The sequence below is a fragment of the Vigna unguiculata genome, chromosome 2 (genome assembly GCF_004118075.2).
Source record: "Vigna unguiculata cultivar IT97K-499-35 chromosome 2, ASM411807v1, whole genome shotgun sequence".
Taxonomy (NCBI): Eukaryota; Viridiplantae; Streptophyta; class Magnoliopsida; order Fabales; family Fabaceae; genus Vigna; species Vigna unguiculata.
In genome coordinates this window covers 21,896,213-21,968,301 of record NC_040280.1, presented here as the reverse complement: position 1 = coordinate 21,968,301, position 72,089 = coordinate 21,896,213, and the positions used below count along the sequence as shown (strand labels likewise).

At 29.3% G+C, this 72,089-nt stretch overlaps 6 protein-coding genes across 8 annotated transcripts; 3 read left to right on the top strand and 3 right to left on the bottom strand.

The window, feature by feature from the left end:
• Positions 1-1,058: 1,058 nt before the first annotated feature.
• LOC114168439 (glycosyltransferase family 92 protein RCOM_0530710-like) lies at positions 1,059-3,420 on the top strand. Its single transcript, XM_028053256.1, has one exon. The coding sequence runs from the start codon at positions 1,390-1,392 to the stop codon at positions 3,181-3,183; it is 1,794 nt and encodes a 597-aa protein (XP_027909057.1). The 5' UTR covers positions 1,059-1,389; the 3' UTR covers positions 3,184-3,420.
• A 352-nt stretch (positions 3,421-3,772) lies between these two features.
• Positions 3,773-8,263, bottom strand: LOC114168450 (protein COFACTOR ASSEMBLY OF COMPLEX C SUBUNIT B CCB4, chloroplastic). Of its 3 annotated transcripts, none has more exons than XM_028053268.1 (7): positions 7,876-8,263; positions 7,650-7,749; positions 7,498-7,571; positions 6,977-7,161; positions 6,787-6,857; positions 4,487-4,570; positions 3,773-4,170 (listed from the first exon to the last, which is right to left on the bottom strand). In XM_028053268.1, exons 1-7 carry the CDS (start codon positions 8,190-8,192, stop codon positions 4,087-4,089), a joined length of 915 nt encoding a protein of 304 aa, XP_027909069.1. In that variant the 5' UTR covers positions 8,193-8,263; the 3' UTR covers positions 3,773-4,086. The 3 variants fall into 3 exon arrangements, with proteins under 3 accessions (XP_027909069.1, XP_027909075.1, XP_027909084.1); XM_028053274.1 differs by having other exon boundaries at positions 4,042-4,200; XM_028053283.1 differs by lacking the exon at positions 3,773-4,170 and having other exon boundaries at positions 4,487-4,566.
• A 14,372-nt stretch (positions 8,264-22,635) lies between these two features.
• LOC114174222 (transcription factor MYB1R1) lies at positions 22,636-24,615 on the top strand. Its single transcript, XM_028059015.1, has 3 exons — positions 22,636-23,079; positions 23,204-23,412; positions 23,717-24,615. Exons 1-3 carry the CDS (start codon positions 22,809-22,811, stop codon positions 24,146-24,148), a joined length of 912 nt encoding a protein of 303 aa, XP_027914816.1. The 5' UTR covers positions 22,636-22,808; the 3' UTR covers positions 24,149-24,615.
• An 8,832-nt stretch (positions 24,616-33,447) lies between these two features.
• Positions 33,448-35,716, top strand: LOC114168723. The gene is made up of 4 exons (XM_028053637.1): positions 33,448-33,651; positions 33,791-33,935; positions 34,662-34,970; positions 35,416-35,716. The coding sequence occupies exons 1-4, from the start codon at positions 33,566-33,568 to the stop codon at positions 35,530-35,532; spliced, it is 657 nt and encodes a 218-aa protein (XP_027909438.1). The 5' UTR covers positions 33,448-33,565; the 3' UTR covers positions 35,533-35,716.
• A 4,521-nt stretch (positions 35,717-40,237) lies between these two features.
• On the bottom strand, positions 40,238-44,134 carry LOC114173814 (serine/threonine-protein phosphatase PP2A catalytic subunit). Its single transcript, XM_028058440.1, has 6 exons — positions 43,592-44,134; positions 42,225-42,339; positions 41,433-41,541; positions 41,280-41,357; positions 40,794-40,985; positions 40,238-40,709 (listed from the first exon to the last, which is right to left on the bottom strand). The coding sequence occupies exons 1-6, from the start codon at positions 43,842-43,844 to the stop codon at positions 40,536-40,538; spliced, it is 921 nt and encodes a 306-aa protein (XP_027914241.1). The 5' UTR covers positions 43,845-44,134; the 3' UTR covers positions 40,238-40,535.
• Positions 44,135-60,433: 16,299 nt separating this feature from the next.
• LOC114168880 (CLAVATA3/ESR (CLE)-related protein 25) lies at positions 60,434-62,404 on the bottom strand. Its single transcript, XM_028053852.1, has 2 exons — positions 61,766-62,404; positions 60,434-61,003 (listed from the first exon to the last, which is right to left on the bottom strand). The coding sequence occupies exons 1-2, from the start codon at positions 62,017-62,019 to the stop codon at positions 60,964-60,966; spliced, it is 294 nt and encodes a 97-aa protein (XP_027909653.1). The 5' UTR covers positions 62,020-62,404; the 3' UTR covers positions 60,434-60,963.
• Positions 62,405-72,089: the final 9,685 nt, after the last annotated feature.

Sequence of the window (72,089 nt, the reverse complement as noted above, 5' to 3'; positions counted from 1 at the left end):
TAAGTGTGTCATGTAATTTTATATATATATATATATATATATATATATATAAATTCAAATGCAAATTATACAAAATATGGACTTAAATGAATGTTTGTTGTAAATTGATAATGGAAAATTGTTACACTAAAATCTATCAAACTTAATTTTTTTTTTTTTACAAAAGTGTAATCAATCACACACTCTTTTAACACATTTTGTACTGTTAACTAAAATTTAAAATCATAAAGATTTGTGAAACTTTTTATTTGACGAACTTATGGCTTTCATAATTTCTAATTAAGAATGTTAAAAAGTACATGAGAAGTGTTTTACTTGTTGGATCCTTGGGTGTTTTTGCAAAATAGATGAAACCTGATAAATTAACTGATAACCGATACAATAAATTACACGTATTTGGTAAAACTATTAGTTAAGGTAATTTATAAATGTAAATAATAAAATTTAGACAATATATGATGTTTCTATATAACTTTTTATTTGTCATCTTTTTATTTTATATATAAATTTATTTTAACTATATATATTATTCATATGGTGTATTTATTAATAATCTTATACTTTATCAAATATAAATAAATTAAAATAGTGTATTTTTAAATATACTTAAAATATTTAAAATGAAATAAAATAAACTAAATTAATACTCAAAAGAACAGTTAAAATGATAAAAAAAACTTTGTATACACATAATGATAACCATAACCTTATTTTCTATTATTGCTAATATTTTACTCAGTAAATGACTAATAAAATCAGGTCTTATGAGTAAAGAAAAATAATAATAAATCATGTGTTATATAAAAAAATGAAGAGATATTCGAAAGAAATATGAATAAATATAAGAAGTTAGAAATTAATTATTTAAAAACTGCTAAACAATAAAAAAAATATTTAGGAAATTGTAATAATAGTAACAATCATGATCTTATTAACCATTTATTATTCATGTGCAGAATAATAAGTGTGTGTTTAATAAGGAAGAAAAAGTAAAAGCAGAAAGTGCAGCATTGGCTTCAGGCGCGATAATGAGTCGTAATAAATAAGAGTAAAATACAGCACTAAACACAGCTAACAATCATGCAAATGCAATCCAATGCAACTTAGTCTTACCTCAGACTACCCCAGAATCTCACCACGCCACCACTACTTTCGACCTTTTAACTTCTTCTATTTACATTACCCCATTCCCTTCCAGACACTCTGCACCTTCTTGTTTCTTTCTTTTCTTCTCTCTCCTTCTCTTCTTCCAATTTCTAAATCCATCTTCCACAGACGCGTTCCACACCTTCTTTCTTCTTATTCAAACAGCGCCTACCACTTCAATCATCCACTTCTTATACTTCTTTCACCCACCCATTCAAGCCAAAAAACGGAGATAGAAAAAAGATGGAGTCAGAACAAAGGCGGAAGAGGAAGCGCGCGGTGGGAAGACACACTCACATCTCATCAAGATCACTTTTTCTATGCTTCTGCTTCTTAATCTTCCTCCTCTTCTTCTCTTCTCACCATCATTTCTTCATTTTCACTCCCTCCACCTTCAGACCCTCTCTCACAGCCTCCACCTTATCTCTCCTATACTCTTCCGCAAGCAACTCTATTCTCGATCCCCTTCATCCCACCGCACCCTCCTACACCCTCCAACACCGTATCATCTTCCCCGACCACCATCTCCTCATCCTCACCACCCCTCAACAACACCAACTCCACCAACTAGAGTGCGTCTACTATACGCTCCACCCCAACGCCTCCTCTCCCGCTCCACCCCTTCAACTTCAGGTTCAACCGCTCCTCTCCACGGACCGCTATGATGAATCTCGATCCATTGTTAGATGCCCATTTCCCCAGACGAACTACACCGCTGCCGGCTCCCAAATCGTCGAACTGCGGCGGCGCGGCGAGGTCGGTCGCCGGAATTTGGGTTTTTTGATGAACCAAACGGCTCAATCTTGGGACAGGGTGGCGTACGAGGCGATCCTTGACGGTGACACCGTTGTGGTGTTCGTGAAAGGGCTGAATCTCCGACCCCACAAGATATCGGATCCGACCCGGATCCGGTGCCATTTCGGACTTAAGAGTTTTCACCAGAACAATGCATTTTTGTTTAACACCAGGGCGGTTTCTGTGGCTCAAGAAGTTGTGAGATGTATGTTACCACAGAGCATAAGGAACAATCCGGATAAGGTTCGAGGGATTCGGGTCACAGTGAGTTATTTGGGAGGCAATGTGAGGCACCCGGTTCGTGTCCTTGTGCCTTCTGTAGCTACAGTTAGTGCACCTGGTAGTGGTAGGGTTCAGAAAAGGAAAAGCAGGAAGTATGAGTTGTGTGCATGTACTATGGTGTGGAACCAAGCTTCTGCGCTCAGAGAGTGGGTTATGTACCATGCCTGGCTTGGAGTGGAGCGTTGGTTTATCTATGATAACAACAGTGACGATGATATTGAAAAGGTTGTTCAGGATCTTGATCTTCAAGGATTTAATGTTAGTAGAAAGTCCTGGCCTTGGATTAAGACTCAGGAGGCAGGGTTTTCCCACTGCGCCTTGAGAGCTAGAGAGGAATGCAAGTGGGTAGGGTTCTTTGATGTTGATGAGTTCTTCTACTTTCCTAGCGAATTTCATCAAAACTTGAGGGAAGGTGTTCCTGGTGAGAATTATCTGAAATCGGTGGTTGCCAATTTCTCATCTTCGAAATCCATTGCGGAGATAAGAACAGCTTGTCATAGCTTCGGGCCTTCTGGGTTACACTCGCCCCCAAAACAAGGGGTTACACTAGGGTACACTTGCAGGCTTCAGAGCCCTGAGCGGCACAAATCCATTGTGCGGCCGGATTTGCTTGACATCAGTCTTCTGAATGTGGTGCACCATTTTCAGCTGAGGGAGGGGTTTAGGTACCACAACATGCCTGAAGGTACTGCTATTGTGAACCACTACAAGTACCAGGTATGGGAGACATTCAAAGCCAAGTTTTTCAGAAGGGTTGCTACCTATGTGGTGGACTGGCAGGAGGACCAGAATAAAGGGTCAAAGGATAGAGCACCTGGACTAGGAACAGAAGCCATTGAACCACCTAACTGGCGGCTTCAGTTTTGTGAGGTTTGGGATACTGGCCTGAAGGACTTCCTTCTATCTTATTTTGCTGATCCTGCAACAGGGTTGATGCCTTGGGAAAGGTCTTCACTATAATGGAGATACTAATGAGGGTGCTAACATATTGGTAGCTGGTACCCATGTAAAGCACGATTATCACACTTGTTAAGCATTCATTCTTTTCATTGGTTTTTAGGGGAGGGGGAGCTTTCTGTTACAGAAATTTTGTTTTTCTTATTTTTTAAATGATTTTATAGACAAGAAACAGACGCATTACAGATGTATATTTGCAGCAATGTGAATGAATTCTCTATCATTTTTTTTAGTTAAGTACATATGAAGTATATAACATCCAGTAAGACTAATATATTCGTGGTAAGTCTAGATATATTAAATTTAGAATGCCTGTACAGTACTTAGTACATTCAATTTGCTCCCTTGGCGCCCTTTATATAAATTTCACCCTCAAAAAAAGTGGGGTTTGGTTTGCTGTAGTTTGGGGGACCTATTATTGTACATCAAGCTTCATTGCAATAATTTTTGCCCTCTATTTTTCTAGCCGTAAGTCGTAACCAATCAAACTTGTCCCAACAGAAGTTTCAGTAATGATAAACTGCAAGTCAATGTTAAATTTTTTATTCTCTACGACTGTAAGCTATGAATAGAAAATCAGCAGCTAACAAAATGGAAAAAGGTCTTCTACTTAATTGTGGTAAAGCCAAACCAGAATTAATTATATATCTCTGAGGGAAGGACATGGGAGACTGGCGTTGAATGTTTGCAAATGAAAATATCAGAAATGCGCTTATTATACAATTAGTTACCAACTTTCAACTAGTCTGACTAATAATCTGAACACTGCCTTGAAAAATGGATAACATATACATGCGATCAATATGAGCCTCTTATCCTAAAAAACTCGGCAAAAGGTCGAGGATTTATTTCCATTAAAATCGAGTAAAAACATGCACGAGAGGCCACCTCGCAAGTCTTTGAAACTTAACCTTGGGAAGCCAGAGGGTGATGTTTCACATATTTTGCAAGGGTAGAATCCAGCTTCTCTCCAATATAAGTGATCCATGCCTGTAATCATTTGAATATTATGCCACTAACCTACATACGTGCATCTCACTGAGTTTAAAGAATAAGAAACAATATGCAGGACCTACTAACCTACAAACGTGCATCTCACTGAGTCTAAGGAATACGAAACAATATGCAGGACCTACAAATGTGCTTGTACTACTGTCTAGTGTCATGTCTGTACTGAAATTCGAAACCTTAAATAGGGTTGAAATGATATTTCGGAAAAACAGGATGCCAACCTAATTTCACATGCCACAGGATCCGATCCTTTCGATAAATTTGGGCATCACATGAAAAAAAGGTTGAAATGTACCTGATCAGAAGCAGTGTAACCTCGTATCGTGTCACCACCGATAATTGCAATTCCTTTATCTCCAAGTGGCTGTAAAATTACTGCCTAACAAAATACTAATAATCGTATGAGTAACTTTAGTTATTAGATAGTAGATATTAACGAAATCAACAAGTCATTGATAACAAAGGAGGTCAGTGGTGTAGCCCCAAGAATACCAGTCTCCCCCTGGAAAAACAGGGGCAAGCAGAAGACCTATATAAACACAAAAATGTTTATAAATAGAGTTTTATCAAGGTTTGAAAAAAGGGGATCATATGCTTCACCTTAACTGACTTGAACATAACATTATATGATCTTTCATATGCATGCCAGTCAGAATTTGGGCTGCGAAAAAGTATACTGATAGAACACCTATTGATTAAGCAATCAAATATACGCTGAACATAAAAATGACACGGAGTATAGCCACAGACAGATAAAAGTCTCTTACAAGGTTATCCTTTGTCCACAAACTGCACGTAGCAAAACCCTCTCCCCTTGTTACACATCTTACTATAATATATACCCTGATACCTACTTCCATCAGTTATGTTCTATGGAAAACATGTCAAGGCTCTTTCTAATTCTAATATAGAACAATTAATGCAATACGACTTATTCTCTGTATTCTAGTGATATATTACTGCTCCTAACATCTACCGGTAGCTGCACGAGTTTTTATCTCACATGTATCATATAGACATGACTGCTTTATTTCATATTTACCTTGTGTGTTTTCCCTTCTCTCATTAAATTTGTTTTTAGATGAATTCTTATACTTGATTAACTTTTTAATAGATGATTTTGAATATAATCTTGATGGTCAATTTAAATAATTTATAATCATGTTCAATGAGAGTATATATATATATATATATACATATATATATATATATATATATATATATATATGGTCAAATATGTTGTTGGTCCATTAACTTAGTGAAAATTGAAATTAGTCTCTCTTCAAAACTTTAGACTAATTTAATTTTTTATCTTTAGAAATACGTGAATTTTGTTTTTTTAACCAAATTTTATTAAATTTATTTGACATTTCAAATGCGTGTCTAAGCTAACGTTAAAGTAAAAATGTGTCAAATCAACATTTGAAACGTTAAATAAGCTTAACAAAATTTGGTTAAAAAAACTAAATTTACACATTTCTAAAATTGAAAGACTAAATTTGATCAAAATTAGATTAATTTCAATTGTTACTTAAAGTTAAAAGACCAAAAACATATTTAACCTTATATATATATATATATATATATATATATATATATATATATTGCCATAACCCCTATTTTGGAGACTATAGGTGCCGCACTACCGTTGTGTCCGGCTTCCGTGCTTCATAACTGGAACCTTGTATGTCTTTGTTTTACGCAGCCAATAAACTATAATGACCATTTTTGCATCTACCATTTTATCAAGTTGATTGAATAATATTGCAGGAAGTATATGCTTAATAGGAGCTGGTTCCAAAGTGGCAGTCAAACAGTAATGAAATTACTTAAACCTAAACAATGCAGACAATGTCTATGCACGTGATGAGCTTTTGGCCATAAATTCACACAAACATAACAAGAATCCTGAGTGTTTTATTTTCTACTGTACATTATGTGACACAACAATAAGAAATGAATAACAAAGTCAGAAATAAAGCCAAAATATGCCAATAAGTACTCTTATTTTTGGAAATAAGGTAGAGCAATGCCTTTGGTAGTTTCGTTCACCATAAAGCTTGGAACACCACTATTTTCAACGCATTTCTATATGAAATGCCATTAACGGGTTAGATAAAACTATGGAAAAGGACCAATTTGTTAGACACATAATAGATGATCGAAGTAAAATAACTAAAAGTTAATGGATCAAACTGAAGAAAAAGAATTAAATTAAAGGACTAAAAGTACTGATTTTGTCAATTGTGTTATATGTTGAAATCAAAACTACCACATTCAGATTAAAATATGCAGCTTCTATTCAAGGGTCTTACTCCAAAAACTCGAGTACACCAGTTGCCAAGAACTATTAAAAGTCATTCAAGCTATCGACTCCGAGAATTAATTGGACATACAGCTAGGTTTCAAGATTCTCAGTTATACCCATTATACTAACACACCCCATGTTTCGCTCTTTCTAGACAAAAGCTTGTGCTTCAACATGATTTTTGAAAGACATACCAGGGCAACTAGTTGGAGCACACAGTAATATTGAATAAAATAGACACGTCGCATTATTTAACTGGACAAGTTTAATACATACAAACACAATACCTGAGTATTTAAAGGTAGAAATGGCAGCTCAGATTTTCCAGGATAAAGAGATAAATTTGCCAAGTAACTCTCTGAACATGTGAAAAAAAAAACAAGATTCAATGAATACCAGGGCACATCTTCACTTAATGAAAAGTACCGTATTTGAGTAGCAACGACTGTGATAGTTAACATATAGTTCAAAACTTACGAGCACCAGATTTCATAACTCCCTGGTATACTGATCCTTGCATCAATTTATTGGCATCCACACTTACAGCCTCACCATTCCCAGAAGAAGAATCTGCAGCAAAACCTATTTGGAGTACACAACTTCTCTCATAAACAACAACAAGCGAACGACAACAAGTGGCATCTGACAGAGATTCCCACACCCTGAGAACAGATTATTATACATACTATCAATAAACAGGAGGAAAAAGTATTAAAGCAGCACCTTCCGTTATCACTATGATTTTTTCTTCCATTAAATTTTTTAAAAAAATGTCAGATTGTATTAACATCTATTTTTTACTGACAGCTCCTGATCAAACCTAAGCCAAGGATCCGGTTTCCCTGCGGTACTATTTTACACATTCACAAAGTTAACCGACTGGAACAATTGGATAAGAATTGTACAGCTAATATGTAAAGCTCGCGATATATTTGTTGAATTCTTATGAATTAAAAAATAATTTACACGACCGAAATTAGCAACTCGAATGAACCTACCAAAGCAACTCATTAAACGCAACTTCAGGAAGTGTAGTGCAAAATCTCTTGCATTCAACTCCTCGAGGATTTACCTGGACAAAGAATCCAGCCAATTATAAACACGTTTGAAATGAAAAAAAATGCGATGCAAAGAGGAGAATGAAGCTCACCACATTTATAGACTTAGGCCTTATCGAAAGCCAAACGAGGCCAGTCAAAATATTGGTAACGGCCAATCCCAAAGTCAACAGGTCAGCTCTGGACTGCGAACTGCAAATGCAATCACTCGTTACAACCAAACTGATTTTGAAAACAACAAGTTCAAACAAGGCCTAATAATAACAAGCCTCGATCTAGGAGTTCTAATTAAGCTAAGAATAGAAAGAAGAGATGTACCTGCCGGCGTCGGCGACTGGGGCGATGCCGGAGAGGGCGCGGTTGAGGAGGACGGCGAAGAGGGAAGCCGAGCCGACATAGATTGGGAGGGTGCGGACGACGTCGTCGTTTTGGGAAACCCAATCGGCGAGGAAATCGCGTTTTGGTGTGGGGCCTCTGTAACTGGAAGCGGAAAAGGAAGATGATAAAGGAGAAGGAGAATGAGACGAAAGAGTGAAGCGCGGTTGAAATAAGGTATTTGAATTGGAAGTGTTAAAGGGAACGCGAGTGTGCAATCGAGGAGTGAGAGTGGGAGTGAGAACAGTTCCCGCTTCCATCAAAGTTTGTTAATGGATGACGTGGACTTTCTCAAGATGAGGGAGACGAGGAACTGGGATAGATTTTTAGATGCTTGATGTCATGTTATGTTACTATGCTATTTTGAAGGTAATATAAACAATTTTTATCAAAAGTTGTTCATACACAAAAAAAATTTTTTTTGCATGATTTAATAATCAAATATAACATATTTGAACTATATCACGTTAAGCAGAACAAATCCTCATGGCTTAATAGAAAATTATAATTAATTTAAATTTTACGAGCGAAAAACATTAACTTTGTGAGAACTCAAATTTTCAGCCCCTTAATCTCTCTTCTCTCTGCCACCCACACCACATAACTGCTTTACACTTCACTTGCACCCTTCTCCCTCTTCTCTTCCTCTGTCTTCTCTCTGCCAAAAAAAAAAAATTCTAAATCACTTTTCCTCTGTTGCAGAATCCAAACCTGAGACCAGTTCAGGATCTTCCCTCTTAGTTACAATTCCTTCTTTTCCTCCATGTAAGTTACTCCCAACCTTTACATTCCTCTTTAAATTCGAAATTTGTAGAGCCCCTTTCCTACTGAGTTAATTTGGGAACCATTCTCACACTTTGAACCTGCATTTCCAGCTCACTAGGTGGTACAACTGATGTGCTCTTGGGTGGGAGGATTCTAGCTATATATATATATATATATATATATATATATATATATATATATATATATATATATATATATATATATATATATATATATAGGTAAGGGAAGCTAACCTCTCTTCTTAAATTGTATAGAAAATACGTGGATGAGCTTGAATTACGTGTTTGATTGATGAATAAGTGTTTGAATTGCATGTTTTGGTGAATAATTGGTTTGTGCTTGAGGAAAACTGATCCACTGCATGTGGGAACAGGTTCGTGACCTGGTATTTTCGCCTAGGCAAGTGACGCTCGCCTGAGCGAAAACACCAGGAGATGCACCTTTGTTCCTGCGTGAAGTCTCGCCTAGACGAGCTGGAGTCGCCTGAGCGAGAGACGATCTCGTCTAGGCGAACCAGCCTAGCCTGAGCGAGAGTTCGCCCAGGTTTTCTTTTTGCCACTGTTAGTGTCTCGCCTAGGCGAGATTGGCTCGCTTGAGTGAGATGACCTCTCGCCTAGGCTAGACTTTTTAGCCTGAGCAAGAGCTACTACAGTAATGGTGTTCTAATTCTGTTTTCATTAGTGAAAATGCATGTTTTAATGTATCCTTGTGCAATTTAGACCCTGTATGGTTGAAATGCTACCATTGATGTATTATATGATTAAATTGGGTGAATATAAATTATAAGAAGTTGAGGTTGAAATAGAATTTCAAGGGAAATTCAAGTGGAATTGTAGTGTGTGTAAGGATGTGAGGAATCTGTAATGGTTGGTATCCTGAAACTCCAATAATCATTCAAGCTCAGATAGAGCAGAATGGACTATGTCGTGAGGAGTAGCAGGAGGTCCTCGTCGTTGGACTTGACCCAGTTCTAGACGTGAAGTGGACTTACCCTGAAAACGGTCGGGTGAATACTCCATGTGTCCATACTCTACAGAGTCTGGGAACCGTTGCAGGTGCAAGCCACCAAGAGCTCCAACGTCGCTTACACAATCCGGATATCGAGTCTAGAACTTATGATTGAATTACATGCTATGATTGATATTTCTAATTGTGAAGTGTATCGGTGTTTCTCATTTCAATTAGCTTACCCTTCTTGTTGTGTTTGTCTGCTTTTGCATATTATCCTTTTGCAATGATCACCTATGGTGGGTGTGAGCAGAGCAGAAACCAGATGAAGATACCCCCTCCTGAGTAGGAGTTGGAGCCTTGCAGGGATTGTCCACTGTAGTTATAGGTTACTGTTGTACGTTTTGGGGTTTATGTAGTTTAGTATCTTTTCCACGTACTCTCACCTTGTATATATATAGATGTGGCTTTTTGGAGGACTGTACTAGATTCACATACTATGTGTGTATGACTGTTATTCTTACTATCTGCTATGTTTGATCAGGATATAATGTTTTATTTGATAGTGTGAAAAACTATTAAATGGGATGTTACAGACTTCATAATATAAGTGGTCAATAATTTATGACTAAAAAGGGAAAAACATCAAATGAATTTTAATATATAAATAATAATTTAAATTTGTTCAAAAATATAGAATACGTTTAAATAATTACCAAAGTATGTGCCACAAGGAAAAGATAATAATAAAAATATCTTGTACCTAGAGATGGCAAACAAACCCGTCCCCGTGGGTATTGTCCGAACCCGTCCCCGTTTTGACGGGGAATCCCCGCATTGACTGGGTATGGGTATGGGTATGGGGAATCCCCGATTTTTTCAATTGGGTATGGGGATGGGGATGGGGATGAATATATCCCCGCCATAATACCCGTCCCCGCCATATCCTCATCCTCATTTAAATTATTAAAATATTTACAATTAATTAAGTAACCCTATATATATATATATATATATATATATATATATATATATATATATATAGGGTTACTTAATTAATTGTAAATATTTTAATAATTTAAATGAGGATGCTTTTTATTTTTTATTTCTTCTAAATATTTGGTTTGTCATGAAACTCATTTCGCATCTCCAATATATTTTTTATTTTATCACAACATTTATGTAATTATGTTAAAATGATGTATGTCAATTAAAAAAAATTTATGTCTAACATTTGAATATTTCTATTATTTTTTAATATTTTTTTATTGTATATTTTCCTTTCACATGAGAATATTTAATACTTTCAATTTAAGTGTTTAATAGCATAAACAATTCATTTACTAGGTAATATAAAAAAAAATTCTTTACTTATTATTATTAATTTTTGTTTCATTTGAAGAACTCTTTTGTTTCGCTAAAATAATTTTTGTTATTTCTCAACCATTGAGTATATATGTTGATATTTGAAAAGTTTTCTTAGATCTCTAAGATGTTTTTCGTCTTATCATACCCTTAATTATACATTTGTTTTTCTTTGTGCAGTTCCTTCCAATAATCTCCAAATTATTTATAAGACACACATTTGTTAATTTTTTAATATTTTTATTTTTGTTTATTTTCATCATATAGAATACTATTTCGATACATTTTATCTAATTATTTTTTATTTTCTAACTCATTACAATCATACTTTAATATTTTCAATATAATTGTATAAATAATTTTTATTTACTACAATATAAAAATTTAATGTACTTGTCATGAATATTTTTTTATCACCATCCAACATATATTGGAGTTTAAAAAATACCAGATCTATGATAAAATTTTATTATGTTTATTATTTGTTTGTCATTTTTTTATCAAACATTGAGTATATATGTTGATATTTGAAAAGTTTTCTTAGATCTCTAAGATATTTTTCATCTTATCATATCTTTAATTATATATTTGTTTTCATTTGTGTGATTCCTTCCAATACTCTCCAAATTGTTTATAAGACACACATTTGTTAATTTTTTATATTTTTATTTTTTGTTTATTTTCATCATGTAGAATACTATTAAATTTTATCTAATTATTTTTTATTTTCTAACTCATTACAATCATACTTTAATTTTTTTCACTATAATTGTATAAATAATTTTTATTTACTACAATATAAAAATTTAATGTAATTGTCATGAATATTATTTTACCACCATCCAACATATATTGTGGTTTAAAAGATACAAGATTTATGTTAAAATTTTATTATTATATTTATTATTTGTTCTTTGCGTTATTTTAATCAAGTGATGTATTATAACTTTTATTAGTGTATAAAAAATAGATTCATTATAATTTAAAAAATTGAAGTAAACAAACATTTAAAATATATTTTAATTTAAATATTTTTTTCCTTTTATATTTTTTTAAAAATATTTTTAAAATTTATCAACTAGGTTTCATTAATGTTTGCAAATTTAATAAATGTTTTGGTTCTCATTAAATTTTATTTGGTATTCTAATATAAAATGTAAGCAATTATAATTTATTTCAAAGTATTTGATATCGAAAAAATAACCATACTCTTAATATTGAATATTTGATAATATTATGTTTCCTTTACCATAATTTTTTATTATTTTATAAAAATTAATTAAAATTAATATTAAAGTAGTAAGAAAACGGGTACGGGTATGGGTATAAGATTATACCCGTTACCCGGTGGGGATGGAGATGAGATAAAAGTTTGATACCCATTGGGTTTGGGTATGGGGATGGGGATGAACTTTTTTTACGGAGATGGGTATGGGATAGTGAAACCCGTCCCCGCCCCGCCCCGTTGCCATCCCTACTTGTACCTATGAATTGAAATTAATCTGGGTTGAATTCTGAAAGTTAGTTAGATTGTGGATTTTGGGCTGGAAAATTGCTTTTTGCATCCCCAAAAATTTCTTCGCAGCCATTGGACCGCTACGGTTGAGAAAGAAGATCGGAGAAAAAGTAAAAAAATTCATTCCAGAAAGATTTTTCTGAAAAATATTTAATGTATTTCGAAAATATTTTTCCAAAATACAATTCATGTAGGAGTATAATATGTGTTTTGGAAAATTTGTTCCAAAAATATATTCCGGAAATAGGTTCCAGAAAATTGTCTTCCAGAATTTGTGCAATGTGTTCTCGAAATTTTATTTCAAAAATCTTGTTTCCGAAAATTTTATTTTGAAATTTCTATTTAGGAAAATTTCGTTTCAAATTTTTTATTTCAGAAATTCCAAAATTCTGTTTGGGGAGTAGGAAGTCACTTTTACAAAAGGTAAAACGATCATTTTCTAAAATTGATAGATGTAGAAAGTAATTGATAGGGTGCATGAAGCAATTGGGTTGTAACTTGTAAGGTTCCCAATCTGGAATAAAAGAGAAAAATAGGGCTCAACCCATAAATAACAGTACTGATTTCTTTTTTCATCCCACATTTTTCTCTTACACTCATAGAAATATAAAAGATTTCACTTTACCTTTAAAAATGACTTTAGGATAGCAATAGGAACAATTTGGTCTTTTAAAGACACTATAAGGGTGCAAAAAGAAATCATCATAAAAATGTTACCTCCACCCTCTGGAAGCTACTGAATTTAAAACAAAATAAAATAAAAAATGAAAAATAGAGTGGGTTTCATCACTATATATTTTTTATTTGTTTATGGTATTTTAATTATTGGAGAATAGGAGATGTCACCACCATGCATAGTCTCACTTGCTAATTATTTCCATTTCACTTGAAACATTGATTCTTTTTAGATAGAATTATTGACTTGTCCATGTTAGGTTATGTTTGTTGCATTTTTTAAGTTTTTTTTTTTTTTTATTTTTATTTTCAAATCATATTGAGAAATATCATGTTGGGTGGATATGTTTGGAACATTCGTAGACATACTCAAAATCTATTTTAATTTAAAAATCTAAAACTTTAAGATAATAGAATTATAAATTTTAAATATTTATTTCCTTTGCGGCCTATCACATGTAACATTTTTTTTTATATATTTTCTTTGACGTGTGAATTATTCTGTATGATATGAATTGAAATCCAATTCAATTCCATTGGCTGTGCGTGAGTTGGATTGATTTAGGTTAAAGGAATAAAAAAATTTAAATTCTCTACCTAATCCATTGCTTAGATCAAAAGATTGAGTAAAATAAAACCCAATGCAACTACAAAATATAAATAAAAAAACTAACAGAGTTCAACACATGTTTTCCACCAATTCATCAATCGCTTTTATAATTTTTGCACATTGTATGGTATTTTTTTTTTTTTTACTTAAGACTAACCATTTGTAAAAATAATTAAGTACATTAAAATTAAAAAACAAATTTCAATTTTACGTCGGATAAAACCGTATTTGATTATTAAAAACATTATATTATCAATTTAGTTAAATTCTATAAAAATACAGCAAATTATTTTTAATGAATTTTGAAATATGTGAATGAGCGAGACTGAAACGCTTAATATTATATTATGTTCTAAAATGAAGCTGGTGGTGATTGTATTGGTAAGAGTCTTATTGGCTTTGTTTTGTGATGTTACAGTAAAGAAAAATGATAATGATAATAATGAAAGCTAGTGGAACTTTAAGATAACATTGATAGCCACCCTTATAGAGCATGCAGGTGAACCATAAAAACATTTTTCGGCGACCACAGATTTGTACGTGGTCTTGAAACAGTTTAACAATATAGATCAATAATGATACTTATGAATAATATCCCTAGATAAATTTTTTTATAAATAAAAAATAAATATAGTAAATAGATATTTCGGATGATATGTTAGGGTAATATTTATATTTATTTGTTAATGAGACGATTCGGGTATTATAATATTTATATTCATGCGTATTTGTATTTATTATACATTTTATTTAGATTAAAAAAATTAAAATATTGACATTTTGATTTTTATGTTATTTTTTATCAATTGGTTTTAAAATATATATTTTTTTTTGTAAACGGTCATTCAACACACTATCTAAATGAGTTTTTTGAACTTTGTTTAAAATTTATCAATATTATATATTATATTTTATTTAAATTTATGGTTAAAATATGTTGTTAAATATTTTTTTTTAAATACTTGAGGGTACCTGTAAATATTTGTAAATATTACAAAAATATGCGGATATTCGCATAATGAATACCCACACAAATATAGAGACGAACACAAACGGATATTTATTCAACAGATACGAATGAGCTACTATTTATATTCTATCTGCTCCGTTGATATCCCTTACTGTGTCAACTGTGTGTTATTTTTTTTTTTCTCTTTTAAATTATAGTTCTTATCAAATATCTAAGATATTTCTTATTTTAACTTTAAAAGATGTTGGTGGTTACAGCAAGATAATTATCCTATATGGTAAATATAATATAATCTATATATTACTTTATATGTTTTAAAAATTATGATATTTTTATTTATTTTAACAAAGTTCTAATTAAGTTATTAAACTTTGAATAAGTGCGACAACAGTTATAATTTTGAAAATACTAATGCAAGCACTCTAACAACATTTTCAGCTAAAAAAAAAAGTAAAGTGTATATATTCAAATGTCATTATCTCATGTGGATTGGGTAAAAACATTTGTAGAAAAACAAAATATCTTCTTATTATTTTTTATGATATTATTGAAAGTTTCACATCGAATAAAGATAATACATTTTTATAATGAGTGGACTATAAACCTCATCTTATAAATCAATTTTATAAAATTAAATTAGATTTAAACTTTATTTTTAACTTAATATCAAAATCATTGTTTAAAAAAAAAAAAATCCTATCCTAACTGGTTTGTAAAACCTTAACTTGATATCAGAATGAATTATAAATTTTGTGAATTTCTGTATATATAATTCGTTTAAACAAAAAAAAAAACAGACAAAAGGAAGTGGTGGGATGGGATGAAACAATAGTACTAACGATTGTGATCTTTCCGTTTTTGTTTTTTTAGAAGAAAAACTTTTCTATCATTAAGAAAAAGATAGTTAACAACTTTGTAAGAAGAAAACAAGGATGAAAAAAAATGTGGGATCTACAGTTTTTAAAATCCATAAACAGATGATTTAAAAATTTTGGTTAATATTAAATTTTATTACATGAATTATCTCGTAAAAACTGAACTATAACAAGAAATGAATATAGCCAATGGTTAAAAAAGAAAAAAAACAAGCCACGTTTAACTTATTTTATCCAAGTGAAAAGCTTTTGAAAAGTTTAGCATGTTACTCAAAGATATTTTCAAACTGATTTATATTTTGTTTTTCTGTATACAAAAAGATAACCTTAATCATCAATAAATAATAAATACTATAAATTTAATTTCTAATAACTCTCTCTTCTATTTGAAGAAGACGAGGGTACAACATAGTATTGTCCACCATGACTCTTCCTATGAAATTTTTTCTCACTTTTCAAACCTACTTGTGATGCAAAATATGCACACATTAATTGTAACGAAAGTTAAGGTCACGTTAGACAATGAAGCCATGTGCTTATGAATGAACAATGATATAGTTATTGACAATTTAATCATATAATCAGATATATATCATTATAATATATAGTTTTCAAAATATTCATTTTCAGAAGGGGAACTGAAAGCAATATTAAAATATTAAAATTCATGTCCACAGACATTTCATTTATCGTATAAGATGATTACGTGTGCAGAATATTATGCACATATATATTCATGGCTTCCTACGCTAAACAAAAAAATGTAACCTAACAGAACTTCTGCAATAATTGTGGAGAACCACTTCTTCTTTCTTTTTTTTTTTGGAATGATTTTTTATTTAAAACCATACCTGAAAAAGTCTTCATAACATTTAAGGCTTACTCTATTATATATCATTGTATATAAATGATAAATTAAATTGAAAGCAAATCAAATGAGAAAAGTCTTCATAACATTTAAGGCTTACTCTATTATAAATTTAAATATTTTTAATTAAAAAAATATATTTTAATAAGTATTTAAAATTTTAACATTTTTAAGTAAATGCATATTATTTGATTTCATTTTCGGTTGAGGTAACTTTGTTATTTAGAGTTGTCATTGCTTACATTTTTGTATAAGAAAAGTAAAAAACAATATAACAAAGTTTTAAGTTAGTTGTAAATTGAAGTATTTTGAATTCAATTTTTATTAAAAAAATTCTTTCATTAATTATTAAAAATATTATATTTTTTTTATCGAGTTCTTCATCCATTGGAGTGACCACCATTTCGTTTTATTGTCTCAAACATGACATAAAAAATTTAGGCAATAAAAAAAATTCTGAAAATTTAATTATCAATACGAAATTTATGATAAATTCAAAATTTAATTATATTTTTTGTTAGATGTAAGGTAATAACTATGTAAGTGTTTGGTAGTAAAATCAGATAACAGTTACTCAATTAGAAAATAGATAAATATTTTTTTGGATATTTAGTAAATATTTTTAATAAAAACGTGTATTAATGAAAATTTCAAATGTAATTTTTAATATACACAATTTACACAATTCAATGAAAAAAAATTAATAATCAAAATAATTGTATTTATTTATTTTATGGTGGAGTAGTTGCAGAGTTTTTATATTTGTTTTTGGTTGGTAAGATGGGTTCTCATAACTAAAGCCAGAAGCAAGTAAACATTTCTTGAATGAGGGTAATGCATTCCGTCTTAAACTATTAAAAGCTAATTAAGACAAAAAGGAGCAAAAAAGTAAACTGGATTATGAATAAAACCTGCAAAACTTCTAGTTAGACATTTGAAACAGTAATTAATTAATGGAAATGACTTGTTCTAAAGATCTGGCTGCCACTTTAATAAAACAGCGATTCCACTGTTAAGGGTTCAATCATTGATTTAAATACGAGTAGTTATAGTAAATAACATCAATTATTTCGTGATAGAGATTAAATAGGTTGGATCACGATTAAATTCTAATGTTTAAATTGTAATATCTTTGTTTCGGTTTCGAAGTTCAAACAGACGAAAATAAAGAACAAATTACCTTTTTAGCTCTTACACAGGTAGATATGTGTTCTTCCTCCTTTTATGGAGTTTAGTAGTTCTGGTTCCAAACAAAAGGTCCCCCATCTCTTTCTCTTTTCTCTTTTGTACAGGCCTTTTACCTACCTGATTTGTAGGTAAACGTGTTAGTGTGACAAAATATCAGTAACTAATTCCTATTTCTCCGTTGGATATTAAATTCCTTTCTTTTAGAAACGAACTAATCACCTCGACCCAAATCTTGCTCGATCCAATTACTGTTTGACCCAAATTCTGCTCGGCCCAATTCTTGCTTGGCTCAATTCCTGCTTGCCCCAAATCCTGCTCAGCCCAATTACTGCTTGGCCCAAATCCTGTTCAGATTCCTTGCTCGTAACCTCGATCCATGACTGAAACTTGTCGTTTTATGATAAATATTTATCGGGTCGGAATCAAAATGAGCATGTTGAGGTCGATCATTTCTTAGACAATACAATCTTTAAATAAAAAAAATTACATCTTAACTGGTAACTATAATATAATTTTTGATCTAGTGATAAGCGTTAGATTAATACGTGTTAATAGAAGAGAAGGTTTAATTTGACTTTTTGTTGTGAAAGACACAATCATAGTAGCACTAAAGTTTCAACGCCATAGCCATTGATACCTTATCAAAGTTGAAAACTGGAATTAAAAAAAGGTGGCAACGAGTGAGGAGGAGAGCCACACAGAAAGGGTGAGGTGAACAGAAAGATGAGTGGGGTCCATGTTTGCTTATCCTATATGCATAAGACCACACCCACAACTTTTGATGATTAAACCAAAGCCAAAATGCTGATATTTAAAACGTACGAGACAACCAAATCTTTATCAAAGCAACAACGAATATGCCCAATTCACGGTGCACAAACACCCTCATTCTCCACCATCCCCTCTTTTTCTTTTTCTTTTCTTTTTTTCTTATTTTTTGTAAAGTGTGTGTTGTTTGCTTGCATTGCTGACCAAATATTATTCAACTCGTTGCTTTTACAAAAGTTAGGCTGCCTCTAGTTGCTTCAGTTAAAACCAAATATTGCTATTTAGTATATTTGTTTATCATAACAAATCATAACTCTTTCTCTTTCTTCAAAATCACTATAACAATTTCAAAGTCAAGCATCACTTGACCTATAAATTATTATTAAAGATTCTAAATCGACTATCGATAAAAGTATAATTTATAATATATGTGTGAAAATTATATTTATCTTATAATTTTTTGTATATGTTTTTATAATCTGACAAGATTTATTGAGTTTAATATGTCACTTTTTATTGGACCATTCACAAATATTTAGTTACACGTAAAAAGAATATGATTTAAACTTCACTTTCTAATATATGTTAAAAAAATTTAATGTTGTGAGTTTAGTCTTTCACCATTGTTAGGTTTGTAGCCCTACCCATAGTTTTGATGTGGTCAATCATTACTTGCCATCACTTCCACATGTCTCATAAATGATTGTTCTCACCAACAAAAAAAATGTCCACTAATAAGAACTACAGTTCAAATTTTTACTTCAAATATAAAAATTTATTAGAAAATCTATAAATAATTTTTATCCTAAAAAAATTATCTCGAGGTTTACTCTAAATATTTTTTTGTTGAAATATGTTTCAAATCATTAAGGGAAAAAATATATTTGAACTATCAATTAAAAGAATAAATTAATTGGCTTATATCTATGATTTATTAGCATACACCAACTTAAAAATCCACTAATTAAAAAAGTCTTTCTTGAAAACATGCCTTTTGAAGTGATAGTTAGGTCACTTTCATAAATTAAACACCACATCAATGTTTAGTTTACAATTTTTTTTTATTCCATATATTATATTATTTATTATAATTCTTTTCTTTTGCTTTCTAGTTCTTAGTTAAAGGAGTACTCATCCAAGTTTTTTTTTTTCACATACAAAATTTGAATGTAACAAATATCAATAAAGAATTATTTATTTAATACAAAGGAGTGCAATTGAAGACATTTAAATAACATTGTTTGTCACTTTTATACATTAATAAATGTATTTAATCATGTTCATTTTGAGTTATAATGTAGCAAATTGAGGGCTACGAAAAGTGGATGCTATGCAATACAATGGATGATGAATATTGTACGAGTTAAAATTAACAGAGGATGGAATAAAGTAATATACTAATGGAACAATACACCAATGGATTACACATTTCCTATTTATGAATTTATGTTATAAGTAAGGTAATTATATTTTAGTTCCTTTAGCAAAACACAATCGTTAAACTCAGAAGCAATGTAATTTCTTATAAGCACGTGTGCAGAGTATTTTGTTAATATATAACACTTTAAAGATTAGACATTATAATTTTGTAGTAGTTATTTTTTATGATACATTTTAGAATACTTGATTAAGTAATATGGTTTTTACAATATTTATAAAAAAAATATTTCCTTTTCAGTAAATTATATATTGATTTAGGTATTTAATATATTAATTTAAAATAGTGTTGAACATTTGGTTATAATTGTGTTTAGTTTATATAACATATTTGATACTTCCTGGAGTTCAGTTGTGCATATCACATAGGATTGAATGCATGTTTAAGGTCAAAAATAAAATAAAAATAAAAATCCTAGATATATAAAGTTGACCTTTTACGACAATCGACTTGGTATATGACTTTGAAAAGTGGTTTTCATATAAATTGTTGTTAAAAATTAAAAAAAAAATAAATAACAAGAAAAATTCTAAATTAAAGTTGTTATACATCTCGTATGTTTGAGGCACTTTGACTCTTTCAATTATTTTTTTTACACAAAATATTATACAAATAATTTTTTTCTTTTAAATTTAATATATTTATCCTTTCAAAAATTATGTAACTCTAAAATATTTTTTCAAGATCTGTCCTTTATCTAAAGCTGTCAAAATGAGTTAAAACCTGTAAATTAACCTGTACCACCACGAGTTTAAACCGGATTAGATTAAAAAAAAATTACAAATTTCAGTACGGACCAAAAATTGACCCGACCCACTAAGAACCCGACTCAACTAGATTGAACCTATGATAAGAAATTGACCTAATCCACTAAGAACCTAACTTACCTAGGTTAAATATGTGATGAACTAGGTTTGCTCACCAACTCAAACATAAATAAATAAATAAATAAAAAAAACTCATCTTATTAACTTAACACTCTAAGCCAAAACACAAACAAACTTTTAAAATATGTTTGGACTTTTTGAATTTTGTTACATATTAAAAGAAAATGTTAGATTGAAAAAAATTATAATTTCTTTTATTTAAATGAGTTAACATGTTTAACCCACTCATGGTGAATCGAATACTTAAAATTTTTAAACTCATAATAAGTTAAGTTGATTTAACTACCTAAATGGTTAATTCACAAGAAATCGGGTCAAGTAGATGAAGTAACTTGTTTTGATAATTTTTTATTTGTCGTACTTTCAAATTATATTTGAAATGTTGATATTCTAAAATAATTTCAAGTCATCGTTTTTATTAATATGTTATGTTAACGATAGTTATGGAACGGATATTTAAAACATTTATTTTTAAATTTACGTAGTAATGTTTTCATTTTTGTTATCACGACTCATTTAAATATTTTTAAAAAAATATTATAATGGCACACCTCTTACACTTTATATTCATGAATTATTTATAAAAGAATATTGTATTTTATACGAAGAAATATTATAATATTAAAAAAATATAAGTATAATGTACAGTGTGAAAAATGAAGTCTGTCAATATTATATATATTAATGTAACTTATAAATTTTGTTGGGGTGTTTTCAACTAATCTTAAACTTTTTTATTAAGATTTTTTAAACTGCACAACAAACCATCTATTTGACTGTTAATAATGCACAAAGAATAGTATACCTATGAAATGACTCGTTTATAACATAGATCTGATGAAGAGGAAACGCGTAAAAATGTTGTAATTTGTAAAGCAGGTTAGAGAATATAAAAAAAAAGAAGATAAAATTTAGCTTCCGTTCTCCTAGCGTGTACGTGTTAGTGGTACGTTCACCATACTTTTAGTTTATATGTTTTTTAACTCTTTCACTCTAAGTGTATATAATAAAAGATTAAATATCTTTTCATCTTCAATTTTTTAGTAAAAATTAAAATTAATTTATTTTAAAAATTTTAAATCAATTCGATTTGATAAATGTTCGTTTCGATATAAGTTAAAAAATATATTTGAAATATTAAATAAACTTAAAAAATTTGATTTAAAGAACTAAATTCACATATTTTTAAAGATAAAAGATTAAATTAATTCAAAAAATTTAATAAAGAATAATTCTAATTTTTAATACAAATTGATGAATCAAAATTATATTTAATCATATAGTAAATATATATTTTTTTGACAATAATAATACTAAAAAAATTAATGTAATATCCTTAATTTTTGGATTACTCAATTTATTTTTTCATTGCATCACTTAATTCATTACGTCTTTTATTTTGTTTTTGTCTGGGTGTTGAAAGGAGTATTTATGGATAATTTTCTTTTCCATATATGCAGCGTGTCCATAAATATTATGGGACATATATTAAATGCTAAACGATCGTAGGACACACGTTTAGGCTCGTGCTTACCGAGGCAAGCCAAACATGGCACAGTATTTGACGGTCCTGATTGATGGATTCTGTCCCCTCAACGAAACATCACCACCAATACCACGACGACACCAATCAACGTCCATAATAATTTCTAGTGCCAAACACCCCCCTTTCGTTTCCCACCGCATAGTATTGGTGAGTAATAGTAGTAACCCTAGTAGTAACTTTAGTGTACGGCAGCGCCTACCACAAAGACCAACACCATCACCACACTTTCAACACTTAAACCCTACCAAAGCAAAACTCTCTATATATCACCCAAACATCCCTATGTCTCTTTCTTTCTCTCCATCACAAACACAAACCCAACAACACCCTCTCCTCTTTCAAACCTTTTATTTCTTCACCTTATATCATCACATCTATTAATCTTCCACACACATATCATATTCATATACCTATTTTTATTGCATGGACTGTTGAGATGTCTCGCACGTGTTCACAGTGCGGGAACAACGGCCACAACTCACGGACATGCACCGACGGTGGTGCCGCTGTCTCCGGCGGCGCGTCTCCCCGGGAGAGCGGCTTCATGCTGTTTGGCGTGCGAGTCACCGAAGGAATTTCCTCCTTCAGGAAGAGCGCTAGCATGAACAACCTCTCTCAGTACGACGCCGATTCCAACACAGCCGACGCCGGCTACGCCTCCGACGACGTCGTTCACGCCTCCGGTCGCACGCGCGAGCGCAAGCGAGGTAAGTAATTAACCGGTTAACAATCGTTGACGGATTGTTTAATTGTTCTGATAAGTACTTTGGCGTTGTTTGGTTTGAGAGACAAGTTAATTGATCGATTGAGTTTTTGGATTGGTGAACGAAGGTGTTCCTTGGACGGAGGAAGAGCACAGACTGTTCCTGTTAGGGTTGCACAAAGTCGGAAAGGGAGATTGGAGAGGAATTTCTAGAAATTTCGTCAAAACTCGCACGCCAACTCAGGTCGCTAGTCACGCTCAGAAGTACTTCCTCCGTCGCCACAATCAGAACCGCCGACGCCGGAGATCTAGCCTCTTTGACATCACTACCGATACGGTACTTTCTGTCTCATTTTCTAATTTTGCACAATAAATTAACGTTTAGTTTTTTTTTCTTCTAAATATTGTGACTAAAATTTATTAATATAGTATTAATGACAAAAACTATGTCATTAGATTTTTTTACTAATTTATTTTAAATTAAATAACTTGATTGACAAATTCAAAACAGTTATAAACTGACTCCAAAATGAAATAATTAATCCATTAAAACAAACTTGAGATTCATTTAAACATTCTTAAATAATTTGAGAGTAATTAAGTAATTTAACGTTTAATTGATTTTTATTTTGGAATTTCAGGTGATGGAGTCTTCTACTATAATGGAAGAAGAACAAGTTCAGCAAGAAACGGCGGCGGCGCCTATCCCCGCAGCATATCCGCCGTCGCATTACGGCTGTTTCCCTGGCGCAGGTTTTCCGATGAGTCTATCTCCAGTGGTGTTGCCGGCTACCGGTGAGAGGCTAGCCAAGCCGATTAGGCCGACGCCGATTTTGCCGGTCCCACCGTCTTCCAAGATGGCTAGTTTGAACTTGAAAGAGAAGGCCTCTCCGACAAATCTCATAGAGCCTTTACCGTTGTCGTTGAATCTGCCATCGCCGACACCGCGGTCACAGGATCAGTCGCCGGCGAATAGTGACCACTCATCGCCGTCGTCATCATCATCGACTTTTCAGGCGATTTCTGCTGGGAAGTTCAGCGGCGGTGGGGACAGCATCATCAGCGTTGCTTGAAGAGAAGAAACCTAAAACAACTAGCGTCATTAAGTTACTATTAATCAAGTACGGTCGTGGATAATTTGAGTATGTAAATTAATTTTACAAAATCGGAGATGTATCCAAGAGGGGGAAAATTGAAGATATGTTGGAGATTTATTGATTACTAAAGATAAAGATAATATCAGTAGGAAGAAGGGGATATTTAAATCAATGAGTATGATCATAATTATGATTTGAAAAAAAAAAAAAAAGAGTATGGTTAGGTTATATATAGGTAATTAGGCAATTAAATTGCTGGTTTGAATTGAATGTACAGGTTTAGAAATGAATTAGATAGATGGGTTGTCACGTTCTCTAGCTGTCGGGAGGATTCTTGTTTGTATTTGTATGGGGGAGTGTGACATTGAAATGATAGGGCACCAGGTACTCTTTATATGCTATTGGTCTCTCTCTCTATTGCATTGCCATTGGGGTCATTAAAATATCACTCATAGCTTAGACAAACGAATATATTATGCTCACCCTTCAATTCTTAAGCACATGCCATTCAATCACCATGTTTTCTTACTAACTTTTATTGCTTTCTCTCTCTTCGGCTTCGTGTCTTCACTGACTCTCACTATTTTTGCTAATTCACCAATTCTACTTTTAACTACACCAAGTTTAGCCACGGAACGGCATAAAAATTAGGCAGCAAAAAAAGGTGTTGCTAAAATGAGAGATGATGCTGTGAAGGACCTCTATTATAATCTTTAATATTAATCCATTGTTCAACTTGATATGAGTTAAATAAAGTCTGTTTAATTATATCTTATATACAAGTACTCTTCTTCAAATGATTTACTTGTCTTATCTTGAAAATGTTAATCCCCTATTATGGGAAGGTTCTTCCAAACTTAAATATAATTACTAATGCATAAGAATTGTACATGTAGTATTGTATAAAAGATAAAATTAAAAATGAATGCATGATACTCTTAATTATATTTTTAATCAACAATATGGTCAAGGTTATGATTCAATATTTGTTGAATAACTTATCACCTTTCTTTGATTTTAATGTTGTAAACTTAAAATGGCAAGACTTAATAATTATATTGAAATAACTTTTTAAAAAAATTAAAAGATAAAGGCACCGAGAGCCATGTAAATTTGTCACTGCTTGTATTATAGAATAAAGGTGTAAGGAATAATGTGTCATTCACCTTTATTATTATAGATTAGTAGTCTTTGTTCGTGGTTGTCTTGTTTATAAAGCGGAAGAGAATACTTTTCATGTTTGGTCAGAGAAGAGAACTCTTGAGGGTAATGAGTGAAATCACAAGAAAAAAAATGTTTTTTCAAGGTAAATACTATTTTTTGGGGGGGAAATCACATTATTGGTATATTTTTCAATTTTTTATAATTTTTTTTTCAAAAGATATAAATGGTTAATTTTTTTTCAGTTAATCGATTACCTGGTTTCTAATATCAGTAACAGTTTTAACATGACTCATTCTATATAATTAATCATTTGTGTAGGTTAAAAGTTCATAATTATTTTTATAGTAGAGATGATTTAAGTATTGATATTTAACATAAATTTGAATCTAAAGACAATATGTTCATTTCTATTTTTTTTCTTCAAATCATATACATTTATAAATTTTCTACTTACCTTTTTTCCTTTTTTATGTTTTTTCACTTAAAAACAATATTTTTTTTTCATTCCTTATTTTCTTTTACTCATCCAAAAACAAATGCTAAGATTTTTTAGTTTTTTGATAGTTATAACATATGCACATGCATTTATAAAGCAAAACTTAACTAACTACTCAGTTTTAATTATATATTCATCATCAATATATGTAGGTTTTATAATGATATGAAACTTTTACTCGTGGAATTAATATTTTTAGTATAAATTATAAATAAAAATTAGATCATATATACTTGGAAAAAAAATACTAGACCATACATTTCACTTAATTTGAGTAACTACAATTGGAAATTAGTTGTATTTAAATCAATAATATATTGGTTAAGATGAGAGGACTAAAAAAAAGAGGGAAAAGTGTGTGTCAGTATAATTATTTTACTATTAAATATTTTTATGCAGTATAACAAATAAAAACAAATGAACAAACTTTTTAATATATTTTTTCCTCTTATAATCACCTATCCAAATAATTGATTTCTTTCCTAATTGTTATCTTATGCAAATTTGTAGTGGAAGACTTGGGTCAACATTTTCTGTCAAATCTGAAACAATAATATTCATACTGTATTTCATGTTACCTTTTAATATGACAAACCAAAAAAAAAAAAAACAGTCAAAAAAGAGATTACATTTCTTTTACATTGAGCACCGTGTCCATATAATTAAGAAGAAAAAGCTTAAATAAATTTTGTATACTAAAAAGATATAAGAACGAACTTCGGTGATGTGACAAGTTTTTTTTAAACTAATTTAACAATATGGACAACTAATAGTTTAACAATTTTTTTTCACTAAATATCAAATTTAAACGATATCTTAATCATTTAATTTTGAGTTTAATATATTAATCATTTAGATACGTAATGTAACATTGACCTTCACACATGGCATTTGATTTGTTGGATTTGTGTGCTCCAAAGTTCACCGCTAATATTGAAAAGTTGGTTCTATCTAAGTTGAAAATTAATTTAAGAAAGTAATGGCATTAGTCAAAAAACATATCTGTCAACGAAATATAAAATGTTTAATTGATAGAAACATAATACAAAAAAAGTATTATATTGTTTTGTGATTACACTTGATTAAAGAAATCCCAATTGTTGCTTTCAAAGAAAGTTGCAACAATATAATTTCTTTAAATCATCTTTGTATCTTCTACATACGAATCTGATATATGATAATACTAAAAAAAATTGACACAGTAAAAAAAAAAGATAAAGCTCAGAAAATAATCTAAAGAGGAAAATAAAAGTAAAAAAAAAAAACGAAGTTTAAGTATGATAAGGTTGTGAAAATAATTTGAAATTTGTAATTAATAATATCTGATATAGATTTCAAAAAGTAAACTTGTTAAATAGATAACTGAGATGAGACTAGCGTTCCTAAGAAAATAAATCATTTAAAAATCGAGATAAAAAATTACAAAAAATGAAGCAAACGTTTTTTGTTGAAAAGGAATTTAATTTTAAATTATTTATGTAACATATTTTTTACTTCATTTTGACTTTATTAAATTTAAAGAGTAATAATATCGTAACTTTATAAACATTATTACGGCGTGGGGAATTTAAATAAATTTATATTATGAACTTTCTATTCAAATATTTAGGTATATGAAGTGAAGGTATATAAACACTTTATTCACAGTGACATGTTACATGAAAATTAAAATAGTTAGAAAGTTAATATTTTAAAGATTCAACAACTAAATATAATTTTTAAAACAAATGAATATTATATTAATATATTATTTAAAATAATTATCTTTAGTTAATTAAGTAACGTTAGGAAAGTTGATTCTTAAATATTAAAACTTATTTTTTACTATTGTCACGTGATACATTTTTTATTAACGTATCAAAATCACGTTCCAAACAGTATATTGTGAACAAAACAATACCTCACAAGAAAGAAATCATTAAAGAGATCAACAATAGACATCAAAGTTATTTTAACGCAAAAACAAATTTATGTGAAAAAAATAATATTTTTGTTTAAAGAGTTTATAAAAAAATATTTATTGTTTCTTAGAAATATGAACAAATCTTTTTCACAGTTACAAAATTTTCTTGTTGTCCTTTTTGTGTGTATATATTATCATGTGAAGTATTAATTTTGTAATTCTTAAAACATTTGTTTGAAGAAAGGTTTAGTCATTAAAAATAACGAGTTTAAATGTCTTTTCTTCATATATAATTTAATTTATTTATTTTTATTCAACGTAAAAAGGAGATTTACATTTAAATTTTTACCATATTACACATATAAAACGTAAGAGTTTACCCTTTTAAGACCTCAAAATTACCATTAGGTCTCTTTTGAATGGTAGAGTAATTTCCTTTTTATAATATATATAAACTTTAACAATGTTTTATCATAATGATGTGCATGAACCATAGGTTGATACATTGTAGAGTGGGAATATTTCTTTATTGGGTGCGAAAGACTCTAAGTTCTTGAATTACACACCAATTGATGCAACAAAAAATGAAAATTAAAGAAAATTGTACATACATATGTACATGCACGTTGTTGTTTGGCTGTACCCTAAGTAGTATGAAAATCTTTTCGAATCTTTCCGTAAATTTTGTTGGTATAGTTCTCAACATAGACACTGATATGGTTTACTTGGTGTCACAAAGTTTGGTACCTTCAACTTGTGTAGGTTGATTAGGTAGGAATCTACGTGTCCTTTTTGTGTTGTGTTGTGTGATGTTTGTGTCTTGTTGAAAAGTGTTGTTGCCAAGTTAAGTTATATTTGGCCACATGGGGGTTCCATCTTGTGGTGCCAGTTTTGTAGTGAAACATAGCTTCTGACATATAACATGTTCATGACATTTGCCAATTGCCACTAACAACAATGCTATCTCTTATAGACTTTCTTGTCCTATTTTGTAGCCACAACAATAGATGTGGAACCTATACCAAGTATTTTTCTTGTAAATGATTATGTATTAGCATGCAAGAAATTCAAATAGATGACTAGGATGAGAATTTAAATACTTTATATATCACTAGTGTAAGGTTTGCAAACGGAAGGATTCAAAAGGAAATTAATAGCTCTTCAAAACATTCTTCATATATGAATAACAAACATGTTTGGAAACATAATGGTCAGATGATATTTTGATTCACTTTTAATTCACCGATTCAATCACCTTTAAATTATCACATCACACTATTACAAAAAATACAAATAGATAATTTAAGGATAATTGGAATAGTGGGTTAAAGATAAGTCAAAAAAAGTGAATCAAAATATCATTATCCATGGAGGGCAAAATAATCTCAAGGTGGTATGATTTTATTGAGAATATGTCATGCTAAGGTAACTCGATTTTAATGCAAAATATTTTTAAAATTAAAGTCGTGTTAGTGTGACATAACTTTAATTTAAAATATTTTAAAATGAAATTGTGTCAAAATGACACAATTTTTATCAACACTGAAATATAAAGTTGTGTCATCTTCACACAAATTTAACTTAAAAATATAACGTACTAAAATCGTGTCGTGTTATTCTGACAAGACTTCTTCACAATAAAATAATACCAAATTGTTTGGATGATTCATAAAATGTAATTTTACAACTTAATTTAAAATAAAACAAAAGATTTAATAATAATTTAGAAAGAAAAACATATTTAACTCATGTAATCACAAATTGAATATCTCATAAGTAAAAATTTAATAAATTTATATTTGATATAAGGAAACACCACAAAAATTTTCATATAGAACTATCAGACATTAATGTTGCAAGAAATGAACATCCTTAATTGAAGGGTGCCCAAATTGATGTTGAAGAAATTAGGTTAAAAGAAAATAGAAGGAAGTGTTGCAATAGAAGATAGAAAAAGTGTTGTTGTGTTGGAGAGAGAGTGGAAGCATTGATTCCCTCTGCTTCAAGTTCTTGAGCTGTCTTTGTTTTTCCTACATTCATCAAACCAAATGCACATGGCAACTGCACCAATCCACAAAACACTCAATTTGTGGCCAAACTTCTATTCTACCTATCTTTCTATCTTCTATTTTTACCTTTTTCTACTTTCATTTCGTTTTATCACAGTTTTTTTTTTCTTTCAACCTTTTCATCCACTACAGATAAAGCCAACCCTTTTGGGCTAAAGTGTGCGTCAGAATCTGTACTGTGTGTTGTTTTGAGCGTGATTTCAAACAGTGTGGTTCGGATATTTTGATTTTGGGTGTAAACACTTTAACATCTACATTGCCTTTTCAATCATTTTCCATTTCCATCACACAAGCTGCGTCTTTGCTTTCCCAACCCTAATGAAAATTCACCTTTGTTGAGGGGGAAGTAACTATATACCTTTTTTTTTAAGTATTTTGAGAGAAAAACTAAATCAAATTAAGCTTAACATACACATGATTTTTAAAACAAGCTACATTAACTCATTCTAACATTGGAAGTTGGATGTTCTATATTAGAAATAAAGTCAATTTATAATATATAAGTGTATATAAATATTATGGTATAAATTGATTTTATAGAGTTAAATTATGTTAAAAATTCATTTTCTTAACATTAAAGTTAAATATGTTTTTAATATTTAAGTTTTAACGTGAAATTAGAACTCGTCCATCATCAAGACTTTTATACAATTTGATCTCATATTTTGAAAATAAATGAATATTGTTCTTCTAACTCGATTTCATTAAATATTTTTGATGTGTCAAATGACGTTTTGAATTGACGTTTAAATTGTTTATACCGTTTGACATATTTTAAATTAAATGCCAATTTCGATAATCATTTTAACATTTAAAAGAATTAGCACATTTTGATCAAAATGATTATATCAATTCTTTTTTAAAGTTATAAATTTAAAATAAATCAAATTTCAAACAAAAATGAATTTCAATTTTACAAAAACTAAAATCATATTTAACTCTTTAATTTTATTACTTTAGTTAAGATATAATTTTATCTTATGATTAAAAACAAGAAAAGGTAATAAAAACAAAGAGTTTGCGTTCTTGTACTTATCGTACTTAGTGCTGGTTTGATGGTAAAAGTAACAAATGACATAGGCGTCACGAGAAGAACATTATAAAATAAGAATAAGAGAAATAAGCATATCTAATATTATATCTATTGTTTGTTGACTAAATAACAATAATTGGTGTCATAGTAATGAAAATAATAATGATATTAATAATTATATTCGTAATGATGCTAATAATTAAAATAATTAAATAATGATAATAATAAAATGACTACAATGAAAATGATATTATAATTACAAAAATAATAATAAAATATGCATGTATTTTTCTTAACCTTTGTTCTCTAACTCTAACAAATATATATAAAATCTGTATGCCACGACCCGAACCAAATTATGTATAAGATTTATTTGTCTGTTTCTTGTGTCTATCCAATAAAAATTGAGACATGAAATATAATATATATATATATATATATATATATATGTGTGTGTGTGTAAATTTATTTATTTTTTCTATTTTTTAACGAATACAATTTTTACTCTATTGATTATCATAAGACTGTTTTCCTACAAAATTAACTAGTTATATAACTTTTCTTTGAAAAAAAGAGTATAGATAAAATTAAAAATAAATAAATATTTTTTTTAATTTATATGTCAATTTCATTAGCGAAATACAACTAAGACACAAATAAATGTGACAGAGTTGATTTAGATCCAATAAAGACAGGCTGTCTTTTTGTTTGGTACAATCAAAGGGAACATTTGCAAAAAACTTAAACATAGGAATCTGTTTCATTAGAAACAATGTTCCAACGTAATTGTAAAGCATCAAACTTATTTATCATTATTAAAAAAACTTATATTTTTTATTAATTTTATTTTCATTTTTTTTTTTATAAAAAGTACTTATAAATTTTGCTATGAAAATTCTTTTGCAAAAAATTACTGTTAACTTTTTTACAAAATATTTTTTATAAAATACTTTCTACAATAAATTAGATAAAAAATACATACGAATTTTATAATTTTATAAAAAATAATTATTCACCAAAATATTATCTGTCAATTAAAATTATTAGAAATAATAACAGAAAAAAAATTCTTACAAATTTTATTAACAAATTTGCAAAAGAAAAAATTATGTAATCTAATATTTTTTATTACTGTATATAACCTAACGATTATATAGTGTTACATGAATGAATAATATTGTTATCTGCGTGTTAGTAACATTTTGTTTAAAACTCAAATATGAAAATATATATACTTTTGTAATATTTTTTATTGAAATTAATATATAGTACAGTCTGCATTTGGCAAATTTTTTACGTTTTTTTAGTCGAATTTCATTCAATTTTTTAATATTTCAGTTTGAAATAGTTTCTTTTAACACTCTTTCTTGGTTATAAGTAACACTTATTTTTTAGATGGGCTTATTACTTTGGCCCAATTGAAAAGGGCTTTCAATTTAAAACACACAATATCCATATGCCGATATAAACTTGTAAGCTCCATGTTGGCTTAAGATTTTTTTTTCTACACTCCACAATTTTCTTCTGTCACCTCCGAATATTGTTGATTGTGAACAGTTCTCAGACAAAGCTGTGAAGGTACTTAGATATTTCCAGGGGAACCTTCATAACTCTTCCAGAATCACTAAACTTCTCTTTCAAGGAAAAAAAATCTGCTAAGGAATTATAAGTGGTAAAGTTTTCATTCAAATTTATTACTCATTTTGCTCTTTATTGTAAACTCAAATTAAAAATTATGTTTGATCTTTTTTTATAAGGTTCAACACATAATATTTTTGTATCAACAATTTTTACAAAAAAATATCTTTGTTATGGGTGCATTTTTTGGTTCAATAAATAATATATTAGTATCTTATGTATTTTGGAAATTTAACTATAAAAATATTTCAGGAACTTTGTTGTGATTATTTTACATGAACATAATAAATTTATTAACAATGAGAGATATTAAAAAATATCTAAAAATGAATAAAAATATGTCTCGCAGGCAATATTAAAAAAATAAGGATTAAATATGTTTTTATTTATTAATTTTCAATGAATTTTGAAATTAGTTTATTTCAAAATTTTGAATCAATTTAATCTTTTATATTTTGAAATACATAAATTTAGTTATTTTAATCAAATTTTGTTAAGTTTACCTGACATTTTAAATACATTTCATAATAGTATTTGACTTAACATTAAAGCAAAAATGTGTGAAATAGTATAAACAACTCAAATACAATCCTAGAATGGGTACGAAATATCATAAACTTAACAAAAAAATTTGATTAAAATAATTATATCTACGTAATTAGAAAGATGATAGACTAAATTAATCCAAAATTTTAAAATTGACTAATTTTAAAATTCATTCTTAAAATTAAAAGATAAAAACATATTTAACCCAAACAATAATATAAACATAATTTTGTTAATTATTATGAAGTAGTTATATGAGTACTATAAAAAAATAGAGAGAATAATTAAACTAAAGGAAATTATAACGAGTTTATTTGAATGTGTAGTGATTCAACAAATAAAAACAACAAGAAAATATAAAATAAAAGCTTCATCTAAGTAAATACTTAACTGAATTTCTGATTAAGAATGATTTGGACTTCATATTAGAAACTGTTAACCTATCACAACTCTAATATTAATGAATAAAACAGATTTGGTTCATACCAGGTTTCATTCATATTCAGGGAAAGAGAGAAGGGGAAAGAAAGACACAGAGTAAGCAATGAATTTTGCAAATCCCAAATTGTTTCTTCCAATCTTTCTCTTCTTCTGCGCCATTTCTCCCTTTCCCGCTTTAGGGCAACAAACGTAAGCTTCACTCTCTTCTCTGCATCCATGGTTTTGTATAAAGTTCGCATTTTGAGTTCCTGATTGGTGATCCATAAAATTGCTTTGATCTAGTTTCTCTTAAAGTTGGAATCTTTTGTGCGTTGTTTGAACTGGGCAGGGATTGGGACAGCGAAGAACCTCAACATAGAAACCGAATTGGGCGCAGAGTTCTTTTGAGTTTCAAAGAAAAGCCCTCAGGAACTAATGTTACCTTTGAATGTGCTCCTTCGGGCCCCTGTGTCCCCTGCCTCTACTCTGAGAAGGTTCTCTTTTTCCCTCGCAAATTGGGGTGTGATCTTATTCTAGTTTGCAATTGCTCTAAGATAACCGGAGTTTCTCATAAATAGGGGTTTCACTCTGAGTATTTGATTTTATTTATTGTCATTTCTGGGTTTAGGGTATATAGTATTTGATTGTTGATAGAGAATTGAACGGTGTATAAGTGTAGTCGTTTTCATTTTGCAACTAGCTAGATCGTCAAGCTTTATTAATGAGATTAAGGTTGATGCAATATATATGAATAGCCTATGTATACTGATCCAAATGCAGTTTTTGGTGTATTCCACTAAGTTATTTGTTGATTTAGGATTACTATAACATAATGGATTTGAGTAGATTATATATCTTTGTATAGGCTTGTTCACAACAAGGACTTGATTTTGAACATAAATGTTGATGTGATGCGAAAGGGCTAGAGAATGAATGGGTTCGTGTTCTTAATGTTAATTTATTGTCACATACTTCCATTATCGCCTGAAATAAGATTCAAGTTCTTAATATCAAGTTTTCCTAATCCATGAGAAGTTTTGTGAAGTGATTTAAAGATTGAAACCTCTTTTTATGTGTATGTTTGGAATTGGTCGTTAGCTTTTCGTTGCAAGTTTGCTCGGTCTTTCTTACTTGATGTGACCTACATTAGATGTTATTTGCTTAGTTGTTTTTCATGGCCTCTTTATTTTTATCTGCAAGCTTTTATTGGGGAGTTGTAGGGTGACAGCAAATATCGCTGCAGTGAGACTGGCTACAGAATCCCATTCAAATGTGTAGAAATCAAAGATTCAACAAAGGATGCAAAGAAAACAAAGTCTCGAAAAGGTCGATCTTCTTTAGAAATTGGTGATGGTACTGCAGAATCTCAGAAAGTGTCATATGTTACTAGAGAGTATACTCATTCACAATCAGATAGAAGATTAGCAGAAGACTCATCGTCTTCAGATAATAGTTCCCAGGCTTACATCACTTATAGAAGCTGTATAACCCCAGTTAATGAAGAGAAGTTGTCAGTGCTTAATTTTGAGGTAATCTTAAGCTTTTAGCTCACTCTTTTCTTGAAGTAGATTAGTAGCTTAGCTTAGGAACTTTGTTGATTGGAAAAAATGAACTGATATGGTGTGCACTTTATTCTGTTGAACTAATATATCCACCTTAGAGGATTAACTTTTGTTGTCATGAGAAATAAATTAAAAAGAAAAAAAATCACTATTATCTTGATCTGATCTGCTGGAAAAGCTTTCTGTTTTCAACAACATCATTAAGGTCTGTTTTGGGTAAATTGTTTTGGCATTATAAGGAGACTGAGAGTGCATCATATTGTTCGTGAATGAGCATTATACAGAATAATGAAGTTTTGAACATGAGTTTGTGTATACATGATTTTTGTGGAACCGTTACATTATTGAACTAGGTATGATAAACAAGGTTGTGTTAAAATATTGATGTGATTGTGTGGAAAACTTGGTACAGGGGGTGGTAATATTTTTGTTACTAATCAGTGGCTCAATCATATACCTAAGAAAAAGGAAAGCAGCATCCATGTCTGGTTATGTGGCTGGAAGAGGTCAAAACAACTCTCGATTTTGAAAATGAAGACTAATGAATGGTGACATATTGATTGTAATTGTAATGATTTAATGTAGTGTAGTTTTACTTGTCTTCTGTTTCTTTGAACTTATCAACTCATGGATGGACCACGCTATTATTCATTGCATTTTGAGGCTAATTTATTGGAACAGAGTATTTTTAGGATATTTTTCCACACTGGTCAGCAATATTTTTCTTGTATCCAGTAATATATATATATATATATATATATATATATATATATATTTTATTCTTAAATGTTATTATCGAGATTTAGTTGATTCCGATTTAAATTTAAAATTTTAATATTAGTGCATTGTATCAAATTAAGAAATATACTTTGTTTTTTAAATTTCATCTCTGATCTATTAAAACTTATTCCTTTTGTGTAGGAAATAGTAGAGGTAGTAAAAGGAGTCAGCTAAACCGTTTTGGATTGATCCTTTGTTAGAATGGATCGGATAATTGATCTATCCTAGCAAAGTGAGTTAAAAACATTGATTTATGATGTTTAAAATATTAATTTTAAAAATTGGAGTGGTAATTTTAATTTAATCTACCAAATTTTGAATGATCAGTTTTTGCATTAGTTAAAATATTATAATTCAATTACAAGTTGTCATAACAAAAATAATAGTTAAACATTAATAATTTTAATTTTTATGCATGATTAGTGTAATAAACTTTACATCATTAACTAGCTGAAAACAAGGACGATAAATGAATTTATTTTGATAGAGCTGTCAAAATGGGTAATTCGGTCTAACTCAGCTCGATCCATTATGATCACTTAGTGAGGCAACCCAATCAGACTCATTTATTAGCGAGTCAAAAAAAATTCAACCCGACCTGGTCTACTATGGGTTGGTGGGTTAAATGAGTTCGTTCACGGGCTTACTTAATTAAAAAAAATATATTATTTATTTATTTATTTTAGTCAAAACTAATTATAATTCTAAATAAAACCCAAATAAACTTTAATACAATCTAAATACAAATCAAAATTATAAAAATACAAATTATCTATGTATTGACTAAAAAAAATAACATAACATGATCCAAATATAAAGCTCAACTTAATAAAAAATACTTATGTGACCCTTTATTTGTGGGTTGGTGAGCTAATCGGCTCACTACGGATTCAACTTGGATGAACCGGATTCTAGGTGAGACAGGTCAAAAATCAACTTGTATTAAAATTTGTAAAAAGATTTTAACGTAACCCAGTTCGAACCTGTGGTGAGCGGGACTAGCTTGCAAGTTCCAACCCATTCTGACAACTCTACGTTTCGATTTTGAGAGAACTCCTTGCATTAGTTCAGGACATGTATAAGTATAATGTCTAATTTTTTAAATTGGATAAAAAAGTAAAATTTGTTTTTATCATAATTTATAAGATTTATATTGACTTTTTTTTTTTAATTTCATAACATACACATTTAATAGTTTTTATATATATATTTTGTAATAATTTGACTTTTATTCGTTGCTACTTGACACTTGACATCCAATACTAGACAAAAAAATTTAATATTAAATATCATGTTATTTATTGTGATCTTTTATTTTTTATAAAAAGTTAATATTTAATAAGAATAAAAATGAATTTTTACCTAATAAAATAAATTTGATAAAAAATATTTAAAAAATAAAAAATATAATCAAACTCTAACTCTTGCATTTTGTCATAATTCCTAGTTGAAAATCATTGTTGTTAAAATTATGATGGAAGTTAATAAGTTTTTTATTCATGTAACAGGAATATATTTTCTAAAATATTTTTTAAGAAAGTAATTTTATACTAAAAAAGTACATCTAACACTTGATGTATACTTAAAAGTATACAAAATTAAGCAACAAATTTATAATAGATAAATACATGTGTATCATTATTTACTTTTCAAATCCTTTCTATTGAAAGTTAAAATTTATTAAAAAAATACAAAAAACCATGAATGAAATCAATGCTGCGAGAAGTGCGCGACCAAAGTTGTCAGACATTCTAAATAAAGTCTAAAGAAAAAATAAAATAGAGATGGTGGATAAACTTTTAAATGAATTTCTCCAAATTGTATTTCAATTTTAAATATTTTCCTGGCATTTTAACTTTTAAGATCTTAAATTTATTAGTCCTCATTTTACGAAATTGATATTTATTGAATTTTCAATGAAAAAATTGAAAAGTAAAAACTTAAAATAAATAGCATTTTACCAAATAAAAAAACTGATAATATATTTGAATATTTTAGGTATAAATACACATTTAGTATCCAAACTTTTTCGAAAAGTTTAATTTGGTACTCGAACTTTAGGAATGTTCAATTTGGTACCCCAATTTTCTAAAGAGATTCAATTTGGTCTTCTCCGTTAAGTTGGAGTTAACACCGTGTCCGTACAGGACACGTGTCAAGCCATGAAAATTTTATTTTTTTTTTTTATTTTTTTTTCAGATAAATTAATTTTTTTTTCAAAAAATTTAAAAACTGCCACGTGTCAGTTTATCATCGTGCCACGTGACAGCTTACAATCATGACATGTGACAGTGTAATAGTTATTTTCAATTTAGTACCCTAATTTAAATTTTTGGTTCAATTTAGTACCCAAATTTTTTAAAATGATCCAATTTCGTCCTTTCCTATTTGAGACCAAATTAGTAAATAAGCTTAATTATAACTTATATAAACATGTTAAAATAATTGTTTTGAATTTATACATCAAATCACTACACCTAAATATTCAAATTATTTGATTTTTTACAAGTGTAAAAAATTTCATGTATAAAAAATTACAAAGGTTAAAATGTAAAAAATAAAATAATTTAAGTATTTAGGTGAAATGATTTGATGTATATATTGGAAAAAGTTATTGTAACATGTATATATAAGTTGTAATTAAGCTTATTTACTAATTTGGTCTCAAATGGAAAATGATGAAATTGGATGATTTTAAAAAATCGGGGTATTAAATTGAACCAAAAATTTAAATTGGGGTACTAAATTGAAAACAGCTATTACATTGCCACGTGTCATGATTGTAAGCTGCCACGTGGCACGATGAAAAACTGACGCGTGGCAGTTTTTAAATTCTTTGAAAAAAAATTAATTTTTTTGGAAAAAAAATTAAAAAAAAAAAAAATTTCATGGCTTGACACGTGTCCTGTACGGACACGGTGTTAACTTCAATTTAACGGAGAGGACCAAATTGAATCTCTTTAGAAAATTGGGTACCAAATTGAACATTCCTAAAATTCGGGTACCATATTGAATTTTTCGAAAAAATTTGGGTACCAAATGTGTATTTATACCAATATTTTAAGAAGTACCGTGTTTAACTTATTCTCTTTCAATTTTAAAGTGATTGGACCGAGGAGAGAGAAAGGGCATTACTGTCATAGAAACAACTTTAATAATCCAGTTTATTTAATGGCTTTCTGCAGTTCTGATCAATTTTCTGTTCTGAACATTTTCTTAAATTATAATTATAACTTTGCAAAATTCCGTAGTTGAAATTATAGTTCAATGGATCAACATTGGGACCAATGACATCCATAAATTTGATATAACTTATATTAAATACAATATATTAATATATATATATATATAATATAATTGACAAATTTAACTTTAATTTATATTTTTATCATAAGAACATATAAAAGAATAAATAAGTTTCAACATATTATAAGTTTGTTATTGAAATTTCATAAATTGAAGTAAAATAACTAATATTCAAAAAATAATAATAACACAAATTCGTAAATAAAAAATTAAATAACAACTAATAAAAAATAAGTTTAAATAACAACGAATAAGTAAGTAAACGTGTACATATTAAAATTTGAAATATAATCATACAGTTAGAATTTTATAATTATGATTAAATGGACATAATAGTGTGACATCCCTACTAGATTCGGATCCTATCACACCCTCTAAATTGTTAGTTATAAAGAAAACAAAATTGGTACACATTAGAAGTCACTTCTCAAATATCATAATACTGCCGGAAAAATTGACTTTACTATTCTCGGAGAGAAAAAAAAAAACCACTTTTGAATATGACTAAAATTTATTAAATATTACGCAATTGAAAAATCTCATGTTTGTTAAATCAATTTCACTCATAACTTTATGACATCTATCAAAATTTAACAAACACAAAAACAAAGTGCAAAAATGAACTACTAACGCTTAAAAATAATTATTCGCTTTATAAATGAAAATTTTAAATAAATCAAATCAAAACATGTACAGATAACAATCAAACAGTACAAAATGTAAAAATGCAAAGATTATATACATATGGTTTGAGTCAATGGTCATTTTATATTTTCAGTGAACAAACAAGATTTACTAACAAGTCCTTTAGGTATGATTTATTTTCACTTTTACTTTTAGTGAATGTTCCCGTCTAACAATTACAGAAAACATCACTTATTCTGTTTCTTATTCTTAAGATTTTGTTAAGAAAGAAATTTCTCCATGAAATCTTAAAAATAGAAAATAAGAATAAAGCAATGTTTTTATAACTATTAATTAATAGAATGTGTTAAAGGAAAAACCCACAAAACCTCCTATTCCTGGTGTCCAAGCAATCATTTCCACTCAACCCTCTACCCCTGTTATATCACATTATGAGTGGATTATGTAAAAAAATTGAACACCTGCAGTTGTCACCATCAAACAGTCTTAAAGGAACATGATGGTCAGTACTCAAAAAAATCTGCTCTCTAACTTGAGAATTAATTTAAAAAAAAAATACAGCACAGAATATACCATGTTATTGCCGCTTCCTCCTATAAAAATATACAACACCAATTGTGTCAATTCTATTTGTTTCTTTGACGAAATAAGACGGCAGCAGCGGCAACAGCAGACAAACTCCAAAAGAAAGAATTATGTTGATGATAACCGTCCACTTAAAGAGTGAAACTCCTCTCTCCTTAAAGACACATCTACAGTGACAGCAGAAAGCAGTAACTACAAACAAAGGGATATATGAAGTTACAAAAAATAATCTGGAGTCTTTCGTGTAGTATCAGGCTCAATTTGTCTGGGAGCTGGATCAAACTGCAGAAAATTCTGATCCATATTCTCTCCAATTTCCAGTATGGCAGCCATGTTCCCACATCGGTAACAATAATTAGGTGCACTAAAAACAGTCACCACATTCTTGTCCTTAAAGAGTCATCCAAATAATAGTCATCAATAAAGAGAAATGTAAAGGGTATCCTGAATCAAAATATTAGATCAGTCAGTCACCTGGCACCAATTGTATCCTTCCATCACAAGCTGGTGAGCTCTAGATATCAGGGAGAGACCATTGGTATGATTGAACTGAGTAGCTATGTCCTGTCCAAATGTATATCCTGCACCACGTGGAGATATTCCCCAACCACAGCGATCATCTGGATCAGACCACAATAGGTCACACATTGGTCCTTCGTGTGGAACCTACATTGCGGTTACAGTTCTCACTTGTCAGGCAAGAAATCTAATTAATTTTCTTGGTGCAGTTTAGACAAGACAAATACAGAAATGAGATTCCAAAAAGACATGCTTAAATTGAGACATTTCCAATGAAAAACAAGAGATACAAACTACGTTGTTTAATTTCAACACTAAACAATTTAAAGTACTTCTCAAACCATATTTCAGAAAGATTTTTAACATGTTTTGCATAAAATGTTCTCCACACAAATCAATCCAGAATGCAACAGTTTGTAATAACAATTTAAAAGAACAAACCTCCTGTATGCGATCCAACGCCCGGATATTATCCAGTGTATCCAAAGATGGTGAGAGACCTCCATGCAAGCAGAAAATCTGTAATGTAAATGGATGTTAGACACCCGCATAAGGTTCTCAAAAAAAATATTCTGCAACATATTTAACTCAAACCTGACTCTCAATAAGGGCAGTCAAAGGCAAATAATCAAACAAGTCGGTAAAGAATTTCCAGACATTAGCATTTCCATATTTTCTCAAACATTCATCGTAGAACCCATACCTGAAAACATGTGAAAGATACAGACAAAGAGGTTAATAAATAAACTATTTTTAGAGTAAAATTGCAAGTATTTCTTGTGCTCAAGAGATTTTTTCCACTATCAAATCAATTCACAAACCACTCATAAATATGCATTTTACAGGCATAAAACGGTGTAATTCATCTCTACTCATTCCTTCAGATGTAAGTTACAAACTAGCTGTAACATTTCATTTAAACAATCCACTGTATCCATTTACAAGATCCACTTCAATTTGAGTATAATTTTCTCATCCACTCACCATATGCTTCACAGCTGTTTCTATATGGTAAAAAAGACTATAATACTACCATATGCAATCAGAATTATAGACTACAGAGATTCAGCAGCAACAAAATACATCTATTTGCATTCTAAATCATTTGTAGAAAAAAATGTCATAATATTATCACACAAAAAGATGCCATAATATTATCACAAAAAAATGCCATAATGTCATAATACATCAGTGAATATTGAGGTACGTGAAGCCCATGAGCAATTTCTCATAAAATCGATGAATAGTCAGGACTGCACACCCTTAACTTATTCTCAAACAGTAAGCAGGATATATACTAAATTGTTGCTTAAACATGACACATATACATACATAAATTACAATAAGCTTTATGGCAAACACATGAAGTGAAAAAAATGTTCTTACACTTGAGTGATTTGACGACTCTCATGATTTCCCCTAAGGATTGTAATTCTATCTCTATAACGGACTTTCAAGGCCACCAAAAGTGTAACAGTCTCCACTGAATAGTAGCCACGATCTGCATAAATTATGCCAGTATCATAATCATGAAAAGTGCCGACATATACAAAGTCTTATCCGAACATCATTAAAAGCAGCATGAGGAAAAAAATAAAAGATGATAATTGCCATAGTTGGCAGCCTTTTATATCTGCAACTGTAGCATCCTCTAATATTGAAGTGTCAAGCATCATATCCTTCCATATTATAACACCAACCGCTGTTTATACCTTGATACAAACAGATCAATCACTTCTGATAGTTTTTATGTTCCCAGCAAATGTTGTTAAAGGACGGGCTAATTAAAGACATTATGGACCTTCAATTCTGGTTGACTCACTGCTATAAAACCCTTTCATAATCATACAAAATTCAATTTTAATTGTCCACCAACAGTTATATAAACAATTTGCCCGTTATGTCAACACTATTCTGACATGAAGTATCAAGAATTTATTCAATATTTAGTGCTTACACCAACACCGCAACACTGCATTCAGTTGCACCAACCTACTCAACACTGTAACAAACACCAAACCCCGTAACAACAATAACTACACCTCTAATTACAAACCCAGAATTAGCAAAATTGCATCACTTGGCATTCACTCCATCAGAAAAACAGGAAGCGGCCAGGAGAACAACAAGCTTCATCTAACAATTCTACTTTCAAAAAATACTAATTTAGAGCATAACCAAAATACGAAACTTAAAACTCAATATTTATATAGATTCAACAGCGGAATCAATGTAACACAACACCACACAAAACCCAGACAAACAAATAATCAAGTGCATTTCACAATTTATATAAGTCAAACATTAACCATTTAGAAATCTAACAACTATGACATCACGGGAAAACCTTTGAAACAACCGATTCCAACTAGTTGATGACACCACATCCCAAAAAATATATACGTGACGAACAACTACTTAAATTTCAAATTACCCCAACCAAGCAATCAATCCGTAGCAGTTAACTTTCAAACAGATACAACCAGCTAAAAATCTAAAAAAAAAAACGCTACTCTCTCTAAAAGATAAAATCGGCGTCAAAAGCACGATAGAAGATAGAAGCATCGTAACATGAAATCAAAAACAAAAATTTCATTCTCGAAATCCAACACCACGATACGTAATAAATTCAATTACAACACATCATAGAGCATTTCACGCTATAACGAAAAAATAAGCCCTGCCTACATGTATTTCAGCTCACGAAATTAATTAATAAAAAAATAAAGAGAATCTCAGAAGAGGAAACTCACCTACATAATCGCCCATGAAAAGGTAGTTGGTATCGGGAGCGCTTCCTCCTATCCGAAAAAGCTCGATGAGATCATAAAACTGGCCGTGAATGTCACCGCACACGGTGACGGGACACTTCACCGGTTGAACGTTCCACTCTTCGACGAGAATCGCCCTGGCCTGATCGCAAAGCGCCTTCACCTCCAGCTCCGACAGAGGCTTGCACTCCATGAGATGCTCGATCTGCCGGTCCAGATCCGCGTGAGACGGCATCGTTTCGGTCGGTCAGATCCGAGATCCGAAGTTCCTAACAGATCAGTGGTGTTCGGTTCGGGCTAGTCCGACCGGATAGCCGGCAACGACGACCGGAGGATCCTCGCGAAAGGGAGGGTTCCGATGCGAAGCGAGGAAGGCAAAACGAACCGTTTTGTGGGCGATGGTGTTTGGCTCTTTTTCTTCGCTCTCCTCTCAATCATTTCATTTGGTTCCGCCCTCTGTGTTTGTTTCTGTCTTTTTCTTTTCTTCTTTGTTTCCCTCAGATTTCTTTTTTCAATTTTATGTGTGCAAAACAGAAAAAACAATAAGCAATCAATGGAGACCTAAAAAAGAAAATTGTAAGAAACAAAAAATAACACTTTTTTAGTTTTTTTATTATGTTATTTGCTTTTAATTTATTTAATTAATAATCCGTGAATGGGAGAGAGAGGAAGGGAAATTGCCGCGAAGGTGGGGGAGCCTGCTATCCAGAATAGAACCTAACAAAATGAAATTCAAACGCAAATGAAATGACATCAAATTTTGAAAAATTAATTATTGAAAGCGTGTGTGCATTATTTTTAAAGGAGCTGTCTCTATTTGTTTCAAAGTTTAATGGTTTGATATAAAAAAGTATAATATAACTGATTCAAGACTATATTTTTAAAATAATTATCACAAAAAATAATTCATTTATTATACATAAATGTTTTTCAATGATTAACTGTATACATACGTTGTGTTTTTATTTTTATTGTCTGATGTATATGGTTTATTTTTCTGTTTTAATTTTTTTTTTAAAATTTTATTTTCTTAACTTATAATTATTCCAATTGAGCATTTAAGTTGGTCGAACTTATGTTTGACTGTATAGTTGGTATGAATTAAAAAAAGGGATAAAAGTTATTTATTGTACTAAAAAAAATGTACTCTTGGCATTACAACCCAAATATAGATTAATGTCCGTTACACTAAAATAAAATAAGTATTAATTTGACATTAAATTTTGCTTGCCACGGTTCCGTTCAAATAATTTATATATCTTTTTATTGGAATTTGTCTATCTTTAAATATAATATATTAAACGTAAACCTAACTTATTTTGGCTTTTATTTTGCTTATTTTATCCCTATTCAATTAGTTATTTTGATCACAAATTTCTTAAAATAGTTTAAGGTGGCCTTTTAATTTTTTTTAATCGTTATTAAATTTTATGTTTTAAAAAATTAATGCAATTAGATATTTTTATTAATATTATACCAACAACATTAAATATATACTAGCGTACACACATGTATTATCGCACTTGTATGTACACATTTTTTAAATATATGTGATATTATATTAGTATGTGATGATAATGTAATATTATTAAGTTAATATATAAAATAAAATTATATTTATTAAAAATAAAGTGAAATATATCAGAAAAGATGAGAAAATAAATGTTGATAAATAGAGAAAAAAAGAAGAACAAAAATAGACGATTTTATAAAAAAGTTTGTAAAAGAAACAGACAATTTTCAAAAATTTAATAAATAATTATATTTTAAAGAGTAAAATTGATATTTTGAGACCTGAACATAAAAGAGGGAGTCCTCTTTATATATTGTTATAGATTATGTGACATATCCTCTTTTTTTTTCAAATTAAAAAAAATTATCCATATATGAGGTTAGTATCATATTACGTGACATTATGTAACATTACTACATGTCAATATAAAAATTAAGTGTTATTGTTTTATATTTAATTCAACTTTTATAATTATTTTTTATTATTCAATTCACTTTAATTTATTTTAAATGAAGAAGTGTGTTTAATCAAATTTAATTTTTCATAAATTATTTTTAAACCAACTCCAATATATTATTGATTGTATTGTATAAGCGATTTTTTTTTAATTTTAATAGATTATGTATATTCGACGCCTTCAAAATTTGTATACACTTAAACAAAAACTTTGGCACCTAAAAATTTTATTTTTTTTTTAAATCCATTATTGCCTATTAAGACATGTCACTCATGACATTAGGTTACTTGCATCTTTTACAATACAAGAATAATCTTTTTAAAACTTGAGTATTGTTACATAGTAAACCTCACCAAAGGGACCATCTATTTTTTTTTCTTCACCATTACCTGCATTATTTTTATTTTTTAAATGTAACAACTCATATTCAATGTTGTAAACTCATTTTTATATAATTCATATTCACTAAAACTTATGTTATCTTCTTGTAGTGCATGCTAATAAGATATAATATTTATTTCGTCCAATAATTATATTAGCTAGCATGTTACTTGAAACATTTTATTGAACAATTCTTACAATTTTTGTAAACCTAATGTACATGTTCTTACTTTTAAAATAAATAATTTAAAAGTGTTGACACTCTTGTAAAGTCGGTGCATCCGTATGCACTGGTCAGTCTAAATTAAACCTCACCTTATCATAAGAATTTCAAATGGTTTTCTTTCGGCATCATTTATAATTTTCTTAAATGATTATCCATACTTCATCAATATTTTTTTTTTAAATGGATGAATTTTCACTAGGAAGACATAATATTTATGAGAGAGAGTCGAACTCATATAAAAGATTGATATCATTTCTAACTCATATAAGATATTGGTATCACTCCCAACCTAAAACCTTAAAGATAATTAAATTTATGAGTCTTCTACTTTTAAGATACCCAACTTTCTCATCTTTACTTAATACAAGACTTAGATTCACATTTGGATTCTTAATAGTATTGTAATATTTTTTGTGTCATATCTATATTGTATAAGTCTTGATAATTTCCAAGTGGTTAAATATCTCCTAAAGTTCATGATGCCTTTTATTCAAACAATAGCACATGAATAAAATAAGGTTTCCATTTTGTTGAGCAAATTGCAATAACTTATAAGTTTTTTTTCATACTCTTCGTCTAACATGTAATTATCAAAATTTGATTCATAACTACATACATTTTAATCTCCATCACCATCAATCTCATGCAATGTGATTTTCACAAGGTAAGGTTTTAACAATTGAAAACAACATTTTTCATAATCTATCAATACTTGTAGATTAAATTCTGTTAAATTTAGTAAAATTTTAAACATTGATCTCCAAAATACATAAAATAAAAGCAATGACTTATAATGCACTATAATCAAACATGTACATAAAATAAAAACAACATAAAAGTGTTATAAATTGATTTTTTTTCTTTTCAAATTTAAGGATAGACTTAATATTTATGTATTGCAGACAATTCAATGTTTAACATAAATAATTTATGTGTAGCTATTTATCCAAAATCTTAAATGAAAAACAAAAGTTTGATCAAGGCATGAATAAAAGTTTAAATATCATTAAGATCACAAAAATAAAGATAAGACATGTATTAAACATACATGTATCTTTTATGTATCAATTAAACTCATAAAAATAAACATGTCTCGTTGGATCATGAGAACCAGGTAGTGTGAGAGTAACTTGTGATTAAACTCATTGTGGAGATTATTACTACATGGTGATTTTTTAAATATTAAAAATTAAAATTTTAAAAGAATGTCATTTAAAAGATAATTTGTGAATATCCTTTTACACATATCGCTAATTTTGTTCTCTTATCATATTTTAGAAAATTTGAGAAATATTTAATTTTATTTTTAAGTATTTAATTTTATTAAATCAACGTTAAGTATTGTTGGACTGATAAAAATAACATGTCTTGAAAAGTCTTACATCGTCTAGGACAACCAAGAAAGTGAGTGTTAGTGACTTTATAATGAACTCTAAGTCCATGATGTTTCTTGCCCCGAGTCAAAGACACTTCAAGTTTATATTTGACTTTTCTTATTTCTTAATACTCTTGTAACAAGAGCGTTGTAAGATTTGAGTTAAATTACTATTTGGAGAGTGTAAATGTACTCGAAGACATAAGTGTATTGTCTATGTGTTTCCTTATGTTTAATTTATTTCTTTATTAATAAAGTAACGAACAAGTATAATGTTGTAATGAATTTAATTTTAATATTATAAAACGAAAAAATAGACATTATGTTTTTATACAATTAAATATGTTCACTTCTGATGGATAAATTAATAGTTTTAAATACATTTGGTAGCTTGAAACTTATTTTTGCTTAAAAGAATTTATTTTATTAATGTTTTAAGGTCAAAACTTTAGTTAAACTAGAACAATGTTATTTTAATTGAAGCTTCGAAATGGGCTTGGGCCTTTGCACTTTGATCTGAGCAGAAGAAGCCTAGGCTTGGATAAATTACAAATTTGCTATGAAAGTTTTCAAATTTTGCGAAGTTTCACCCATTATTATTATTATTATTGTTACCTAAGTTCTTTAAATATTGTCATTAAGTTAGTCTCTTAAATATCAAACATGTCTTCAAAATTATTTTCTTAAACAACTTGATAAATTATGTGGAATAAGTCAACATTATTGAAGAAAAAAATATTTGACTTGACTTGGTTTAATTGTTTTGATTTGATCTTGCGTGGTTGGTGGCTAGCCTACAATGCTTGCGTGGTCTCGGAAAAGATAAAATTTTAATTAGACAAAATATCTACATTAATTATACTATCATGGATATAAAAGACTATTATTACAAAAAAAAAAAACATAAATATTTGAAAGGACATTTGGAAATATATTAGTTAAAGTAAGAGATAAAATAGAGTCAAAGGTGTTGAATCATGCTGGTTGTGAATTTATACCAACTATATCGAAGAAGAACATTTTAATATAACAAATACAAAGAAATTAATATGATTTGATTAAATTATTAATGGATTTTAATTTATATTTATGAATAACATACAATTGAAAAAAAGTCAAGTTATTCAGACTTAAATAGATAGTAAATAACTTTAGATTAAAACTTAGATGGTACTTTTTTACAATATTTTACATAAGATGCATATATATAGAAAATAATTATGTAAATCACTATATTTCCGTAATACACATCCATTTAATTAAATTTGTTACCATTTAATCTCACAGATCCACGCTATTACACGTATTCAAATTTTAGTACCTAATTAATCCATATAAGCTATAATTTTTCACAATGAAAATTTTGATGGCATAATATTTCATGTATTTTTCCAAAGATTACAAACATCATAGAAAATAGTCACAATAATAACGATATTATTTTCAACATTAAAATGACAATTATTGGAGATCGTCCATCCCCAAATTCAGCCAAAAACACTAATTCTCATTGTTCAAATATAAAAATTCACCAACGTCTAACTTATGTTTTTCAGACCTTACATATCAACATATCCATACAATACATAATTAACTATGTATTGAAAATCGTAACATGACAATGAATCCACAACCTATTTTATATCGAAATAGAAAAATTTAGGAATAATTATCAATTTGGTTCCTAATTTTTTAGTTTACTTTAATTTAGTCCTCGTATTATTGAATCATTTTAAAAAATAAGAGTACTAAATTGAATAAAAAATTTAAATAAAGGACTAAATTGAAAACAATTATTACCATTGTCACGTGTCATAACTATAAACTGTTACGTGACAAGTGTCAGATTATAAGTTTTTAGAAAAAAAATTAAAATTTAAAAAAATTTAAAAAATTTAAAAATTTCACAACTTGACACATGTGGTGTTAACTCTAAGAAATGATCAAATTGAACCATTTTAAATAATTAGGGTACTAAATTAAACCAATCAATAATATGAGGATCAAAATAAACTAAACTAAAAAATTAGGGACCAAATCATTAATTATACCAAAAATTTAAATTGTTTATAATTTTATTTACAAAACTCCAATTGAGACAATGTCTGCATCACATAATGAATCCATTTTTGTACCTAAAATTTCCAAATAACACTTCATAAAAAAAATAAAACATGATATGAAGTTACAAAGTAAAATTTACAAATTAAATATTAAAGCTTTAATTTGTAAGGTTACATTATGTTTTGGTTCCATTTCGTAAGAAAATATCAATTTATCTCTTTATTTTTATTTATTTTCATTTTGGTCCTTATGTTAAATTTTATTTATTTTCGATTGTTAGATTGAATTTAATTCTTTTTTCCTCAAGGAAGTATACAAATTTTTAATAAAATTTTATAAAAGATTAAAATACAAAAGGTATAAAATTAAAAAAAAAATCAATAAACTGATTGTAAGTGAAATAATTTGACAAAAAAATGAAGTAAAAAGTTACATATATAATTTAAATTTGAAAAGAAGTGAAGTTGACGTTGTTCAATATTTATTATATGTTTGGACGAGGCAATTTAAGGTCAAGACTAGTTGATACGAATCAAAGGTCGAGTGGAACCAGTTTGTCCTGAAGGTTGACTTGATTCGACCTGGATTGAAGGTTAAGCATAGTAGACTTGGATCCTAGTTTGAGCTAAGTCGTACCCAAGTCATAGGTCGACTGAGTTCGTCCGACCAAAAGTTGAGTTGAGTTGTACCAGATTGGAGATCGAACTAAATTAAGTTAAATTAAAAGGTGGAATCCAATTCATCATAAAATAGAAATTAAATTTCTTTATCCAAACAAAAAAAATTGAAATCTAAGATATTTCAATTACTTTATCCAAACTAATTATTTAAGAAATAAAGAAAATTCAATTCTAAATAATTGAATTATTAAGTATTTCAATTTTTTGAAATTGTAAAAATTCGTCATCGTCATCTAAACAAAAGGTTAATGAGTATCATTTTTAAGATCACAAATTCATATATTTCATTTACCCTCTTTTATTGAAATACAATAACACCAAAGAAGTGTATATAAAGATGGATAAAAAAGTAATAGAAACAAAATAACAATACCGTGTTTTATGATTTCAAATCTTTTAAAATTCATATCTAAAATTTAACTTAATGTTTTACTCACTATCCATTTGTATTTATTTTCATCACGTATTTAGACATGTTGTTATAAATTAGACAAATTACATCGTAAGTACCCTCATATTTTCTTTTTTACTAGAATGTGCATGCATAGTAAACAAATTTTAATATTTAAAGGATTTTAAAAATAAAGTCTTAAAATATAGATTATATTTATAATTATATTAGAATCTATCTATTACATGAGTTTTTTTAAAAAATCTAAAACATTAAAAAGAAATTAAATTAAATTTAACAGCTAGATAAAAATAAATTAAATTAAATTAATGGATTATATAAGAAAATAAAATATAAGATATTTGTTCATAAACTTTCTCTACAAACAGTAAAATATAAAAAAACTAACACAAACGAAAACATGCAATTCAGAAAAGAATGAAAATAAAATAATGAGATAAAAAAATTTGAAATTTAAAATTCAACAATAACATAAAATATAAAAAAATAATAAATAAAACAAAAGTAATTCACGTGAGATCGGTCTTTAAAACCTGTGGTGCAAGCATTTGTATGGAGAGTGGCAACAATGCATTGTTTTTACTTTTAAAGCCAAAGCATTCGTATTGGCCGTGACAACGATGCATTATTTTTTTTCTTTCAAAGTCCCAAAATGAGAGAGTAGGTTTCCTTCCTTTTAAGAGACCTAACTCATTTCTTCACTTCTTCAGAGATTAGATTTCGTTCCTTTAAGATACCTAATTTATTAAGATGAAGAAAAAGCAGCGCTTGTTCTTCTTGATGACTTATCTTATTAATTAGTTCTTGCATAATATGTTTCACTTTTCTTTTTCTTTTGTTTCTTCATTTTTCTTTTTCTCCTCCTTTTCCTTGGAGAAAATATGAGAAAGCACAGTGACAAGTGGAAGAAAGTTTGACAGAAAAATAGTTTTGGTCTAATGCATGACATATATTCATTTACCTTTTACTACTTTCCTATATGCTCTATGTCATTTATATCTACATAAAGTGCAATTTCTTTCATGCATATTCATGTTAAAAAATTTCTCTCTCTTGTTCTAAGAACGTGAAAACTGTGAAGAAATGCATCATTTCTATTGGGAAATCACACACTAAAAATAATAATCTCTTCAAGCAGAAGCACACTCACAAGTAAGAGCATAAAAATAAATAAAAGCACACAGGAAATTTAACGTGGTTTGACACCTCAAGGCCTACATCCACAAACACTCAACAAGAAGTATTATCACCCAAGTGCAATTTTTTGGGCAAAAATTGTAAACCTTCATACAATTTTTTATGAACCAAAACTGCAAATCCTTCATAGTGCACTTTTTGTGGACCAAAATTGCAAACCCTTCATAGTGCAATTTTTTGTGGACCAAAATTGCAAACCCTTCCTAGTACATTTTTTCTGGCAAAATTGCAAACCTTCCCATGACACACAACTGCCCAAGTCTCCTATACACCCAAGAGACCTATTGAGTTGTGGTGACAACTCCAAAACCAACTCTTTACTTTTATAGTATTTTTCTGCTACTCGCTTCTTCATATTACTCGATATGGGACTTTAGTGAATACCCACTTGAGAATCAACATATCCTCCCTTCACTAAAAGTCTCACATGCTATGAAACAAACATTTGACACACCACCAATAGATATGCTTGAACCACTCTTGCTGCTAATGATCCAACAGATCTGCTTGAACCACTCTTGTCACTGGTGATTTGCACAGACTCACTGACGATGACAATCTTTCCCCATCATCGACCCTCATCGCCTTGCACATCAGACTCGTCGACAACTTTCACATCATTGTCACTAACAATTCACTAATACTCAAGGGGAATCCATCATAACGCCACCTTGGTCAAGCCACGACACTGCCACAACACAATGACAATACCCATTATTGACGAAGCATCGCGTGAGCCATGCAAAATACCACCATTGGATATCTCGAGCTCCACCCTCACCATGCAGATCCAACATTACCAAACATCGCAGTCCACTGGATGCAACAACCAGGGTAGATCTGTAAACCGTAGAGCAGTTCCTCCATGCACATACGACAAACCATGACTCACATCGTACATCACTCACGGGCCATGTGAGCACCAACAACAACCTCCTCTGAAAATCTGGGAGCATCTTGCCACACACAAACTTTACGACCTCCCTCACATATCCAGGAGCATCTTGCCACACACGGACTCCACTCTCTTCAAAGGACGTTGATTCTGGTCAGTATGCCAAATTGCTCCTCTTCCTCCCTTGATTGGAAACCCTTGGTCAGAACCTCAACTTTGATACTAATGTTGGGAAATCATGCACTAAAAATAATAATCTCTTCAAGCAGAAGCACACTCACAAATAAGAGCAGAAAAATAAATAAAAGCATATAGGAAATTTAATGTGGTTCAGCACCTCAAGGCCTACATCCACAAACACTAAACAAGAAGTATTATCACCCAAGTGCAATTTTTTAGGCAAAAATTGCAAACCTTCATACAACTTTAATGAACCAAAACTGCAAACCTTTCATACTGCAATTTTTGTGGACCAAAATTGCAAACCCTTCATAGTGCAATTTTTTGTGGACCAAAATTGCAAACCCTTCCTAGTGCAATTTTTCTGACAAAAATTGCAAACCTTCCCATGACACACAACTACCCAAGTCCCCTATACACCCAAGAGACCTATTGAGTTGTGGTGACAGCTCCAAAACCAACTCTTTACTTTTATAGTATTTTTCTACTACTTTTTTTCTTCATATTACTCGATGTGGGACTTTGGTGAATACCCACTTGTGAATCAACAATTTCATCATGGGTTTTGGTTCAAGAAATTTTTCAAAGCTATTTTGTTTCTGCATGCGGTAATTCTTCTTTACATTTTATAAACAAATATAAATGTGTTCTTATCTTCAAATATATAAAATTTTTCAATTACTTGCTTTACCTCGATTGCTTTGATGCAGAATGAATAAGAAGAGTCTGCATTTTTTTTTTCTTCTAAACTTGGTACACCTTTCATGTTGTCACTTTCTTATTGATGTTATCTCTTCAATTGTGGTTATAGAGGAAGAATGTATCTGGTATGTATTAGTAGTGGAGGATCTTCGACCAATATTTTGGGGTGCCAAAATTTTGGTTGAATTACCTTTTTTATCCATTTTTTCTTTCAAAAATGTCAAGTTGGTCATCTAGAGTTTTTTAGTCTCAATTTGGTCCCGATTTTTTAAAAATTGATGCAATTTGATCTTTTTTGTTAAAATTTTTGAAGCGGAGCAAAAATTTTCCATCAAAATTGACATGAAAATTATGTCGATGACACCAACAAAACAAACCATCTTTATTCACAACTTCATTTTTTATGAAAAAGAATTCACCCGATTTAAGAAATTAACGAAAAAAATGACAAAATGCACCATTTTTTAAAAAATCGTGACCAAATTGAGACTAGAAAAACTGGAAGACCAACTTATTATTTTTGAACAAAAACAAGAATCAAAAGAGTAATTTCAATATTTTTATAAACTAGTAAAAACATTGTATTTACTTCTTTTATACTAATAAAATTATAACTATGTTATTATTATAATTATAAAATAAAATATAAATAATTTTTGTAAGTTTACTATAATTAATTTTTATTTATAATAATTAAATTTAAAATAATAATCAAATAAAAAATAGTTAAATTAAACAAATAATCATTTAAAAGATAATACTAATAAAATAACTATTTTTATTTAAAAAATATTTAAAAGGTAAAATTAAAAAATAAATATGGACAACAAAAGGAAAATATCTTTCCTTTTATATATATATATATATATATATAAATTTATTAAAATATAAAATATATTAAAAATATTAATTTTTTAAAAAATATATAAAAAATTATATATCAAATATATAAATGTAAAAAAAAATGGGGGGCCATGGCCCTCCTTAGTCCCTCCTAATGTCTGTCAATGGTCATGTGCTAAGCAAGCACCAAGATAAAAGGCTGAGATGAGGAGGAAATCCACTTGTGAAAAAACTCTTGTAGCTTAACACCAAAAGTTGGATTGAGTACCACCCGAAAATTTTAATAATTGTATTGATATTTTATTAAATCATACTTTAATATCGTTTTTTTTTTAAATTTATATTTCAAATAATTGTATATTTTTAAAATATGTCAATTTCAATCATTTCTATAAAAATGTTTTAGTTGGTGTAAAAATAACAATTATATAAATTCAAATGTAAAATTTTAAAAGACTTATATAACAATTTAAAACAAATAAATTTTAAATTTGAAAACAATTGTAAATAAAGTTGAATGTAAAATACAAATTTAAATAAACTTAATTTTGTTAAAAATATATAATAAAAATATCAATTTGAATAAAAATATCAAATTTAATAAAAATATTTGTATAACATTTATATAAAAAATAATTTTTGTTTCAATTTGGAGAGGGATGACATTTTTCAGTTTTTACAAAAATTGAGACTAAATTTAGACAAAATAAAAATACACAACCAAATTGAGAACAAATAAATGACACATAGCATAACAGTGACATATGACTGTAACTGTTATTAACACATGGCACGACATTTAGGGATGACAATGGGTCGGGCACGAATAATGCCTACCCGCAAAAAAAAAATCCGCCCGCTACCCGTCCATTTACCTGTCGGGTATTCGCTTAAAAAATATTCGCGGATATTTTTAAAACTCGCGGGTACCCGTGGATACCCGATACCCGCAAATAATTTAAAAAATATATATTTTATAATTTTTTTAATATAAAATTATAAAAATAAAATATAAATTAAATTAAATTTTAATTATAATTAAATTTGACATAATAAAATATACTGTTAATATTAATTTTAATTAAATTTTACTTAATAAAATATAAATTAAATTTTAATTTTAATTTTTTGTGGGTAATGGGTACCCGCGGGTATGGATAGTATGATATCCACACCCGACTCGTTTATAAGCAGGTATTAAAATACCCGCTATGTGCTACCTGCGGGTAATAAATATCCGCAGATACTATCTATGCACCACGGATTTTATCTATGGATATCCGCAGACACGGTTATTTTTGCCATCTCACATTAGCTTAACACGTGAAATCTTATTAATTTTTTAAAAATTAAATAAAAAAAAAATTAAGAAGTGACACGTAACACCTCTTTAACACTACATCACCCTATTAAAAAATCGAAAAATATTTGATTGGATCAAATTTTCCAAAATAAAAATCAAATTGAGATAAATAAAAATAGGAGGGAGTAAATCGATAACGCAAATGAAACAATGACATAATTTTTAACCTTAGGAAAATGCAATATTTTATGAAATATTACTTGCAGTAGTGTTATAATTTTTGGTTTCAATTTATTTATATTTTTTATTTTAAAAATCTTATTAAATTTATTTGTTTATAAGCAATGATTTTATTATTCTTTTTAGTTTCTCTGATTCGCTTCTGATTATCTGCACATCCACTAAATGACTTGAACTTAGTTGTTGTGCTTGTGGCAGTCCTACATGCCATCCACGTTTCGTCGTTCTAGCTAATAAATATTCTTTATCCACAACTTGTAAAAGGATGTAAGTGTTTAAAATTAATTAAAGATTTATCTTATAACTATTAAAACTATATTTTTATCCAAGAAATAAAATAAAATTTGAGTTGACAACACTATCTAGTCTAAGTATTATATTTTTAACTATAATAGTTTTGAGATCGAATAGACAATTACATTAGATATAGAAAGTTTTCCATCCCCTTGTATTCTTTTTCTTCCACCAAAAAATAATATAATCATATACCCAAAACTATATTTGTTTAGCCTACATTTATAATTTAATAATTAGTTTAACATCTTTTACCTTTCCACCTTCCAATTTATCAATTATTTTGTTAAAAAAACCTAATTTTCAGCAAACTTAACTTACGTTTCCAAATTTAAATAATACGTATAATTTAAAACCGAAGTTTTAAGTTTAGTTAATATTTATATAATTTATAATCTAGTCTCATTGTTTATTTTATAAATTACAAAATTTTAATATGTGTTATATAAAAATTAAAGGTTAAAATATATATTTGTTACTGTTTTTATTTAGCTAACTTTCAACAAACTTAACTTAGGTTTTCAAAGATAAATGATAGGTATAATTTAAAACCGAAGTTTTAAGTTTAGTTAATATTTATATAATTTATAATCTAGTGTCATTAGTTTATTTTATAAATTACAAAATTTTAATATGTGTTATATAAAAATTAAAGGTTAAGATACATATTTAGTTCGTGTTTTCATTTAAGTGCTTAGTCTTAATATATTTTTTGATAACGTGTTTAAATAATTAATGGTAATGAACAATGACCACTATGTTGATAATTTTATTTTATATTTTTTTAATTTTTATTTATTTAATTTAATTTTTTAGTTTTTGAAAAAAACATTCACGCGAACGTCGCATGTTTATAGTATAAAATAGAACAATAAACTGAAAGTATATAAAAATCAACCATTACAATTATTCATAATATATTAAAATGAATACCCAAAGGCACAACACAATGCCTTTGACATAATCTAAACACAGATTAGATGAAACTGAAAATTTGCTCACAGAGCAAGAAACTACAAAGTAATAATACACAAGGAGAAATGCTCAATAATGAAAAATTAAAGGATCCAGGAAGCCTAATTAAACAACAGCTTCCCCGTCAACATCACGATCACCAAGAGTCTTCACATCTGCTCACACCAAGGATTTGGTGATCATCACAAAAAGAAAACCAAACCAAAACACAAACACAAACACAAAGAGAAAGGGTAAGCTAGAGATAAAAATAATTTTCATCATATAAGTATACAATCAGATTTTTAAACATGCATTTCAGTGAACACACAAGGCATGTGAAGGCAAACAATAAAAGACCCTCAAACTCAATTATCCGGATTATGCGCTTGATATAGAATTCTAAAGGAAGTATGCACTTACGTTGGTTTCTAAACTCTGCAGAATTTAGGCACAAAGGGTTATCACCCAACCACACACAAGGTTAATCCCATTATGTCTCAAGCTCAAATACCTCCCAAGACTAGGATATCATGTCACTCTCACCACATAACTCATTCTACTCTATATGAGTGTGAACGATTATCAGAGTTCAGAATACCTTCCTTTATCTAGGCATCTCATATATCAAGGCATACACTAACCACACCATCACCAAGAGTTTCCCTTGAAACTCTTTTACCAACAACATTCCACATGTCATCTCAAGCATTATAGTTTGATGCTAATGAACAACCAACCAACAAATTCATGTCTCATTTCATGCAAAGCACAACATATAATCGTATCATCATATTACATAAAACATATGTGGCATCATACTTCATACAATAAAAGGGTAAACAAATCAATCATGGGAAACTACACCTAAATCAGAGAAGAGAACATAATTAAAACATGGCCCTGCATCAGTCTCATTCAAACTAGAGGTCCTCGCTTAGGCAAAAGGGATTCTTTCGCACAAGCAAGCCCATCTCGCCTGGGCGAGAGCTCAGACAGTGGCACTTCAAGGTTTATGTGAGTTCTCGCTTAAGCGAGACCTCCTTGCCTGGGCGAGATTACTCTCGCTCAAAGTTGGAGTCGCCACCTGAGCGACAACTCAAGCAGAAACCAGGGGCCTGTTCTTGCTACTCTCCCTTAGGCAAAAGCTACTCGCTTGGGCGAGATTAGAATATTTTGTTCACATGTTCATGCATGCAGATACAAGAACTCAACCAATATCAACTCATTTTATAAAACATGAACATCAAACAGGCACTGGAAACACAATTTAGAAACCAGAAAACATGCAATATTTATAAAAACTTTAAACCCTAGCTTTCCTTACCTCAAAATTGAGAACTAACTCAGGAAATCCTTAGAGGAGGAACACCATAACCAATAACAACTTAAGGGACTGAAAACAGAAGCAGACTGAGATCACAATAGGGATTACAAGGAACTGGAGCTACCAAACAGAAAAGAAACGCAAGGAGTTCTACTTACGCGAAGGAAGAACGTTCAGCAAGCTTGTAGGAGAAAGTAGCTTAAGCCCTAGTAGAGCTTTTTGTTTCAAACAAGGGAGAAAAGAGTGAGCTTTGGTCAAATAAGGGAGCATAATGAGAGTAAGGGAGCAACTGGATGGGAGGTCCTGGAAAACAAAGTAGTCTACCCTTAGGCCTTTTTACCGAAGTTGGTCCAACTCTTTAACACAGAAAAAAATAAAATAAAGGGGTCTTACAATCAAGGTCAATGTTTTATGCTCAATTTGGTTCTTATATTCGTTATTTTTGTTTAATTTAGTTCCAATTTTTTTAAAATGGAAAATTTTGTCCCTCTCCGACTTAAGACTAAAATTGGGACTAAATTGATACCAATATTATGGAAAGGGACAAAATTGCTCCATTTTGAAAAAAAAAATTAAGACTAAATTGAATTAAAATAACGAATATAAAAACTAAATTGAATATAAAATATTGACTTTAACAAATATCACTTTGCTGGATTGACATGTGGACATTTAAAAAAAAAATAAGAAAATATATATATTTTTTTAAATTTAATAAAAATATTACAAAGTGACAGGTAGTTCATTATCCTTAATTGTTTAAATAGAACATTAGAAAAAAAATTGAACAAAATTAAAAAAAAATTAAAACATAATTGAAAAAATATATATAAAAAAATGAATTCACACGATTAAACAAAAATAGGGACTATTTTAATCAAAATTAAAATAGGCCACGGAAAGAAAAGAAATCTAGATCATCTAACAAATTCTGGTATAATACTATTTTCAATATTTGGTACAAGTTAGAAAAGGATGCATTGCTAATTTTGTTTTTCTAGTTTCTGAATCTGATTATAACTCATTTCTGAATTTTTTTGAACTAAGAAAAAAGAATTTTCACATTCGTTCTGGGTTACATTCTACCAATGGTGAAATGGGACAATTTTTTTAGAAGAGAAAGAAAGACAAGTATGAAATAAGTATAAAATATGAATATGAAAAACCACTGGTTGCAAGTTCATATATAATCATTTAACTTTTCAACCACTATTTATTGGTCTTGTTCATAAAGTAAACCTTTCTTGGGACTATGAGCATTATATAAGTTATGCTTTTTCTATACATATTTTCCTATAAATAGAGGAAGAAGAAAAATGGTGGGACACTAACGAAAGTATCTCTGTACTCTCTTTTACCTATCTCAAAAATCTCAAGAAAAAAAAGAAGAAAACAACACAAGTTCAAAATTATTGATCCTTTTTTCCCTTTTTCGGTAAATGTCCAATTTGAATCACACTTGCTTTGTACACATTGGTTGCTTCTGAATCCAATCAAAGCAAAACAACAGAAGAAAAAGCAGAACAACATAGAAATGCTTGAAGAGTTCAGGGCATCCTTTAATTTTTAACTTTAAAACATCGAAGACCGTTTGTTTGTTTGTTTGTTTGCTTGCTTGTTCTTTTTTCGTTTTGATTTTATAATCGTGTTCTTTTGTTACCACGAGATAATAGGAATCTAATACAGTTTAAAATGTTTGAATGGAGTGAAGAGCAATGAGTTGGAGCACCCCCACCAAAGAATCTAGTGAAAAAGACCAACACAAGATGCAAACACCCTTCTTTTACAGGTGCGCCAACACCTTTAAATGGTGGAATTTACTTTTACTTTAGGAACTCATGGCTAATCTTTACAATAAATAATAATAAAAAGAAAAAAAAAAACAGAAATCACCAAACTCAGTAGTGTTCAAACCAAAGCCAAAGCCAAAGCCAAAGCGAAGAGTCTTTGTTTTTTCCCCTAACATATATAGTCCTCCAAAAGCATGCATGGCTTATGCTGTTGCTGTTGCTACAACATCTTTCTGGCTTTTGAACTTTAAAGGTACGTTAATTGCTTTACATGCAAGCACTGATCTCAATTCCATTGAAATTTGTGACCCTAAACTTGAAAACACAAAAACACTCACTAAATTTCCTTTCTCTTTAGGCCACAAACAACTCTTTCCATAACAAATTAATTTCCGCTTGCAAGCTACAATTCTAAGAAGCTCAGGGTCAGGGATTTATATACTCTCACTTCTCACAACTACATGGCTTAATTAACATATTCTCTCTTCTTCTTCTGCAAAGGTTGTCTTGTTCCCATGCTCCTATGCTTGCCCAGGTGGTCGACCAGAATTTCCAGCTCTCCTGAACGCAATTATCAAACACTTAACATTGGATGCAAATCAACACAATTTATAGCGCATGCTTAAGGAAATAAAGAAAGACACCAACAGAAAAAGGTTAAAAGTTTCTTAGTGAAGAATGACATGAATAACTTTAGTGGCTCATGATTAATTAAGAAGTGGAATAAAGTTGTTAGCTATATATACTTTATCTTTTTTACGGGTTTATAAAGAGGCATCCAAATCAACAATTCAATGTAACAGTTAAAAGCGTGGTAAAGCTTCGGTTTAGCAGGAACCACTAAACTTGAAATTGATGAGTAAAGTCATTGTTTAGAAGCCTTTTAGCAAGTAAGGAATCGCGTCAGAAATGTGAAAGCTTTGATTATAAACTTCTTAATAAACATGAAAAATCACGTATAAGTTGGGGAAAAGAAAAGCATTAGCGAAATAACAGGGTGATCTCATATCCATGACAGGAACAGAGGAGCCATAAACACTTCGAACACTTTATATATAATATTTATATATATATATATATATATATGGTCTTTACTTTGAAATCTGCACATTCCTTTTTCTTTCACACCAACAATATAATATATATCCATATTCTAAACTTGCAACATACATACGTACTACTGCTTGTTATCAAAAGTAATGCATGTCTTGGTGGCAGAAAACGTTGGAGAAAAGCAAAACACATCTAATAAAGTAATAATGAACAGAGAAACATAAACTGAAATCAAAAGACACACACACATGCATGAGAAACAAGACAAACCTGTTGTGAATAGGATCTGGTCCATTGGGAACTCTTCTTTTGCTCATGTAATTGAAGTCCAATTCTGCACGATCGACAGGCATATCTTTAGCAACCACCCTCCCATGCTTGACCCTTTCTTCAGACCATTGTGTCGCTGGTTGTCTTGATCCTTCACCACTGCCCAAGCTTACCAAAAGAAGAACACAAAGAAGAAGTGCTCTAAAGAACTTTGGAAGGAAAAAACTACTACTAGCTCTAGTACTAGTAGCCATATATGCAAGTTTGCTTGTGTTTTCTCTCTCTCTCTCTCTCTCTCTCTCCTTACTTACGTGTGTTTGTATTTATATATATGTTTATGTGATAGGATAGGAGGAGGATGTGTAAGTGTAAGACATGGATGAAGAGAAAAGAGAAAAAACAGAAAAGGGTATCGTTGTTACGATGATTGCATGATGATCGAAGGAAAGAAGAGAAGAGAAGAGAAGAGAAGAGAAGAGAGGGAGAGAATAGAGGGAGAGAGATGAGGGAAGGAAGAAGTTGTTTTTTTACTGCGAAGGATTAAGGGTGTGGTTGGTTTTCTTTATAGGTTGGAGGGATTATGTTGCACTTTCTCGAACTGAGAGAGAAGGGCTTAGCTGGTTTGGAATCGAGCGTGACATGGAGACAACCCTTGATTTGCTTTATACGGAGAAAGGTCCCAATACGACACCATTCTTTTGCTTTGGTGTGAGAGTGTGTATTTTCATGCAACTACGGTGCCAAAAGACTCCTTATCCTGTCATTCTTTACGTACAATGTTGTAAAAGGAAAATAATAGGTTGCCTTGCTTCTAATCTTATGACATCTTATGTTATGTTATATACTCTCTCTCTCTCTCTCTTTCTCTCTTTCTCACTCACTCACTCACTCACCGATCCTTACCCCAAACAATATACTTCACTTCATATCCAACATCAACATTGGCTAAGATAATAATATACTTATGCCATGCTCATAATATTCAGCAAAGAATTAAAAATGGATAGGTTTAAACGAAAATGATTTTATGATATATTTTCTTATTGATTCTATAAATTTTATTCTTTATGATGCTCAGTAATTAGATTTTGTAGGGATGATATTGTTTTCTTCTAGACAAGACTAGACATGCCAACTTTTTAAACAAAGCTATAAAAAAATGGTTCAATTCAATGTCACAGGCCACACCGTGTGAAGTAATTTTTATTTAAAGTTTTGATATCTTAATACTTTCACATAATTATTATATTAATATTTTAATTATATATGTATTTATATTTTTGCTTAAAGTTTTGATATATTTATTATAAATGAGTAAAAGAATACCTTCAATGTACTCACTTTATCTATATGTATAGAATAATATTTATAACCTTTATGAAAATTTACAGAAAGATGAAAATATTTTTGGTAGCTAAAACTATATATACTTGTTTGTTTTGTAATTGATGAACTAATTATTTTATATGTAAAAGGGTTAAAGTACCCAAATGCTTTATTATTAATATATCATTTATTTATCGATAAAATAAAATAAAATTGTCAAGTGGGTGTTTTTTTTATAAAAATGCCAAAATATATATTTTTTCCTTTTGTGTTTTTAAGGGTCAATTTGAAAAATAAGTTAAGATGAATAAATAAAATGTGGGCGTGAAAGTATTTGAGTCTATTTAACTTTGATTTTTCTTTTCTTATAAAATATCAAATTGTACTCAACACATTATAAGTGAAATGCAATTATTTTTCTTTTAAAAATATATGTTTTTGTAAAATACATACCAGTGAAAAAATCTAGTTAATATTTGTCTTGATTTGATTCGCTATATTGGTCAACAAATTTGTAATACAAAAACAATGATATACTTAGCTTAATATTTTTTAACGTTTTAGTCTAATCATTTTTCACGTTTTAGCATGATAGCACGTTTTGACAACTTTATTTTTACATACCTATCAACATATCTTATTTTTGTTTATCGCCCTCTTTTAATCAGAACATGACCTATCATATAAATTATTTTCTCCTTTTTACCTCCATTATTTGTTAAATAACTTATAAATTACATAAAAAATATTTTTTTTTATCATAAAATAAGTGTTAAACAAAATTAACGGTCCTCCAAAATACCATAGTTATCAAACCATTGTTTCTTTGCTCGTAATCTGTCTTCAATAGAATTGAAGAAAAAAAATATAGAAAGAGAGGAATAAAATACAAATGTACTAGAAATAAGGAAAATTTGATTTTTCTTCCTTATTTTCGGCCAAAAGGCTTAATGTGAAAGAATAAATTATACAAATTAAGCAAATCAAATTTAACTAAATAAATGAAAGTTTTTACTACATATCTTTCTAGCATTTTTTTTTTAATTTCTATAACAAAAAGCTATTTAATTTTTGAAAAAGCAAAGCAAAATAATCAAATGCAACGAATATATCTCCTACTTTTCGGGGATTTTTTTACGTGAAACTCGGAAAAAATATTTTTTTTTCTCTGAAGAAAAAGTGAAAAATTGATATTTTCATCTCAAATACAAGAATAAGACATATTAAAACGAAGATTCTCACATGACAATTCTTGCGATGTAAATTTATTATATATATATATTATGGTAAAGAAAAGCATTTGGAATGCATAAAATAGAGGGAAAAGAAAAATGCAAGTTACGAAAGCTGCAATTGGAATATTTGGTTCTCTCTTGGACTGAAACTTGTTATGCCACACGCCACACAACTACAACAAAATCAAGTAACATGCGATTGAAAAAGGAGCAATGAGTCTATACCATAATTTGACCAATAAAGTAAAGCTACGAAAAGTAAATTAAGCATAAAAAAGTACAAAACAAAGAAAATAAATTAGATCATACTGTAAACATGTTAGATTGTGTGGGCATTCGATATTCTTGTCCATGATTGCTATAATGGCAAAAGAGTACAAATTTCGGTTCAAATTTAAAGTTGTGTATTTAGTATTCTACTTGTGATTGAGTTAAGTTCGGTGCAAATGAGTGACGCGTCAAGTGACAAATTGATAATTTTGTAAATTATGATAAGACTTTATATCCCAATTATACCAATAATCGGTATAGAAAATTTGTGCAACGACATTCTGGTAATTAAGTAAAAGACTTTTTATATCGGTTATATCAATAACTAGTATAAAAAATCAGTCTGCTGACATTCTGATAATTATTAAGTAGAAGATTTTCTATACCGGTTAGATTTAAAATCGATACAGAATTGGTATAGGAAGTGAAGAGAAGCAAAGGACTAAACCCTAACCTCTTTCTCTCATCCCTCTTTTTGAATTTTTTTCTTCTCATCTTTGATTTCCAGATTCCAACGAGTGAAGATCGTGCGAATGGAAGGCAAGAGGACGCGCGAAGCGACGATTCCTCCTTGACGATGACTCTTCCGAATCGAAGCTGCAACAAACTAGTATCACCCAAACTTGATTAGTGTTGTTATGAGAAAATTATAAACTCATCTTTGCTTTGATTTTGGATTGTGGTTGAATCAATAAAATGTATATATGAATTTCTCTATGATTGTCTTCTTCGATTTATTGGTATCATGCTTGTATTTTGTCTAAGCAAGTAAGTTTGTCGGGTTCTATTATCTGAGAATGAGAAATGTTAAAAATATCACGTGAACTAAGAATAGAACATATGTACACTAGTATTCAAGAAACTAATATCAACACTATTCTTTTTTTTTTCAAATAATAAGGTGAACATGTTTTGATATTGGCTTTGGAAATTCATGTTAGACTACTAATTAATATTATAAATTTGATCTTCATTGCACTACAAGATTTGAAGATTACCCATTATAATATTTAAATACATTTTACAACACAAAAAATTCTCTCCTTTCTCTCAAATCCTCTCTCTCTTCCTCGCTTTTCTCAAATCCTGTACTTTCAACACTTATTCATCAAAGTGTGTTGCCATCTTAAAATACCATATATGCTTATCTAAAAAAAAAATGAAAACATTAATGGCCCACATACATATATGCTTTAATATATCTTGTTGATCACTCACTTGTAGTTGCGGCTGCAAATTATATATATACATATATATATTACTATAAGGATCTCTACCATAAATGAACTAGAAAAAGAAGATGAACATATATGCATAAGAAAATCATGAATAGAAGCTATATATGATGGATGAATAAACTTATCCCTATATATGGAGCAAGAGATTTTATCTTATGGTTTACATAATCAGTACTGGTAAAGTATACATTTTATTTTATTAACATGTTGTAAAAGTATTGGTAAAGAATAAGTATAAAATCAGAAGTCTCAGTGAAAAATATATTTGAAGAAAAATGTATAAATCTTGTGGATTAAGCCCTCATTCTCCATCGTCAGTGAGCGAACTCTAAAATAAATGATAAAAATGTGTAAATTTTTGTTTAATAATTTAGAGAGATTAGTTTGTAGCATTAAGAAGATTCGTTGTAAAAGAAACTATAGAATATTACAAAGAGAAGCTGGTTCCTTTGAACGAGGGCTGTGATTAGGGGAATATATCTTAATACTCCTTATGGCTGAAGAATATGGCACATTTTGTCTTATCCATTGTGCATGAATCTTACAATAATGAAAAACCAAAAGTGATTTTTGTTGGAGAATCCAATGCTTTTTACTGTAATAGCTTCACGTTGAAGACACAGAGAGGATATAACTTAGTTAACTATTCATAGCAGCAAGTGATGGATTACTGCTATACTCTTATAACAAGCTTTAGGAATTGATGCTTAGCTTTGCCTATTGCACATGTTTGACAGTGATTTATACCTGCGAACATCTACCAAAGTTAATCAAATTCAAGAGTTGTAATAACCCTATACCCTCATTTCCTCATTGCAGACAACTTTTTGAACTTCTTCTTCCACAACAGATGGCTAAAATTCATATATGCTTTCTCTGCTTTGCACGAATATTTTATCAGTAAAAGAAAACAGTGACTGCTTCATCTAGAAGATCACCACATACTGCATCAGATATATTCTTTTTCAAAAGCTTTATGTGTTAGCATTTTCACTCAGGGACCATTTATTTATTCTAATATTGTATCAAACTTGGTTTTCAATCGTTATATATACACTATACACAGGTGAAATAGAATAACGTCTAAATGAACTGATATAAATAAGAGAGGAGATTGTATTTACGACGAGGATGATGGATAAATTCAAATTTTTGCAGATTTCTAATCGAGATAGGCAAAAAAAAGTATTAAATCTTTCAAAACAAAAAATTCTAAAAAGTGTTAAATACATTTTGGATCTTTTAATTTTGAGTGAAAATTTGAAATTAGTTCATTTTCGAAACTTCAATTCAATTTAGTCTCCAACTCTAGAGATACGTGAATTTAGTCTTTATATGTGACGTTTCAAACACGTTTTAAACGTGTTTCTCAACTAATATTAAGCAAAAATCTGTCAAAACGATATAAACAACTCAAATATATCATGAAGCGTATTTGAAACATAAAATAAATTTAACAAAATCTTATTAAAAAAACTAAATCCACACATTTTTAAAATTTAGAAACTAAATTGAGTCAAAATTTCAAAAATAGATTAATTTCAATTTTCAGTAAAAGTTAAACAACTAAAAAGATGTTTAACCCTTATGTAAAAACACTAATAAGTTTTAAAGACCTTTTGCATATTGCATCCTTTAATATCCTGACAAATTTGATTATTGAACAATTGTCTATTGGTATTGCATTATTGACCTTTTTTTATTATTTATGTATTTACTTAATTTTTTTTTAGTAGGTATTTTTGTTTGTGTTGTATTTTTTTGATAAATTTGATGCTATCTTTCCGTATTTTTCTGTATTTTTTTTTCTTTTTTATTTTTTAATAAAGGATTCATGCTTATTTGGAAATCAGTCTTAGTGATTTTTAATCTTATTTTAATATATATATATATATATATATATATATATATATATATATATATATATATATATATATCAAAATCTTCAATGAGACACTTTATCCCATAAATAGATAGAGAAATAAATATATACGTTTGGAATAACATTCTCCTACCACATCCAATATAAAAATCACATCAGCATAAGATGCAAAAGTTATTAATAGATACACAGAGAAAATATGAATGTACATTGGGTTTTAAATATGTTTAACCAAAAATATGTTTTCGTAAATTTTAAATGTATAATATAATTTTCTTATTTATCTAGGATTGAAATTGACAACTCATATATGTACCCAATTATTCAAAAGGTAATAAGACACATCTCTCTCAAATTCTGACTTTTTTATTTTCAAGTTTTTACAAGTATTAATCATGGAACAAAGGAAACATAAGTGTGTTGGAAAGACATGACTTCAATCCATAAATAAATGTCAAAATCTTGTATGTGACACTTTATCCCATGCATAAATAGACACACTAACTAGTGTATTTAGAATAACATTCTCCTACCACATATCTAATATAAAAGTCATGTCATTATAAAATACAAAAACAACTTTTGTTGTTTTTAATAATATATACAAAGAGAAAATAGAGATGTTTGTTTCCTATTGAGTTTTTAAATACATTTTACAATCCTTTTCATAAATTTTTTAGAGTATATATAACTCGATTTACTTATTAATATCATGTTTAGGATTGAAATTGACCACTTATTACCCAATTAAGTAAAAGATAAGACACGTCTTTCTCAAACCCTAATATTTCTCAATTGAGTCTCTAAGTTGACCAAAACAATTTAATTTTTAACTATTGATATGAGTAGCTTTTAAAATTTTAAGTAGGTAAGATGTGTGTGAGATCAAATTTTCACAAAAAATATAGTCATGTTTTAAAACATTTTGCATATTTTTTATTTTGACGAAGTTAACTTAATAGTTGTGCGCATCATTTATTTTCTTTTAGCAATGTAATAGTTGTGGCTGATTTACATAATTTTTATACAATTTACTTATAAGTTGAAATTAAACTGCACTATTTTAAGGTTTGACCAATAGCATGTACATACAAATTAATTTTAATTATAACTTATTAGGAAATTAAATATAGAAGCTCATCAAAGTAGTCCTAAATTTTTGAGACAATATTATTGGGATTCTAGACAACAGCATCATTTGAATTCAGAACCAATTATAAGTCAAATGAACTTTTGAATTGACTAAATCCTGCATTTTCCTAATTCTGTCTATATACGAATCTTGAATGTACTCTGTATCTGTCAGTATAGCCTACAACCAAGCTCACTAGGTATGCTCATCTAAAGGCTAATGAATACGTAAGCTATCTATATATATCAGTTTCAATTTCAAGTGACATCTAACAAGACTTTTTCTTTAGTTTATATATATAACTTTCCTTTCATATATATATATATATATATATATATATATGTTAGGAATCCAAATGTGAGTTTAAGTTTTATATTAGTTAGAAATAAGAAAATAGAACATTATATAAAAATAAAAACTCATAAACTCATTGTCTTAAGGTTTTGGGTTGAGAGTGGTGTCAATGCGTTATGTGGTTAGGTTCAGGTCTCATTAATGTTTGTTCTCTCCAGTAAAACCTCCTATGTAAACATAATAAGTGGTATTAGAGCCGATGATTAAAAACGGTTCAGACGAGTGCAACATGGTTCTTGTATCGAAAGTTTTCCTGACAAAAGTTCCAAATAAGCCTTTCTTGTTAAGAAGAACGACGATACAGAAAAGATCGAGAAAGAATATTCCTGATTGGAAATGCTTCTACGATTAAGAGTGTGTACCTAACAGTATGTATGTACATGTATTCCTAGCTACTGGTTAAAGTCTAACGAGATCAATGACTGCATAATTAATCCGCTTTATCTAATTTTGTGAGTTTGTAACTATCATCACGATTATAACTTTTTGTTGATTTGTTCATTTTAGAATGAAGTATTGAACAATTCAAACATATTACATCTCCTGAAGAACATATCTTCCGATTAATATCACAATTTCCACTCTCAATATTCGAGACTCAAACTGAAAACTATTACTTGCTAAACTAATATTCTTCCGTGACTTAGATGCACGTTTTCTGTTATTATCATCTCTTTCAAGTTGAAAACAGATACCCGTTTCTGAGGAATTTAATAATATTATGTGATGCTGAAAAGATACATAACAAACATTATAGTTAATAGTCTAATTACAGAAGATTTGTAAAACCAAAATAATATTGGTCTGGTATAAGTTTTGACGTTTAAATATACAGTATATATATATATATATATATATATATATATATATATATATATATATAGTTACTTATTGGGCAATGAATAATAATGATGTTAGTAGGAAGATCAAATCAAAGAGTTGAAGAAAATGATGATATAGGTATGCTTTTAGTGAAGAGAATATATCCTGGAAGTGGGTAATGGAAGATATTTAATACAAGTCTGGCAAACATATAGAGACAGTGGAAGCCAAAGATTATCTCTACATTACTGGATTTTCCGTATCTTAGTGGATTTGTTATGAAAAGGCTAATCTTTTTTCTATGTCTAGATAGTGATAAACCATTGCTTTCATTTCCATGCCTGGATTCGATGAATGAAACAAGAATTAATTATTCGGCTTCATATAATTTCATTTTGTGCTCAAGTCTATGCAGAATTAATATATTTAGATTTTCTGCATGTTGACCTTGAAGAGCTATATATATATTCTTAGCATTACATTTTACTCATACATTTCTACTGATCCTAAACATACTTTATTCCATGTGTGTGTGAGTAATGACAAATTTTAATGAACAAAACTAATTAATCAATATAATAATTAATTTAGATATCAATTTATAAACTAAGAATTATTAATAACTAAAATAGTTTTTAAATTGATTATTATAGTAAATTGATCTCTAAATTGGTCACTATAATGAATTAATCTCTAAATTGGTCACTAACATTAGTGACTAAGGTTTTAGCTAGCAAAATAACTGGTGTCTATATTTGTATCTAAATTGGTCACTAATGGAGAAATTTAGAGACTAAATTTTTTTTGTAATTAAAATCTTGGTAGTTGTTCTCGTATGGATAGCTCAGGTGTCCGAGGTGAGCCGAGCCCAAACGGAACAGTGATATATTTTGTAAACTTGGATCTCTCGATTTTGCTGTCTATTGTGTTTTTTCGATGTTCCCTCTTAGTTATCTCTCCGGGGTGCTTGATGTTTTATAGTCGTATTCTCGTCAGATTTTTTCCATACCCCGATTCTTGGAAAGTCGGGTGTTCGTGTCTTACTGGGGCAGACGTGCTTCCGATCTTCTCGGGAGGGTGGTTTTCGTGTGCTTGTAGATATGTGGGTCGACCGTCGAAGGATTAGGAGGTTGGGACCATTATGGCTTGATATGGAGAGCAGACCTAGATTGGTCTAAATTGATTGGGATTTTCCATGTTAGATCAGTCAAAAATTGTCAGGATGTATGATAATTAATGTTACTAACCAATTTAAAAATTGTTTGTTATCAATAATTTTTATTTTATAAATTAATTATATAAAATTTCAATTGAGAAGAGAGAGAATGGAGAAGAGTGTTAATTAATAAATTAAAAAGAAAAAAAAAAGCTTAAGGGTGATAATATGAATATAATCCAATTAATATAGCATGAGAGGGAAAAGAGATTTGAGGTTGGTTGAGTGTGTTGTTCTTTTATGGATTCGTACACTACAACTTTGTGAAATGCTCCCCTACAGTTAGATGTGGGAGTGGAAAAAGGGTGACATGTGTCACAAACACAAGGCTCATAAGGAACTCTGTGGAAAGGAACCAATAGATTTTTGGGTACAAAAGCATTCACTCAATACATAATCACCCATCACTCAAATATGCTCACAGTACTAAAAGTAGCACTTGGGAACATCATTCTCTTGCAAGCTTCTTTACTATAATACCTTCACCTTCTTCATCTCAGCCGTTATATCTACATTATTCATCAACTAATAATGTACATTAATGTTAATCTTAATATTTTACTAACTTTTTTTTTATATAATTAGGTGACTCCATATGCATATTATTAGCTGTAAAGATTAAAATGATTTTTTGGACCTGTTTTAAGCAATAAAAATATACCACATCTGGTCAATGTTCATTGAGAATAGAGCACTACGATTTTTCATGTTTGATGATATTTTTCTATAAAATTTGTTATAAATTTTAAATTTTTATTATTATTTTTTCTAAAAGTTTTAATTGATAAATAACTTTTTGTGAATAATTATTTTCTACAAAATTATGAAATTCGTAAATATTTTTACAAA

Coding starts and splice junctions, on each gene's coding strand:
- LOC114168450 (XM_028053268.1), bottom strand. CDS start 8,192: ATGGAAGCGGGAACTGTTCTCACTCCCACTCTCACTCCTCGATTGCAC. Junction 7,162..7,497: donor GCGTTTAATGAGTTGCTTTG/GTAGGTTCATTC, acceptor ATCTGTTCTCAG/GGTGTGGGAATCTCTGTCAG. Junction 4,571..6,786: donor TTCTACCTTTAAATACTCAG/GTATTGTGTTTG, acceptor GTATTTTGTTAG/GCAGTAATTTTACAGCCACT.
- LOC114173814 (XM_028058440.1), bottom strand. CDS start 43,844: ATGCCGTCTCACGCGGATCTGGACCGGCAGATCGAGCATCTCATGGAG. Junction 41,542..42,224: donor AGTCGTCAAATCACTCAAGT/GTAAGAACATTT, acceptor ACATGTTTTCAG/GTATGGGTTCTACGATGAAT. Junction 40,986..41,279: donor CGTTGGATCGCATACAGGAG/GTTTGTTCTTTT, acceptor ACCGCAATGTAG/GTTCCACACGAAGGACCAAT.
- LOC114168880 (XM_028053852.1), bottom strand. CDS start 62,019: ATGGCTACTAGTACTAGAGCTAGTAGTAGTTTTTTCCTTCCAAAGTTC. Junction 61,004..61,765: donor CCAGATCCTATTCACAACAG/GTTTGTCTTGTT, acceptor AATTGCGTTCAG/GAGAGCTGGAAATTCTGGTC.
- LOC114174222 (XM_028059015.1), top strand. CDS start 22,809: ATGTCTCGCACGTGTTCACAGTGCGGGAACAACGGCCACAACTCACGG. Junction 23,080..23,203: donor CACGCGCGAGCGCAAGCGAG/GTAAGTAATTAA, acceptor TGGTGAACGAAG/GTGTTCCTTGGACGGAGGAA. Junction 23,413..23,716: donor TTGACATCACTACCGATACG/GTACTTTCTGTC, acceptor TTGGAATTTCAG/GTGATGGAGTCTTCTACTAT.
- LOC114168439 (XM_028053256.1), top strand. CDS start 1,390: ATGGAGTCAGAACAAAGGCGGAAGAGGAAGCGCGCGGTGGGAAGACAC.
- LOC114168723 (XM_028053637.1), top strand. CDS start 33,566: ATGAATTTTGCAAATCCCAAATTGTTTCTTCCAATCTTTCTCTTCTTC. Junction 33,652..33,790: donor CCCGCTTTAGGGCAACAAAC/GTAAGCTTCACT, acceptor TGAACTGGGCAG/GGATTGGGACAGCGAAGAAC. Junction 34,971..35,415: donor TGTCAGTGCTTAATTTTGAG/GTAATCTTAAGC, acceptor AACTTGGTACAG/GGGGTGGTAATATTTTTGTT.